At 44.0% G+C, this 70,595-nt stretch overlaps 6 protein-coding genes and 1 pseudogene across 9 annotated transcripts; all 7 read right to left on the reverse strand.

Annotated features, from left to right (window-relative positions):
* Positions 1–12,971: 12,971 nt before the first annotated feature.
* Positions 12,972–14,569, reverse strand: LOC123415195 (G-type lectin S-receptor-like serine/threonine-protein kinase SD2-5). The gene has a single exon (XM_045106711.1). The coding sequence runs from the start codon at positions 14,556–14,558 to the stop codon at positions 13,080–13,082; it is 1,479 nt and encodes a 492-aa protein (XP_044962646.1). The 5' UTR covers positions 14,559–14,569; the 3' UTR covers positions 12,972–13,079.
* A 2,360-nt stretch (positions 14,570–16,929) lies between these two features.
* On the reverse strand, positions 16,930–18,432 carry LOC123415185 (annotated as a pseudogene).
* A 2,409-nt stretch (positions 18,433–20,841) lies between these two features.
* Positions 20,842–23,538, reverse strand: LOC123415197 (G-type lectin S-receptor-like serine/threonine-protein kinase SD2-5). Its single transcript, XM_045106714.1, has 2 exons — positions 23,304–23,538; positions 20,842–22,521 (listed from the first exon to the last, which is right to left on the reverse strand). The coding sequence occupies exon 2, from the start codon at positions 22,406–22,408 to the stop codon at positions 20,993–20,995; it is 1,416 nt and encodes a 471-aa protein (XP_044962649.1). The 5' UTR covers positions 22,409–22,521; positions 23,304–23,538; the 3' UTR covers positions 20,842–20,992.
* Positions 23,539–26,395: 2,857 nt separating this feature from the next.
* On the reverse strand, positions 26,396–31,283 carry LOC123415196 (PR5-like receptor kinase). Of its 2 annotated transcripts, XM_045106713.1 has the most exons (2): positions 31,116–31,283; positions 26,396–28,388 (listed from the first exon to the last, which is right to left on the reverse strand). In XM_045106713.1, exons 1-2 carry the CDS (start codon positions 31,168–31,170, stop codon positions 26,530–26,532), a joined length of 1,914 nt encoding a protein of 637 aa, XP_044962648.1. In that variant the 5' UTR covers positions 31,171–31,283; the 3' UTR covers positions 26,396–26,529. The 2 variants fall into 2 exon arrangements, with proteins under 2 accessions (XP_044962648.1, XP_044962647.1); XM_045106712.1 differs by lacking the exon at positions 31,116–31,283 and having other exon boundaries at positions 26,396–28,494.
* A 3,874-nt stretch (positions 31,284–35,157) lies between these two features.
* On the reverse strand, positions 35,158–40,044 carry LOC123415198 (PR5-like receptor kinase). Of its 2 annotated transcripts, XM_045106717.1 has the most exons (2): positions 39,877–40,044; positions 35,158–37,150 (listed from the first exon to the last, which is right to left on the reverse strand). In XM_045106717.1, the coding sequence occupies exons 1-2, from the start codon at positions 39,929–39,931 to the stop codon at positions 35,292–35,294; spliced, it is 1,914 nt and encodes a 637-aa protein (XP_044962652.1). In that variant the 5' UTR covers positions 39,932–40,044; the 3' UTR covers positions 35,158–35,291. The 2 variants fall into 2 exon arrangements, with proteins under 2 accessions (XP_044962652.1, XP_044962651.1); XM_045106716.1 differs by lacking the exon at positions 39,877–40,044 and having other exon boundaries at positions 35,158–37,256.
* A 3,873-nt stretch (positions 40,045–43,917) lies between these two features.
* LOC123415199 (PR5-like receptor kinase) lies at positions 43,918–48,802 on the reverse strand. 2 transcript variants are annotated; one of them, XM_045106719.1, is made up of 2 exons: positions 48,635–48,802; positions 43,918–45,910 (listed from the first exon to the last, which is right to left on the reverse strand). In XM_045106719.1, exons 1-2 carry the CDS (start codon positions 48,687–48,689, stop codon positions 44,052–44,054), a joined length of 1,914 nt encoding a protein of 637 aa, XP_044962654.1. In that variant the 5' UTR covers positions 48,690–48,802; the 3' UTR covers positions 43,918–44,051. The 2 variants fall into 2 exon arrangements, with proteins under 2 accessions (XP_044962654.1, XP_044962653.1); XM_045106718.1 differs by lacking the exon at positions 48,635–48,802 and having other exon boundaries at positions 43,918–46,016.
* Positions 48,803–52,675: 3,873 nt separating this feature from the next.
* Positions 52,676–54,774, reverse strand: LOC123415200 (PR5-like receptor kinase). The gene has a single exon (XM_045106720.1). It carries the CDS (start codon positions 54,697–54,699, stop codon positions 52,810–52,812), a length of 1,890 nt encoding a protein of 629 aa, XP_044962655.1. The 5' UTR covers positions 54,700–54,774; the 3' UTR covers positions 52,676–52,809.
* Between the last annotated feature and the right edge of the window lie 15,821 nt (positions 54,775–70,595).

The raw sequence follows: 70,595 nt of genomic DNA on the forward strand, positions 1-70,595 counted from the left end.
TATATCTGCCACCTGGTGCTCATCCATAGTCACAAAACTATCATGAGGAGCACCGAAAAGCTGTTTATAATAGTTTGAGATATACAATTTTAAGTTCTCATGCCCTACAATTGTACCCTCATCCTGCTCAAGTTGTATGATCCTTTCCTTCCTATGCTTCCCATTTGCTACTAAGTGAAAAAAACTTAGTGTTATTATCCCCGAGCACGATGGCCCTAACTTTGGCTCTATCCGCCCACTTCATTTCCTCCTCTCTAAGGAGTACACGAAGTCTTTGTTCGGCCTCAAACCTCATACGTCGTTCGTACTCGTCAAGCAGAGAGGACTCAGCCTTTAGATCAAGCTCATCTATATAATTAATGAGCCTCTCCCACTCATCTTTATAAGTCCCCGAAACATTCTTAGGCCAACCACGAAGGTATTGTCTAAGATGTCTAATTTTATTTTGCCAACGTTCCACATTGGATGATCCACCCAAGTTCCTATTCCATTCCCTGGCAATCATGTCCATGAAGCCCTCCCTTAAAAACCAGCTAGACTCGAAAGAGAAACCGTCTCTATTACCCATGTGCGTAGCATCCCCGTATCCAACAGAAGGGGTGTATGATCCGATATCGCCCATTGAAGAGCACGCACGGTAACCAGAGGGAATTTTTGTTCCCAATCAATACTGGTAAGAACTCTATCCAACTTTTCAAAAGTTTGATTAGGTAAGGAATTCGCCCATGTGAAATTCCGTCCCGAGAGTTCGATCTCCCTTAGGTCAAGGCTCTCAATAATAGTATTGAACAAAAACGGCCATCTACCATCAAAATTGTCATTGTTCTTTTCGTGAGCCCATCTAATGATATTGAAATCACCCCTATCAATAGTGGCAATTTCTCATCGCAGATTCGAACTAAATCCGCCAGGAAATCAGATTTAAGTTCAGGTTGAGCAGCCCCGTAAACTGCTACAAGAGCCCACCAAAAACCATCCCTTTTGGATGAGATTCTAAATTTAACCGCAAAATCACCAAACACAACTTCCCTAACCTGAAGTGTGTCACATCTGACGCCAAGTAAGATCCCCCCGGATCTTCCTCTTGGAGGGAGACAATGCCAATCAAAATCGACCCCCGCCGATAAAGAACTTAAGAACTGAGATGTGAACTTATCTCGTCGTGTCTCCATAATGGCAATAAAGTCCAGCTGATGTTCCAACGTGGCGTCAGCAAGGAATCTGGTTTTAGCCAAGTCACGCAGACCTCTGCTATTCCAAAATATTCCTCTCATCTTTCGTCATAGAATTTCTTAGCAGTCTTAAAACGAGCACTCCTACGAACTGCAGAAACCGGATAAACTTTTCCTTTCCACGTTCGCTTCATTTTCTCCCCGAGCCTCTGGTCCGTATAACCAGGAATATGTGACTCGGTTTGACTCGCATGCTCAAAATCTAAACTAACATCGAGATAAGAACCCTCTCCCACCTTAGGCTCATCTAAGGGAAGCAGATTCTCACATAGAGAATTCAGACCCCCTAGGTCATTAATCTCAGCATCTGTCATCGGTTTAACAGCAGCCAAATTCCGAACTATATCAAGAGCCCTATCTACCTCTAAATCTAGTAGATCATTAATTGATTTCGAAACTTCATCATTTGAATTGCCGAGAGATACCCCGATAGCAGTGGCCTTATCAATAATCTCATGCGGGGAAAAATGCAGAATAGAATGCTCTAAATTAACAAACATACTTGTTGATGATTACGCTTCCCTCAATTTTGCAGCACGCATCGCACGACCCAACTGCAGGTCATCCGCGTCTGGCTGCTCCTGAATTTGCTGACTAGCCCTCCTATCCAAAGTCATAGGATCTGGAATACCACCAAACTGTATGACAACATCCTCACAGACCGAGCGCACCTCCGAGTGACCTCCCCCAGTAGCCAGCATCTCCGCCACCGGAGTCTCTGGAGGAAGAGTAGCACGCCCCTCAGCCACCGGACTCAAAGGAGGGACCACTTTGTCCCCCTGCACACTCCCAAAGCACGGCAAAAACATCTGTGTCTTAGCCTCCTCATCCCTAATCTTATTCAGATAGCAATCCAAGGAAATCGCCGGCAGTCCCTCAGCCGGCGAAGAGGGTTGCAGCGAGGCAGAAGCTTGTTGTTTCCCTGGGAAAGACAGTTTCACCTGCCTCCGAAGATCACCCTGGTCCGTCAGCAAAGCTCGAGCAACCAGCCTGGCCGGCGCCGATGCTGGTTCGAACGAACCAAAGCGCAGTTGCACCCCTGGAGCCGATGCTGCACCGTGAGGAGTCGAACCACCCTTATCCATCTTCATCTCTAAGGCAGCAGAAGCAGGAGTGACATCCGGCATTGAGGGAGGCTTCTTGTCCGCCTCCTTAGCACCCGACTCGCCATCCCTATCTGGCATGTCAACATCAGGATCCACCGCGGCATCGCCGAACAGCGTTGGACTCTCGACCTCAAGACAGAGAGTATATCTCCTACCCTCAAATATCCAGAGTACCTCATCCGAGATCAGCCCACTATCTATGACGCTAGCAAACACCCGTGCAGCTCCGTTAGCACGCGTGAACGCCATGTCAACTTTCTCGGTTTTACCTATTAGGGATCCGAAACTCCAAGCAACCAAGAAATCATTCACCGCCTTAGAAGGAGCTCCATAAAATCTAACCCAAACCTGATCAAGAGGAACCCCCTGAGGCTCATCTCCTTTCCACACATCGAACTCCAGGATACACCACGTGCTAGGCACTCTACACATGCCAAATTTGAGCAACCGTGCTAAATCATCTTTGGAAGGAAACACCACCTTGAATACATTCTCCGAAATCGCAATAGGCTCCCAACGAAAAGTTGAAGACACAAGATCTCGAAGTTGTTGCACCACCTGGTCAACCGTCATCTTCCCACTAGCAACAGTGACCTTACTAGTAAGAGCCACATCTCGCACATGAACGGTTGTAGTCAAAGCTGGAGACTCAAAAAACATTAGCTCCTCGGAACACACCCCATAGATGGCCATAACGGGCATTGGACCCGTCATTAGTGGACACGAAGAAGATCCATGTACGGGCTTGAGGCAGAACTCACAGAGAACAGCCGAGCATTCAGACACAAAATGACGTTCTCTCCATAACGATAACAAGCCATTTTTTCCTTCTTTCGCGCCCATTTAGTTGGTCTATCACCCACCTCCGGCTTGGTAGAATTGTTACCTTTGTCCACAGCAACAACATCAACCGCAATACCCTTCGACGGAGGGAGGGAGATGGTTGGCACCTCGGGCTGCACTTTCCCTAGCGCGCCAACAACCCGGTTGTCTGACTCCGGCTGCACCGGGGGACGCGGGTTCCTGCCACCCCCTCGGCCTCCCCTCTTCTGCCGGTAACCACCTCTCTTAGGACCAGTCGGCCCCGGCACAAACTTCCCGGGAGGCCCCGAGAAACCCTGATTGGCCTGCCAAGCATAGCCCCGGCCACCTCCAAATGACGATGAGCCTCGGTGATGTCCATCGCCGTAAGCATTCACCCCATCATTGCCCCAGCGCCCTCGCGGCTGCGTGCGGTTACAGTCATCCCCATCCATCGCTCTCGCCGCAACAGGAGGGACTGCCGGCTTGGCAGCAGCCTTCGCTCCCGCCGCCACAGTAGCCTAAGCAGGAGGACGGGAGCCTTGTCCGCTCGCCTTTCCCGTCCCTGGGATCAACCCCTTATTCGCCGACGCAATAGGTTGGGTCGATGAAGATCGCGGCAGGGGCACCCCTCTCACAGCGATGACTGTCGATTGGAAAGCAGGGACACGGGGCGCTCGCCGTTGTCCCAACTTTGGAAATCCAGCCCGAGCAACCCTAGGAGACGAGAATGATGCGCCCTGACCGGACTCCTCCTGGCAAAAAGGCAGCCCACCGAGAGGTCGAATCACCCCAGACTGGGCCAAATACCCAGCCTGCGTATCCTCCTTCGATGAGTCAGCCAAACCAAGCCCATCAGCCGACAAAACGGCACTCAAAAAACTTGCCCTGTGATCGCGCCTCGCCTGCGCCAACGCCGCCTTCTCTGACGCACGATGAACCGGATCCTTCGGCTTGATCTTATGCTTGTTCATAGCACCCTCGGGCCAACAACCATGTTTGAAAAAATCGGACAAAGAAATTGGAGGTCGACAAACCTTAGGTAACGGCCCAATCCATGGTTTTGGCCGAGGTGTCTCCTTCTTCTTCCTCGGCATGGAAACAACTCGCTGCAGCTTGCAGTCCAACAACACCTCCAGCGATGGTGCCGGGGTGCTCGGAGACGGTATTACCGGAGACCGCAATGCCACCGGTTCGTCGCCAAGATCGACGTCTGAATCTTCATCATGCTCAGCAAGCACCCAAAACCTTCCACCGAAACGAGAAGGACTCGAGCGATTACATACCTTATCACACGAAATCCCCAGATCGGAAGGTTCTAGAAAGAGCACTTGAAATCCGTCAATCTCAATCGAAAGCCCGATCCTAGGCACTTCATCAGCAGACAGATATCGCCCTGCCAGAATGTCGCCCTCCGCATCCCTAACGGTCGCCCAACCTGAAGCAAGGTGTAGAACAAGAGAACCATCTTGGTCATCCCTCGCGCCGTCAGATGACAACCTGAATCTAACCCCCCATCCTCGATGCCCGCGTGTAGAAAAATCACCAAAGGAATCAGATTCACAATGTTGAATCACCTGGATCTCACTGGGATCGATCTCCTCTCGAAGTGCCCCGCCGTCACGATGGGCATCATCGATCTCATCTCGGAGAGTCCCGCCGCGCGCATGGCCGTCGGTGGCCTCTGCGATCCCCTCGTCAGCCGCCTCGGTCACCGCCTGGGTAGTCGCCCCGGTAGTCGCCTGGGAAGTCGCCTCTCCCATGCGGCCCTCAATCGAACCTGTCTTCCCCCTGTTTGCTTTGCTTGCCTTTGTTACTGACCTCCTTATGGATTTTGCCTTCATATACACGTGTATACATTCATCTTTATGAACACACACAACCTATCATATAAGCACGTCTGAGAGACTGCACCTACATGCCTGCTGAGTACTTACTGGCTCGTGTACACATAATGTTGATGTTCATGACTTAATTGTGATGGAAAACAGTCCAGGCGTGACTTGAACACGAGACGGAAACAATGAGCACGAAACGGAAACTAACAGAATCAGCCCTGGCCTCATATTAGCCCTCCAACTCCGGCCGTCGCACGCAGTCCTCCAATCCCGATGGCGCTCCAAGACGACGATCTGCTCAGGGAGATCCTCCTCCGTCTCTCGCCGCTGCCGTCCTCCCTCCCGCGCGCCTCCGCAGTCTGCAAGCGGTGGCGGGGCCTCGTCGCCGACCCCGGATTCCTCTGCAGCTTCCGCGACCACCACCGGAAGGAGGGGCCGCCCCTCCTCGGCTTCTTCGTAACAGAATATCCGGAGCATTACGAGGTGGACGTGTTCCACCCCATTCTGGACCCTCCAGACAGGGTCCCTCTGAGCGTCGACGTCCGATGCCCCACCATGCTCGGGTGCCGCCACGGCCGCGTCCTCATTGTAGACGGTAAAAGCGGTGATCTCGTCGTGTGCGACCCCATCACCGGCCAGCAGCAGCGGGTCCCCATCCCGACGGAGTTGGACGCGGGCTGCTTGATGGGTACGGTGATGTGCGCTGCCGGCAACCATGCCACGTGCACGGCGCCTGTCATTCAGACCCCTTTAAGGTTGTCTTGGTGTCAGCCTACCCCGAGGAAAATTAAGATCGCATGTGTTTACTTCTCCGAGACTGGCTCATGGGGCAATCTCATCTCGATGGTCGGTCCACATCAATCATTTTGTGTCGGTTGCCCTGGGTTGCTTGTTGGCGGTACGCTTTACTGGCTGTCCGCTGAAGATACCATAATTCAGTTTGATTTGGAACAGCAGAGCCTAGCTGTGGTCACGGTGCCTCCAGGTACGGAGGAACTCAGCCATCGTCAGCTCATCCAGGGTGAGGATGGCGCGATTGGCTTTGCCGTTTTGTCTTACGCATTTCCAAATGTGGCAGAGGAACGTCAATTGTCGTGGTGTTGCCACATGGGCGCCGTGGAAGACCATACAAATGCACACCATTCTTGGCCTCCCTCCGGATCTTGAGTTACCGGGACTGAGAACTATATTGTGCTATGATGAGGACACTGATACAATTTTTCTATCTGTGGATGAGAATGTATGCACGGTTCAACTCAAGTCGATGCAATCCAAGAGACTTTATACAACCGAGTGTGCCGAAGGATTCTATCCTTTCAAGAGTTTCTATCCACCAGCACCAGGTTATTGTTCATCCTTTTTTATATCGTATATAGGAGTAATATGTTCACTAATAACTTGAACATGGTAAGCAATTCCTGGAAATAAAACTTTGTTAGTATTTGTCCCTTTGCTAGATGGAAGGACTTGTAGGGTCATCATCTAAGTCTTCTTTTGTCTTCATCAAGGATACCAAATCAAGCATTAAATTCGTAACTCACTTGGCATGTTTTGAAACCTCAAATCTAGTTATATTATTTATCCATTCTTTTGTATCGGACTCTCGGTAAATTAACTCCATAAAAACAACTTACATCGGACTCAATACTATTTGAAATATTAGTGTTTTGTCATTTTTTCATGGACCCTTCTGCAGGTGACTTGTACTTTAACACATAAATAGAATTTCTTGTCTCGGGCTTCATTTATTTAAGATGTAATACTCAAGATCACTTTATGGAAAGACTATGTGTTCTTTTTGGCATAATTTTATTAATTAAACATGACTAGGGATGAGTTTATATGAGAAAAAAAATTCTAGGCCATGTACTTTCTTCTTCTTATATCTACTAAGTCACCATTACGAAGTAGCGAACTATACTGATTGTATGAGCAGTCCTTGCATTTTACAACCTATGTGCTTCTGTAAATTGAGTTAAAAAATGAGTTAGAAAACGAGTTGTAAAACTTGTACAGAGTTGTAAAATTGAGTTATTTTGCTCGGGTTGTATTTTTCAGCTCATCTTTCTAACTGTCTCATTGCTTCCTTCTCTTATCCATTTGTCTTTTCCTTGGAACTGTTGTTAACTCTCTGACTTATGTTCTAGGTACAAGCATTACTGGTGGTGGAGCTGAATTGTTTAGATAGGACGCCTGTATTGTTTGATGTGCTGATGTTGTCGGTATGCCTCGCGGGTAAGAATATCATCTAATATACAGTTTGAGAGTTTGTACTACTTGATTCTTATTCTGTGCACTGTCAAGGATGGGCTGATGGGGCAGCTGTGGGACAACTACTTACAGGAACCTAACCCTACGTAACAATCAGCAACATCCAGATGCAGAGCTGTTGTGCACTGTGGAACTTGTAGATTCACACATTGGGTCTTCACTTAGCATAGCATGCAACGAGGCTGTTCAAACTGTAATGTCTGCTCAAAACTACAGATACAAAGTGGTTGTTCTATTATTTCACCTCAAGTATTAGTCTGAGGGAGTTAAAACTGAATCGAGACAGGAATAGTAACCGCCGCACCACTCCCACTTCGTCCTTCATCGGATTAGAATGAATTCAATAAGATCACTTGCTCAGACATGCCCATAGTTCTCCTTGGTTTAGCCGTTTCAGACATGCTTAGAGTTCTCCTTGGTTTAGCTATGTATTACTAGTCCATTTTCCTATTAGAAATATATACCTCCACCCTGACTAATTACGGTACCAAAAGGGATATTCTGTTTTTTTAGTTTCTTATTTATGTTGCGGAGATGCTCGTAATGGTAAGCTGTGCGTATGTCCATTCATAAGCATGTTTGTATGCTCATGTATTTGAGAGACTTCGGTTGTACTCTGCTAAAAAAATAGAGGTTGATATATGCTCCCTTTAGTCCTCGCAAGTTGGAACTCATACAAATGAAGGTACGCTCATTGGATCTCGATGCAAGAATGGATGTGCCATTAATGAAAAATGTTAAATGTGTGTTAAAAAATGTTCACTGTGTATTTTTTTTTAATATGCTTTCCACAAATGTTCAACATGTATTCCAGTAAAATGTTCAATGTATATCTAAAAATTGTTCAACATCTATAATTGGAAGTGTTTAATATGTATTTTTAAAAAGTTTGCATATAATTTGGAAAAAAGAAGGAAAATAAAAAAAATCTAATAGGAAAATGTTAAAAAATTATACAAAAATACACAAAAAGGGGAAAAACAAGAAATATTTGAAAACTAATTTGAACCGATCCATGAAAGATTCATAATTGCTCTCATAAACTATTACATGAGTTATATGGGCTGCTAGAGGTTAGACGATCGCTATGCAAGGGGTGCACCTATGTCTGCCGAGAGCAACTATCCGAGGAGCGCTTCTTTGGGAGCCTTCCAAGGTCACTCTCAAGCATTGCATTTGGTCCGTTCTCAGCCGCCGTCAAGTGTTGAGATCTGGTCGTTTTTTTTTATTTTTTTAATTGCCCGTGCGTTTTTGTTTATTAGATGGTTTATTTGTGAGTTGTTTTTTGACGTTTTGGTTTTCCACTAGTGTTTCTTAGCTTTTGGATGCGATTTGTTTTCAAAAAACTAATATTTGGGTGAAAAAACAAGTTTTTATCAAGAGACACGATGTTATTTCCTTGAGAGGTGCGTCCGTGTCTCTCAAAAACGAAAAAAAACATGTATTTTTCCTTACTCGAGAGCCATAGTTCTGCTTACACGAGAGCATAGATTTGCTTCCGCGAGAGGCATGACCTTGCCTCTCTCAAATAAAAAAACGTGTTTTTTCTTTCTCGAGATGCATAGTTTTTCTTCTATGAGAGGCACGGATTTGTTTCCCAAACTCTCAAAAGCAAAAAATAATATATTTTTTCTTTGCGAGAGGCAGAGTTTTGTCCATTTGTTTCGTGAAAACAAATAACTCATCAAAACCATCAACATGTGATCTAGTTTTGAAGATCTCGACATGACAAACCCAATGGTAAAACAGGTTCGAGATTTAAACACATGATTTAAGAAATAAAACCTTTGAAGATAACTGATCTACAAAAAAGGGGGGAAATTCTAGATTGACACAAATGGCACACATGAAGTGCGCAAGGTGGAAGTGACCTTTAAAAGGAGTACTTCTTAATTAGTGATTTTGTATCTAGGTTGACGTGAAATAGTTAAACGTCTTGTTTCAGGCAGCCACGTGATTGGGCTGGCCGAGCATGGACAAACATATACAACTTTTTTAACCTTTTTAACTTTATTTCATGTATTTATTTTATTTTTGTATTTTTACTATTCAGAATGTTTTTATTATAAAAAGAAATTGTGAATCGTTCACTAGAAAAATGGTAAAGTTGCATAGAAAAATGAAAATGTTAATCATGTATTTGAAAAGTACTAAATGTGTACAACAAATGTTCCGGATGTGAAAAACATATACAATGTTTATGGGAAAATAGACATAAAAAATATGTTTTACAAAACGTTAATCATGTATTTGAAAGATGTTATGCGTGAATATAAGAAATGTTGCCAATGTATATAAAAAGTATACATTGTGTACGTAAATAAATTAGTCATCAAAATGTATATGTCTTAGAAATTTGAGTGATGTATTATAAAAATGTTACATGTTTATATAAAAAATTAGTTCTTATTTGTACAAAACATTTACAATATGTATGCAATAAGTTCATATGAATTTTTTTTAAACGGTAATCATATATTTGAAAAATATTAATAGTGTGTACATAAATTTATAATGTGTTTGAAAAAAGGTAGATATCAACTAAATGTAAGACCTTAGAAATGGTAATCATATATTTGATAAATGTTAAAAATATATAATATGTATGGAAAAAATTAGAGATCAAAACATTGTAAGTCTTGAAACGTGCTAATCATATATTTGAAAATGTTAACGGTCTATACAAAAATGTATAATGTGTATGGAAAAAAAGTAGAGATGAAAACATTATATGTCTTAAAAAATGGTAATCATATAGTTGAGAAATGTTAAAAGTCTATACAGAAATTTATAATTTGTATGACAAAAGTAGAGATAAAAAAATCTTAAAAATGGTGATAATATATTTGTAAAATTCAAAGATGCAAATAAAATATTTTCATGTATACCCAAAATGATGAATGTGTATTTAAAGGGATGGCATCAAAATTAATGATTGAAAAAAATATAATCATGTGTTTGAAAAAACATTCAATGTGCAGAGGAAAAATATTTCAGATGTATGCGAAAAATGTTGCGTGTGATTGAAAAAATATTAAACATGTCTAGAAATATATTCATATTATATAGGATAATAGAAAGAAAACCAAATGAAAATAGATTAAATAGACAAAAAAGGGGGGAAACTAACACAAAAGAATAAAAAAATGAAAACTCATAAAAGAACCAAAGGAAACGATGAAAACTTAGAACAAAAGACGAAAAAACAATTAAAGACGAAAAAGAAAAAAACAAACAAAAAAGAAAAGACGAAAAAAGAAAAAAACGAACAAAAAAGAAGAAAAAACAAAGTCTTGGAAAACCAAAACAAAAGATTAAAAGAAACGAAAACCAAAAATCTGGGGAAGAGAAAAAAATAAAGTTGAAGAAACAAATAAATAACCGTAAAATAAAATGGGGATGATATCATCGGACGTTAGTTAAAAGCAGATGAAAAAACGAACATTTTTTATGGCAATTCAAGTGGTGCAAGGATGGAAATTTAGTTGACACATACATCGATTTTCTGTCAAGAAACAAACTGAAGCACGAAGTTAGCATGCTTGCCAACTAAAATTGTCATGGTCATTTCACCAAACTAAGCATCAATTTTTTTTATTTTCCATGTGTTCATACCTGACGTTCGGGCATTATTATTTTCTTCTTCTTTTGGGAGCGTTATCGGAATCCAAAAAAAAGAAACAAGAGAAAAAAACGAGGAATGAACACATATCGTAGCTTGCAGGAAATACTTTAGGCGATACTTCCTTCCATCTTGTGTTACGCGAGATATAGCTCCAAGTTCTCGCTGGGCTTTATATGACGCCTACATGGGCAGATGGTCCGTTAGTTGAGACGTTGGTGGCCCATATCGATCAGAGAGAGAAAGTCAGCAAGGCACGTTCGCCCAAGGCACTCCCCGTCGGCGGCGGCGGCAGCGGTGGCTCCCCGGTCCCAATGGCTTCCAGTTCGCCGGTGCGTTGCCTTTACTGTCGCTGCCGTCGACCTCCGCCGATCCCCCTTTTCCTATCTTGTCAAATCTCATTCCATATAGGAGTATATAGCATGGTGGTAACAGGGAGCATTACATGGTCACAGTAGCAGAGATGAGCAGCCATACACACTATTATTACCAGAATGCTAATTGAGTTGGAGATCCAGTGTCATTTCAATAAGCACGACACAACCAATTGTCGTGTAACACGATCGAGCACGACGGGAACAGATCCGTGTTAGTTAGTCCCAAATTTGTTTTGTCATTCTGTCCATTTTCTCCGCTTTGTTGGAGTCCAGGAGCATTTTGGAACATGTCGTTAATTCCATTTACAATGACTAGTAAAATACCTGCGTGATCTCAACAGACCTGCTTTACATGGAGAAACTGAACATTATAGTGAATAAATTCATTCACAAGAAGGGTGTGCAGTATTCAAATATTTTGCAGGTAAAATTAACTTCACACAAGGGGCTTCAGATTCTAGTAATTTGACAAGATACAAGCATACATGTGTTAGTTGATATGTAAACAAACCTGCGTTACATGGATAAACTAAACATTCTAGCGAATAAATTCAGTCCAGCCGTAATATATATCTAGAACGAGAAGGTTTGCAGTATTCAAATCTTTTGCAGGTAAAATTAACTTGAGGCAACGGGCTTCAGCTTGTAGTAATTTGAGAAGGTACAAGTATACAACAGACATTTGATTTGCTTTACCTAATCAAACCTTGTGTCCTGCTCTTAATCTAATTGTCTATCTTGTTAGGACTGTCTCACTTTCACCTGGGGCCTGATAGATGTGAGGCTAGGGGTGGAGCCGAAGAGGTCACATTTCCAGCAATCCCAAATTTCGCTTGGTTTGTTGCAACGAAGTTGTGATCTATATCGCTCTCTGCATCCATGGTACCTTCCAAGACCTTGACTACCTCAGACATTTTAGGCCTTCTTTTGCAATCAATCTGCAAACACCACATCGCGAGCTGCATCATCTGAATTACATCTTGCTCGTGTGCTGGCATGTCATTACCGTTCTTGTTCATGTCATCTATTCTCTTTGTTGCTAAGTATAAGTCTTTTAAAAGTTCTTACTAAAAATTGGCGGGAAATGAAGCCTGGAAAATAGCTAACATGCAATAATAAATAAATCTCATGCACATATTGGCCTAGCCAACACCAATTAGTCCTTATTGGCCTAAGCCAAGGTTGATAGGGACTTATTGGCCTAGCCAAAGCCGACAGGAGCTTATTGGCTTCGCCAAGGCCGATAAGCTCCCGGAAGCCAGGCTGACAGGCCTATCGGCCTAACCAAGGCCGATTAGGACTTATTGGTCTTGGCTAGGCCGATAGGTTCCAATCGGCCACGCCTAAGCCGAGGCCGTGTTATTTTTGAAAATTCTGAATTTTGTGCAATATTTTTCAAAAAGAATAAATAAAATGCAATATTTTAAAAAAAATTAGCCTCGAAACTGGCAGAACTTAAAAGCACTTGTGATTTTGGACTAGTCGTACTAACAAATATCTGTCAATTTCTCTACTTTGTCGGAGCCTAGGAGCATGTGGAACATCCTGTTAATTTCAATTACAATGACTAGAAAAATACCCGCATTAGTTGACCTGAAAATGGACTTGCATTATTCAGAAATTGAACATTCTAATGAGTAAATTCAGTCCAGCTGCTGTAGAACAAGAAGGTTCGCGATATTGAAATACTTTGCAGCAGGTAAATTTAACTCGAGACAAGAGGCTTCAGATTATAGTATTTTGAGAAGATACAACAGACTTACCATTTCCTTTACATAAGAATATCTCATGTCCTGCTCATAATCTAATTATCTGGTCAAGATTTTCTCATTTCACCTGGGGCCTGATACATGTGAAGCTAGAGGTGGAACTGAGGAGACCACATTTGCAGCAGCGCCGAAATTCACTTGATTTGTGGCAACAAAGTTATGATCAATGTTGCTCTCTGCATTCATGGTTCCTTCCAAGACCTTAACTACGTCGGACATTTTAGGCCTTCTTTTGCAATCAATTTGCAAACACCACATTGCGAGCTTCATCATCTCAATTACATCCTGCTTGTGTGCTAGCATGTCATTACTGTTCTTGTCAATCAAATCTACCAAGTGAGCATTCTTCACCTTTTCTTCCAACAGGGTGATAAGATGGATGCTCTCTTCTGATAGAGAAGTGTCGAGGTTCTTTCTTCCGCAGATGACTTCCATGACCACAACACCAAAGCTATAGACATCGGCCTTTTCTGTGATTTGTGATGTTAACCATTCAGGAGCTAAATATCCAGGTGTGCCTCGCATTTTGGTAACCACTTGGCTCATATCCCTGTCAATGAGCTTGCATAGTCCAAAATCAGAAAGTTTAGCATTGAAGTCATCATCTAAGAGGATGTTTTGTGGTTTGACATCCAAATGGGCAATCTTTTTCGTGCACTCCTCATGAAGATAAGCGAGACCCTTAGCTATGTTAGTGATAATCTTGCACCGTGTGCTCCATTCTAGAGGAGGTGAATCATTGTCATTTCGACAGTAGATCCATCTGTCCAACGATCCTTTTGGCATGTACTCATATACCAAGAGCCTATGCGATTTCTCTGCACAGAAACCAATCAATCTCACCAGATTAATATGATGAATGCTGCCAATTGTCTGAACCTCTGCAGAAAATTCTCTTTTGCCCTGACCAGCTCGATCCAAACGTTTTACCGCAATCCGTTGATCAGCTAGCTCTCCCTTGAAAACAGACCCAAATCCTCCTTTGCCGAGCTTGTCTTTGAATTGTTCGGTAGCTGCTTTCAGCTGCTGAAATGTGAACCTCATTGGTGTTCCTTGTAGCTCCCCAAACTCTTCCTCCTCCTCCATCTTATGTTGTAGTTGTGTTCTTCGTTTACGTATAAAGTAGGTGGCGAGGAACAAGATGGTAAGCAAAAGGAAACCAACTACAGGAGCTGAAATTGCAACAACTCTTCTTACAGAGGAGGATTCCGGTTTCGCCGATGCAGGCAGAGCACTTGGGGTCGTAGGTGTTACCTTTGGCGGGGGTGCAGGCAGAGCACTTGGGGTCGTAGGTGTTCCCTTGGCCGGGGGTGCAGGCAGGGGACTTTCAGCTGTAGGCGATATATTTTGAATGATCGGGGCACAAGCGTTAACGCGCCCCTCCGCGCCCTGACTGAGGTTCACACAAATGTCGAGCGCGTTCAAGCCCTGATCGAGCATCACGCCACCTCCAACCGGAATAGCGGCTGGCAACATGGTGGCAATGGGGAGGAGGAGGAGAGGCAGGAGGCGGAGAGCCGAAGAGGTACTCACCACTGCCATTTGTGTTATGATTTCTGATTGCACCAGCTAACTGGAACCGGTCTCACAATTGCAAACTTGTGATAGGGTTCCTGTGGCTGTGACAGACTGACAGCTAACGGAGTGGAAGAGTGGTAGGGGATAGCAGACAGGGACATGATGTGTCTGTTGAATCATTCCTACACGCTTGTTTGCTTGTTAGTCCATTTCAAATTATATGTACGTACGACTTCAAGGAAAATAAAAAGGAATTACATCTGTATATAATGTCGTTTGATGATTTTACTGGTGTTTCTCAGAGTGTGATCTTTTTTTTTGCTGCTTGTTTTGATGATTATAATGTCGTTTGATGATTTTACACTCTTTCGCATCCATTTTGAAAGAATAAAAAACGTACTTCTAGACTTCTAATATAATTATTCCATATATAACATAGTGTTACACTCGGTGTTTTTGACCAGGGTATTTTTGCCCAGATCACACATCTTTGTTCATTACCGATCTGCCGTATGCTTTGTGGCAACACTTAGATCTGGAATCTTGAGTCAGCAGCAGAGATGTAGAGTGAATATCACTATTCAAGAAGTACCTTCGGGTTCAGGGCATGCTGAAGCTCACAGCATGGTTGGCAGCTGCTTGGAAGGTATTGGTGGCCTTGTTGACTGGCCTAGCTATCATGCCATCAACCTTGGAGCCATCTCTTACTCGCCATAACTCTGCGGGTTTGCGTGCTAAAGAGGGTGGCAAAAGCTTTCTGATTTTTACGAACATTTTGAAGCGCCAAATCTGAGGCTGCTTCAGTGTTTTGGTTGCATCGTGGACTAATAAATGTATCTTGCAGATTGTATCAAACTACCGGTAGAGGAAGACCACACAATGCCGAGTACCAAAAATACTCTACAAAGGGCAAAGTCATTGACGATAATTATATTTGTCTTATGCCTTGTCGGCATAGGCGGTTTTGCCGAGTGTTTACTCAGCAAACATTTGACGTACGTGAAGAGCTACTGACAGAGATCCGAAACAATGTTAGGTGGTCGGTTTGCCGAGTGTTACACCCGACAAAACTGTTGAAAATATTTTTTCATCAAGAAGCTAAAAAGATCGGTGAAAAACCGAAATAGCAAAAACCCAAGGAAAAAATCAATCTAACGTGCGGAAAAAAATAAAAAATAAAATATGGAGGAAACACTAAGAACACGACACGTGGCAGTGCGGATGAGAACACACCAAATGACGACGCGTGGGAGTGCTTGTTGGGAGGTTTCTGAAGGAGCGTTAGTTTTTTTTTTTTTTTGAGGGGGCGAAGGAGCGTTAGCTAACTAGTTGCTCTCCCTTCTATCTTGTGTTAAGGGAGATATAGCTCTAAGCTCTTGCTGGACCATATATGACGCCTACATAAGCAGATGGGCCCGTTAGTTGAGTCGTTGGTGGCCCATATCGATCAGAGAGAGAAAGTCAGCAGGGCATGTTCGCCCCCTTCCTCCGTCGTCCCACCGCACTCCTCGTCAGCAGCGGCGGCGGCGATTGGACCAGCTCCCCGGTACCATTGGCTTCCAGTTCGCCGGTGTGTTGCCTTCAATGTCGCTGCCGTCGACCTCTGCCGATCCCTCCGGGAAAGGTGAACATCACCCTTTTCCTATCTTGTCAAATCTCATTCCATATATATAGCATGGTGGTAACAGGGAGCGTTACGTGGTCACAGTAGCAGAGATGAGCAGCCAGGTATCCATGATGATGCCATACACACTATTATTACCAGAATACTAATTGAGTTGGAGATCCAGTGTCATTTCAATAAGTACGGCAGAACCTATTGTCGTGTAACACGAGCACAACGGGAACTGATCCGTGTTAGTTAGTCCCAATTTTTTTTTCATTCTGTCCATTTTCTCCGATTTGTTGGAGTCTAGGAGCATTTTCGAACATGCCGTTAATTCCAATTACAATGACTGGTAAAATACCTGTGTGATCTCAACAGACCTGCTTTACATGGAGAAACTGAACATTATAGTGAATAAATTCATTCTACCCTCTGTATATACAGCAAGAAGGTGTGCAATATTCAAATATTGTGCCTGTAAAATTAACTTCACACAAGGGGCTTGAGATTCTAGTAATTTGACAATATACAAGCATGCACGTGTTAGTTGATCTGAAAACAAACCTGCATTACATGGAGAAACTGAACATTCGAGCCGTAATATCTAGAACGGGAAGGTTTGCCGTATTCAAATCTTTTGCAGGTAAAATTAACCTGAGGCAACGGGCTTCAGCTTGCAGTAATTTGAAAATATACAAGTATACAACAGATAGTTGATTTGCTTTACCTAATCAAACCTTCTGTGCTGCTCTTAATCTAATTGCCTATCTTGTCAGGATTGTCTCAGTATCACCTGGGCCCTGATAGATCTGAGGCTAGATGTGGAGTCCAAGAGGTCACATTTCGAGCAATCCCAAAATACGCTTGGTTTGTTGCAACAAAGTTGTGATCTATATCGCTCTCTGCATCCATGGTACCTTCCAAGATCTTGACTACCTCAGACATTTTAGGCCTTTTTTTGCAATCAATCTGCAAACACCACATCGCGAGCTGCATCATCTGAATTACATCTTGCTCGTGTGCTGGCATGTCATTACCGTTCTTGTCAATCAAATCTACCAAGTGACCGTTCTTTACCTTTTCTTCCAATAGGGTAATAAGATGGATGCTCTCTTCAGACCGTGAAGAGTCGAGATTCTTTCTTCCACTCACGATTTCCATGACCACCACGCCAAAGCTATAGACATCGGCCTTCTCCGTGATTTTTTATGTCAACCATTCAGGAGCTAAATATCCAGGTGTGCCTCTCATTCTGGTAACCACTTGGCTTATATCCCTATCAATGAGCTTACACAAACCAAAATCAGACAGTTTAGCATTGAACTCCTCATCTATGAGGATATTTTGTGGTTTGACATCCAAATGAGCAATCCTCTTCATGCAGTCCTCATGAAGATAAGCGAGACCCTTAGCTATGTTAGTGATAATCTTGCATCGTACCTTCCATTCTAACGGAGTAGCAATGTTGTCATCTCGACAATAGATCCACTTGTCCAAGGATCCTTTGGACATATACTCATAAACCAAGAGCCTGTGGGATTTCTCTGCACAGAAACCAAACAGCCTCACCAGATTGATATGATGAATACTGCCAATTGTCTGAACCTCTGCCAAGAATTCTCTCTTTCCTTGACCAGCTCGATCCAAACGTTTTACTGCAATCATTTCCTCACCTAGCAGTCCCCTGAAAACAGACCCAAATCCTCCTTCACCGAGCTTGTCTTTGAATTGCTCGGTTGCCAATTCTAATTGTTGATACGTGAACCTCATTGGTGTTCCTTGTAGCTTTCCAAACTCTGCCTCCTCTTCCTCCATCTCATGGTGTCGCCGTCTCCTTCTTCGATGTACAAGGAAAAGGATGAATGCGGCTACTAAAATGAAGCTGACTAAAGATCCTGCAAGTGCAATCCGAGCAACCGAGCCTAATTTTCTGGGTGAAGTTGTTAGATTTTCAGGAGGACTTCGAGGTTTTGATGACAGCGGAGGTGGTGAAGTCGTTAGATTGATCGTAGGGCAGAAGTTGATCTGGTAGTTGGTTCCCCTTGGACACCTGAATGTGTTTGTTACTGTGACAAAATCACTTGTGTCGATGATTGCCTCCGGGCATAATCGAACAAAGAACAATGAGTATTCGCCGCGTTCACACGCAAATTGGGATGCCACTGGACATGTGTTTTTGCAGCCTCCTGGCACCCTGAGCTCGCTCGGACACTGTGATGTGATGTCGGCCATGCAGCGTGCCCCCCTGCACCTTCCTTCTTCCCCCTCGACCCGCACTGGCAGGAACTCCATGGGTACGTTGAAGCTGTTTTCGAGGGAGATGTAGAAAAAACTTGTGTGGTCCACCCCGTCGAGCACGAACCCTGCGAGCGTGAAGGGTTGCTTACCAGGGCCCTTGCAGGCAAGCACGCCATCGCAGTCGCCTGTCTGGCACGGCCCCTTGCCATTGTTGTCAAATGAGCAGCCTGTGCGCGCCCACACACGTCCTCATTTGGTGTTATTGGGCACGTCGAAGGTCCATGTCTTCCCTGGGTCCAGCCGCACGCCACCACCCACCGGCGTGGCGGCCGGCCAAACGGTGTAGGAGCACCTGTTGGTGATGGTCAGTGTGGTCTGGATGGTAGCGGCTGGCAGGAGGAGCAGGATACCGAGGAGGATGGGAGACGAGTGGTGGAGAATTAGAGGGAAGGTAGCCGTAGCAGCCATTTGTGCTGTGCGCTTTGCTCGCTTTGCTAGCTGAAGCCGAACTGAATAATTTTTCTTTCCTCTAAGAGTGTGTGTGATGGGAATTGTCTCCGATGAAATGATGAACCAAGAGGAACAGATATCTCCTGCATCAATGTCTAGTTCTCTAAACACCTGTTAATTTGCGTGCTGGAAACATTCAATGGTCAACTGCCGTCCTCCACTACTAGTTAAGCTGGCCGGCCATACAACTTAACCTGTTGTTTAATATAGCTTTCGTTTGTTAACTCCAGATTTGTTGTATCTTGCATTCTTCAGTTGAGATGGCTGGTGGCAACTCAGCTGTATGGTACTAAGAGCAACTCTAGCAGATCCCGCATCCCGTCCCGACCCGACCCAAAAAATAACCGCCAAAATGCGGGTCGGGGCGGAAAAACCTGTCCGCCACTCCGCCATGGACGAGCGAGTCCTCCTCGGCGACGAGGATCCGGCGTTGCTGCCGACGGTGCTCTTGATGGTCCTGGTCTGATATCAGACGAGGTAGAGGGGCGAGGTCATGCGCCTGCTCGCGCGTCTAGACATCCTGAAAGTTCATCTGTGCACGAGGCCTTCCTAGTCGCCACGCCGCCGCGTTGTACGCGCGGGCGGCCTCGTGCGCGGTTTCGAAGGTGCCAAGGCCGAGGCGGACGTCGCCGGACCTAATCTCGACGTAGTAGACGCCGGAGCGGCGCTTGCAAACGCCGCGGTAGCCCGAGGATCCACGGCGGCGCGGCGGCATGGTGGCAGAGGGAGCGGCGGCGAGGGAGCGGCAGAGGGCACGTGGCTATGGGCAGCCGCGTGGCGAGCGTTGCATTTTATAGGCGCGCTGAAAGCGGTGCGCCAAATCTAGCGCGCGGCCGCCCGCTTTCTCGCCCGCGCGCGCAATAATTTAAGGCGCGCTAGTTTCCCGCGTCCGCTAGAGTGCGCGATTTCGTCCCCCGCGCGTTAAAAGTGCAATTACCGCGCGCGTTTTTTTGTGCCACTGTTGGAGATGCTCTAATGATAGGTTCTCCCAGTCGTGGTTTCTATCTCAATGCTTTATAAAGTAAAAAATACTATCGATGAATGTAGCTGTTAGGGCATCTACAGCCGGACCGAGCAAATTCGACCCCTCAAATGTCTGCGGACGTGTCCGAACATGTCCGAACTTTTTCCGCTATAACTAGGTGGAAAAGGAAAGAGAGAAAGAATAAAAAAGATTTGTCCAATATGCTATCAGCGTGCTATAGCGTGCTATTAGCAAGACATTGTACACTGATCAATTTAACGAGACAATTCACTATATGCTATAGCGTGCTATTAGCAGCGTTATAAGACGCTATTTTTTCAGTGGGCCTTATACATGTCAGGCCAGAGGTGGAACGGAGGAGATCCCCTGGAGATCGACGAACAACTTAGCGAGGGAATTCAGCTAATCCACTGCACCGTGGAATCAAAAGAGTGGTATGCAGCAATTTCCGACTAGTTCTATTAATATTCAAATTCTTGTGAAATTGATGTCATATAGCCTGGTAAATAGGGGACATTCTCATGGTCGTAGTAGCTGAGATCAACGAGCAGCAAAGTGATACCATGTTTGACTTTCATATACAAACTTGAGACACGCCAAACAATTCAAATTTGAGACACTTCACTAGTATCCAAATTCTAACCGATCCGAAAACCAAATGCCTTATACTATACACATTACTATGCACATCACAACCTATTATGAAATGGAACACACACTGGAAACTGGGAGAACTTAAAAGCACTTGTGATTTTGGACTAGTCGTACTAAGAAATATCATTCATTCTGTCAATTTCTCTACTTTGCTCGAGCCTAGGAGCATGTGGAACATACTGTTAGTTTCAACTACAATGACTAGAAAAATACGCGCATTAGTTGATCTGAAAACAGACTTGCATTACATGCACAAATTGAACATTCTAATGAATAAATTCAGTACAACTGCTGTAGAACAAGAAGGTTTGCGTTATTGAAATACTTTGCAGCTAAATTTAACTTGAGACAAGGGGCTTCAGATTATAGTATTTTGAGAAGCTACAACAGACTTACCATTTCCTTTACATAAGAATATCTCATGTCCTGCTCATAATCTATTTATATGGTCATGATTTTCTCATTTCACCTGGGGCCTGATACATGTGAAGCTAGAGGTGGAACTGATGAGACCACATTTGCAGCACCGCCGAAATTCACTTGATTTGTGGCAACAAAGTTATGATCAATGTTGCTCTCTGCATTCATGGTACCTTCCAAGACCTTAACTACGTCGGACATTTTAGGCCTTCTTTTGCAATCAATTTGCAAACACCACATTGCGAGCTTCATCATCTCAATTACATCCTGCTTGTGTGCTAGCATGTCATTACTGTTCTTGTCAATCAAATCTACCAAGTGAGCATTCTTCACCTTTTCTTCCAACAGGGTGATAAGATGGATGCTCTCTTCTGATAGAGAAGTGTCGAGGTTCTTTCTTCCGCAGATGACTTCCATGACCACAACACCAAAGCTATAGACATCGGCCTTTTCTGTGATTTGTGATGTTAACCATTCAGGAGCTAAATATCCAGGTGTGCCTCGCATTTTGGTAACCACTTGGCTCATATCCCTGTCAATGAGCTTGCATAGTCCAAAATCAGAAAGTTTAGCATTGAAGTCATCATCTAAGAGGATGTTTTGTGGTTTGACATCCAAATGGGCAATCTTTTTCGTGCACTCCTCATGAAGATAAGCGAGACCCTTAGCTATGTTAGTGATAATCTTGCATCGTGTGCTCCATTCTAGAGGAGGTGAATCATTGTCATTTCGACAGTAGATCCATCTGTCCAACGATCCTTTGGGCATGTACTCATAAACCAAGAGCCTGTGGGATTTCTCTGCACAGAAACCAATCAATCTCACCAGATTAATATGATGAATGCTGCCAATTGTCTGAACCTCTGCAGAAAATTCTCTTTTGCCCTGACCAGCTCGGTCCAAACGTTTTACCGCAATCCTTTGATCAGCTAGCTCTCCCTTGAAAACAGACCCGAACCCTCCTTCGCCGAGCTTGTCTTTGAATTGTTCGGTAGCTGATTTCAGCTGCTGAAATGTGTACCTCATTGGTGTTCCTTTTAGATTCCTAAACTCTTCCTCCTCCTCGATCAGATGTTGTTGTTGTGTTCTTCGCTTACGTATAAAGTAGGTGATGAGGAACAAGATGGTAAGCAAAATGAAGCCACCTACAGGAGCTAAAATTGCAACATCTCTTCTTACAGTGAAGGGTTTCTCTTTCATGCTTGTTGTCCCAATAGGTGCTGGCAGAGTACTTGGGGTCATAGGTGTTACCGTGGCCGGGGATGCAGGTGGATCACTTGGGGCCGTAGGTGTTACCTTGGCCGGGGGTGCGGGCATGGGTCTTTTAGCTGTAGGCGATCTGCTTGCATTCGTATCAATGATAATGCCCACGGATGTACTGTTCGCGATGGTGGCAACGGGGAGGAGGAGGAGGAGGAGAGGCAGGAGGTGGAGAGCCGAAGTGGCACTCACCACTGCCATTTGTTCCTTTGTGATATGATTTCTGATTGCACTCGTTAACTTGAAGCAGAGTCTCAATTGCAAACTGGAGATAGGGCTCCTGTGGCTATGACAGTAGACTGACAGCTAACAGCCTGGAAGAATGATAGGGATTATATCTATATGTTTTCAGGAAATAAAAAAGAAGAGTTACATCCAGATAATGCGTTGTTTCATGATTTTGACTCTAAGAGCTATGCAAACACGACAGTTAATGCGATCAGATCTTGCATAGGTGTTATCATATAAAAGCATTCTTCTTGGTAAAATATCATCCGGGGAGAGTTGAATTTTTTTTTCCTTGTGTTTCTCAGAGCCTGTGATTTTTTTGTTGCTACTTGTTAATTATTTTTGGAAAAGGTTTGCTACTTGTTAATGTATCTCAACTCTTTAGTTACAGAATGAGGCAACTCTTCTGCTTCCATTTAGTAAAGAAAAGTAAACATACTTATAGACTTCTAATATAATTATATCATACTCCCTCCGTCCCAAAATAAGTGTCTCAACTTTATACTAGCTCTATTAAGCTTAAGACACTTATTTTGGGACGGAGGGAGTATAAAATAGTGGTATACTGGTTTTTGTTTTCCCAAGTTGCACATCTTTGTCAGCAGTGATGTTGAGTGAAGATCAGTTTGCAAGAAGTACCTTTGGTTTGGGGCATGCTAAAGCTGATAGAGGTTGGTATTTTTCAAATCAATTTCTTGGGTAAGGCCTACATAATTTGCAATTGGTATTTCTCATATCAATTTCGCCAACTTTTTCATGAACTTTAGATTTGAATTATATTTATGAAGTGCTTAGGAACGCATTTAATGGCTTAAATATATCAAACGGACCTTAAAAGATGCAGAGCACTTGGTGTCGTAGGTGTTACCTTAGCCGGGGGTGCAGGCAAGGGACTTTCAGCTGTAGGCGATACTGTTTGATTGATCGTGGCACAAAGAGAAGGTGGGCACCTTCTCCCCTGACTGAGATTTATATACACGGTGGGCACCTTCTCGCCCTGATCGAGCTTCGTACGCGATCTCTAACCGGAGTTGCGGCTGGCCACACGGTGGCAACGGGGAGGAGAAGGTGAGGCAGGAGGGAGCCGAAGGGGTACTCACCACTGCCATCTGTGTGTTATGATTTATGTGCACCCGTTAGCTTTAACCAGTCTCTCAATTGCAAACTTGTGATAGGTGTCATGTGGCTGTGACAGACTGACATCTAGAGTGGAGGAGTGGTAGGGAATAGCAGACAGGGACATGATCTGTCCGTTGAATCGTTCAAGGGTCAGCATAAAACAACCTAACATTCTTGCAGACTGTTTGCTTCTTAGTCGGTTAGTCCCTCTCGTATTATATATGTACGTCTTCAAGAATAAAAACAGGAATTACATCTGTAAAATTATTTTGGCTGTAAGAAATCGGCAAACATGGCAGAAAAATGCGACCAGATCTTGCATAGGTGTTACCATATAAAACATGGTTTTTGGCAAAATATCATCCTGGGAGAGTATGCATTTTTTCAAGAAATGATAGCAACACAATGATTCATCTCAAAAATTATGCATGCTGATTTGGATGAAACGGTCAAACTTACATGTGTCATGGATAGTCCTATTGAATTGTCAAGTATGGAATTGCAGGAGTATTCCTTGTGTTTCTCTGATCCTGTTCACTTCCGTTCAGCAACAGTTTATGTGTGACCCATCATGTATATACCAAAACTGAATACTGTTAGGGAAAGGTCTATATTACCCTTTATACTATTTGTGAGGGGGGTGTATCGAAGCGGGACTATGTGTTTTTTTCTGCTTGTTAATTTATCTCAACTCGTTAGTTAGGGAATGAAGCAACTTTTCTGCGTCCATTTCGAAAAGGAAAACAAAACTATTTCTAGACTTCTAGTATAAGTATACCATACAACATAGTGGTAGACTGGGTTTTTTTGCCCAGATTGCACATCTTTGTTCATTACCGATCTGCCATATGCTTTGTCAGCAGTGATGTAAAATGAAGATCACTTTGCAAGAAGTACCCTACGACTGGGGGCATGCATGTTGGCTGACAGCGGCTGGAGGCCTTGTTGACTGGCCTAGCTATCATATGCCATCAAGCATATGGAGCCACTTCTCACTCCTTGATTGCGTCCAGACGAGGGTGGCACTACCACTATCCTCGCTAGCTGCTGCTGTTTATAGAATGGAAATCATTCTCGATCACAAGATCACGCTGGGAGGAAGCTGCGCGGCACCTGATCGAGGCCTTGAAGCTGGGAGGAAGCTCTAGCCTCGTTATCTCTGTTCCCTGGTCGGCATGGACAGTGTATGTACTCCACACACACCTCTGATTCATTCATTTTCTCTCTAGTACTTCTGGAGAACAACGACTTGACCTCGTGCAGTCATGCATATTAATCCATAGCAGTGAAAAAAATAACGTGCCATAGCGTTGCTAATAGTAAGCTATAGTATTTTGAGAAATGACTCGTTAAGAAAAATCTATGTACAACGTCTTCCTAATAGCATATATTTAAGGTGCCGTTATTTTGACATAGCACTTTATTTTTTCATTGATTCAATACCTAGAGTTGAGCTGCCTAAGTAAACCCCACTATTGTCATGGAAGACCGCAGCCATCCAAGGTCTGATGCCTGCATCGACATGAATCCCTGCGCTATTCAACCACGCTATTCAACCACGCTTCCCTGCGCTTCCTGTCCGCGACATTTGGTGGGCTTGGCTGGGTACTGGACTATTGGGCCGTCCTCATCCCCCGACTCCAAGACTAGCGGCGGTACCCTCATCCGCGGCGCGCCGCTGTTGCCGGCGCCGGCGAACTGGACCGTGCCTCACGCGCCGCCGCCACTGCTCGCCACGAATCCTCCATCCCCAGCACCACATCTTTCCGCCGCATCCCATCTGCAGACGCGCCGCTCCTAATCGCCCGACTCCGGAGACGGACCCGTCGCCGCCGTCTTCTTCGGTCTGGTACTCACCCAATGCTAGTCGATAGAGGTAACCCCCGCGTCAACTGATCATTCGTGCAACAGGTTCATGGGGGGCAGCTCATATCATATATCAGATCTTCCATTCCATAGGAACGACGACCAACTACACAAGTATGGCATCTGAAGGACAAGGATAAGTCATTACGAGCTGCAGTGGCGTCTTGTACACATTATTGGTTGCTCTGATGTAATGTCATCACATTATACTGGTCGATGGTTACAACTTACTATACAACACAAACGCTAATTGAATAGAAAATCAAATGTGATACTCCCTCTGTACCACGATACTTGTTGTTGTGGAGAACTGAACAAACAAATATTTAGGAACACAGGGAGTAGTATATAGTTGTACATTCCCTAACTTTGGTGCATCGGCTGGCCCAGAATTGGAACAAATGGCTTCAGAGGCATAGTTTCCCTTTTAGCTCCAGTTCTAGTTCCAGCAAAAGCATTTCATAGCTTTGAAAATCTGAATCGTAGTTTATTGTCCAAAGTTCCAAGAAAATGGTTTAGCTGCAGCCAGTGCAGTGATGCTTAATTTCATCCCCTGCACATTGCTTTGCCAGCCCAAAACCTTAAATATTCTGATGGAGGTTATCGCAAAATCCTCTAAATTTCAAGTGGAACTAAAAAGGTGCCCATCAAACTAAGTTATCTGGAGTGGTGCAGGGAGAGCAGATTCCCAATGTAATTTGCCATTTAGCAGTTCTTCTAATTCGAAAGATTTAAGCCATCCTTGAAATCTTTTTCATTGAGGAAACCGTGACATCTTCTTATGCTTACAAACTTTAAGTACATCACCTAACTTCGTAAAAAAAAAATAGCAGTGCAAATTTTGTAGAACTTAAAACCACTTCAATTCTGCGCATTTATCTGCTTTCTTCAGTAACATTTTTGGACATGCTATTAATTTCAAGTTTCTAAAGTAACCCGAAACAGAGGTAACTGGACAAAGAAATTACAACGGAATTAGTTAAAGCTGAGCGGCTTCAGGTTGTAGTAATCTGACAAAAAATACAACATATCATGGCTTTTGATTTACATAAGAAAATCTCCTGTCCTGCCCATTATCTAATTGCCTATCTTTCCAGAATTGCCTCATTTCAGTTGGGCCCCGATACATGTGAAGATAGAGGTGGAACTGAGGAGATCACATTCCTAGCAACAACAAAGTTATGATCAATATTGTTGTCTGCACTCATGGCACCTTCCAAGACCTTGACCACCTCAGACATTTTAGGCCTTCTTTGGCAATCAATCTGCAAACACCACATCGCGAGCTTCATCATCTGAATTGCATCCTGCTTATGTGCTTGCATGTCGTTGCTGTTCCTGTCAATCAAATCTACCAAGTGGTCGTTTTTAACCTTTTCCTCCAATAGGGTAATAAGATGGATGCTCTCTTCTGACCGGGAAGTGTCGAGGTTCTTTCTTCCGCTGATGACTTCCATGACCACAACACCAAAGCTGTAGACGTCAGCCTTTTCTGTGATTTGCGATGTTAACCATTCAGGAGCTAAATATCCAGGTGTGCCTCTCATTCTAGTAACCACCTGGCTCATATCCCTATCAATGAGCTTGCATAGTCCAAAATCAGAAAGTTTAGCATTGAATTCATCATCTAAGAGGATGTTTTGTGGTTTGACATCCAAATGAGCAATCCGTTTTGTGCACTCCTCGTGAAGATAAGAGAGACCCTTAGCTATGTGAGTGATAATTTTGCACCGGATGCTCCAATCCAAAGGAGGAGCATCGTTGTCATGTCGACAATAGATCCATCTATCCAAGGATCCTTTGTGCATATACTCATACACCAGGAGCCTATAGGATTTCTCTGCACAGAAACCAATCAAACTCACCAGATTAATATGATGAATCCTGCCAATTGTCTGAACCTCTGCAGAAAATTCTCTTTTGCCCTGACCAGCTCGATCCAAACGTTTTACTGCAATCATTTCATCCCCAAATTTTCCCTTGAAAACAGACCCAAATCCTCCTTCCCCTAGCTTGTCTGCAAATTGCTCGGTTGCTGCTTTTAGCTGTTGATATGTGAACCTGATTGGTGTTCCTTGTAGCTCCCCAAACTCTTCCTCCTCCTCCATCTCATGTTGTCTATGTGTTCTCCGCTTACATATAAAGTAGGCGAGGAGGAAGACGACGGTAAGCAAAATGAAGCTGCCTACAGGAGCTAGAATTGTCACAACTCTTGTTACAGTGGAGGATTTTGGTTTCATGCTTGTTGGCCCAATAGGCGCAGGCAGAGCCACGGGACTTTCAGCTGGAGGCGACATTGCTTGATTCATCAGGGGACAAAAGACGACCTGGTAGTTGGTGCCCGTCGGGCAACTGAAAGTGCTGCTGGGATCATCCTTGGGGTAGCTGTAGGCATCTGGGCACATCTTCTTAAAGAAGACCGAGTAGTTGGTGGTGCTGCAATTGTGTGCCGCGCTCCCGGTACAGCAGTATTTGTCCTGCTTCAACACCCTGCATGCACTGTTACAACCCCCCGGAGCCTTCAGCTCTGTTGGGCACTGCGATGTGATGTTGGCTGGACAGCGCGGCCCCTTGACGCACCCTGCCCTTCCTTGAACCTGAACCGGCACCGGCAGGAAGTCCATGGGCACGTTGAAGCCGTCCATGAAGGAGATGTCGAAGGAATCCACGGCGTTGAGGCCGCCAAACGCGAACTCACCGAGCGTGCTGGGCGGCCGGCCATAGGCTGTGCAGGCGAGCAAGCCGCCGCAGTCACCAGTTTGGCACGACGACACGTTACCTTCGCCATGGAACGTGCAGCCCGTCCGTGCCCAGACGCGGCCGGATGTGTTGCCGGCGGGGACGTCCAGCACCCATGCCTCCCCTGGATCGAGCTGCCGGCCACCTCCCGGCACGACGGCCGGCCACACGGTGTAGGAGCATTGGTTGGTGATTCCTAGTGTGGCGGCCTCGCCCGTGATAACGAGGACGAAGAGGAAGAGAGCGGAAGCGGCGCCCATCAATGCCTGGAAGAGGAAGAGGAAGAGAACTGGAGAATCAGAGACGGTCTAGGTTGCAAACTTGCAATAGGGCTCATGATCTATAGTGTGACAGCTAACGGAGTGGAAGAGTGGGGATAACAGAGACACCGTTGAATTATTCCGTTCCACGGTCAGCATACAACAGCTAGCCTCTTCAACATGCTGCACAGTGACAACCGTTTGGTAGGACCAGACTTTTGCAGGACTTGTTAGTCCCTTCCGAATCCAAATTGTAAAAAGGATTACATACATTTGTACAGTGCGTCCGTGTAATGATTATAAAAAGAATACATCTGTATAATGTGTTGTTTGGTGATTTTGTCGGTAAGAAATGTACATCCGAGGAAATCTTACATTAGTAAAACGCTCTGTTCGGTAAATGTCGTCCTCAGAGATTGCATATCAACTTCTTTTTTTATGTTGGAGACTTGCCAGATTGCTCATCTTTGCTCATTCCTGATCTGCTTTATGTTTTGCTGTGGCATTCTGATGTGGAATATATATGGAGGCAGCAGATCAAGGAAGAAGCACTTTTTTTTTTTTGAACGGGCAAGGAAGAAGCACTTTGGTGGTGGAGACAAGCTGAAGTTGACACCAGTCGGCAGCTCCCTGGAAGCAGTCCAAGCAGCCGGAGGCCTCCTTGACTGACAGACATGCCCCGTCAAGCGTATGCATCCATGTCTAACTCACCACAACTACTTAATTGCGAGCACATTTTTTGCAAGTGTGGGAATTTCTCAAGTAAATCCATGATTATTTTTTTGAACGTATGAATTTATTTATCCAATAAAATTCAGAAGTCGGTTTTTCTACTGAACGAATGAATGTTTGGCTTTTTCTTTGAACCAGTCGGATCGACGGAGGTGGTTGGCGGTTTGGCGAGGCAAGTTTTTTTTTTTTTTAGGCAAGTGAGGTGGTCCCGACAGCCAGAGTGAATTGCTTTATGGGCCACAGCCCATGAGAACTTTCACGCGAGTGCCAGCATTTTCGAGGGACTCCATAAGCACTACTGTGGAGCTCGCAAATATTTTGTGTGTGTGTGAATGTGGAGCTCCCAAATATGTGTTCATACAAACTGGTTACTTCAGTTTTTTCACGCTCAATCTAGAAAACCTTTCTTCTTCCCACAATCCAATCCAGAAAACGCTATGTGATGCATTTGCGGAAGCTTCTAGAAGATTTCGACTAGTTTTCGGTTCATATATTTTTGTTTGTTCTTCCGGTTTTTTGTTCGAATTTTATTTTTCCATTCTGATTTTCCTTTTATTTTTTAAAAAAATTATGAATTGTATTCAAATGCATGAACTTTTTTCAAACATAGCCAGTTTTCTATGCTATTAGTCAAATCTGAAAAAAAATTAAGAACTTTTCTGAAATTCATTAATGTTTTCTCAAATCCCTGAACCTTCTTACAATTCATGTTTTTTTTCAAAATCATGAACGATTCTGATATTTGTGACAAAAATTCAATTTCGTGTACATCTTTTCAAATTCGCAATTTTTTTTAAGAAAATTGTGAACTTTGTTTAAATCCGTGAAAAAAATGAATTTACGATTTTTTAATGTACAAAAACCAAAGGCTATGTTTTTCCTGAAAACAAACAACACTTATTTTAGTACAGTAATCCAGGCGAGCGAGCGAAGCAGTCTAGCGGAGCAAGGTACCAAGTTGGGCTGCAGCCTGGAATGCTCGTGCGAGCGCTGTTGAAGAGCCTCGCTTGTCAATATATTGGTCGCCTGGAGAGCAACTAATTGGCTAGCATAAGCGTTTTAACGATCATTCCTACGTGTTGTGTTCTTAGTCATCGTCACGTGCCATTCTCTGAGTGTTCCCTTTGATTTTTTATTTTTTATTTTATCGCACACGTTTTTTGACTTTTTAGGTGGATTTCTTTTTGTGTTTTGTTTTTTGCCCTTTTTTTAGCTTTTGCACAAAATAAAACGTGTCCAAAAGCACGGTTTTTTTTTTGGCATGAGAGGACCCTCCCAAAAATAAAATAAAAACATGTTTTTTGTTTTTTTCCTTTTTCCGCGAAAGTTATAGTTTAGTTTCGCGATAGGCATGGATTTGCTTTCGCAAGAGGCACGACCATGCCTCGGAAACGAAAAAAAAAACATGTTTTCTGTTTTCTTTCTCTTTCGTGATTCGAACGGTTTTGCTTCTGCTAGAGGTACGGATTAACTTTTGCGAATGGCACGGTCATGCCTCTCGAAAATAAAAAGGTGATTTTATTTTTGTTTTTTCTTTCGTAAAAGGCATGATTTTGTTTCCGCGAGAGGCACAGGTTTGCTTCGCGGTCGTGCCTTTCAGAAACGAAAAACCCGTTTTTATTTTCTTTCAAGAGAGGCACAGTTTTTTTGTCTGTTGTTTTGTGAAAAAATATGTTTGTAAAAACCTAGCAACATGAAGCCACCTACAGGAGCTAAAATTGCAACATCTCTTCTTACAGTGAAGGGTTTCTCTTTCATGCTTGTTGTCCCAATAGGTGCTGGCAGAGTACTTGGGGTCATAGGTGTTACCGTGGCCGGGGATGCAGGTGGATCACTTGGGGCCGTAGGTGTTACCTTGGCCGGGGGTGCGGGCATGGGTCTTTTAGCTGTAGGCGATCTGCTTGCATTCGTATCAATGATAATGCCCACGGATGTACTGTTCGCGATGGTGGCAACGGGGAGGAGGAGGAGGAGGAGAGGCAGGAGGTGGAGAGCCGAAGTGGCACTCACCACTGCCATTTGTTCCTTTGTGATATGATTTCTGATTGCACTCGTTAACTTGAAGCAGAGTCTCAATTGCAAACTGGAGATAGGGCTCCTGTGGCTATGACAGTAGACTGACAGCTAACAGCCTGGAAGAATGATAGGGATTATATCTATATGTTTTCAGGAAATAAAAAAGAAGAGTTACATCCAGATAATGCGTTGTTTCATGATTTTGACTCTAAGAGCTATGCAAACACGACAGTTAATGCGATCAGATCTTGCATAGGTGTTATCATATAAAAGCATTCTTCTTGGTAAAATATCATCCGGGGAGAGTTGAATTTTTTTTTCCTTGTGTTTCTCAGAGCCTGTGATTTTTTTGTTGCTACTTGTTAATTATTTTTGGAAAAGGTTTGCTACTTGTTAATGTATCTCAACTCTTTAGTTACAGAATGAGGCAACTCTTCTGCTTCCATTTAGTAAAGAAAAGTAAACATACTTATAGACTTCTAATATAATTATATCATACTCCCTCCGTCCCAAAATAAGTGTCTCAACTTTATACTAGCTCTATTAAGCTTAAGACACTTATTTTGGGACGGAGGGAGTATAAAATAGTGGTATACTGGTTTTTGTTTTCCCAAGTTGCACATCTTTGTCAGCAGTGATGTTGAGTGAAGATCAGTTTGCAAGAAGTACCTTTGGTTTGGGGCATGCTAAAGCTGATAGAGGTTGGTATTTTTCAAATCAATTTCTTGGGTAAGGCCTACATAATTTGCAATTGGTATTTCTCATATCAATTTCGCCAACTTTTTCATGAACTTTAGATTTGAATTATATTTATGAAGTGCTTAGGAACGCATTTAATGGCTTAAATATATCAAACGGACCTTAAAAGATGCAGAGCACTTGGTGTCGTAGGTGTTACCTTAGCCGGGGGTGCAGGCAAGGGACTTTCAGCTGTAGGCGATACTGTTTGATTGATCGTGGCACAAAGAGAAGGTGGGCACCTTCTCCCCTGACTGAGATTTATATACACGGTGGGCACCTTCTCGCCCTGATCGAGCTTCGTACGCGATCTCTAACCGGAGTTGCGGCTGGCCACACGGTGGCAACGGGGAGGAGAAGGTGAGGCAGGAGGGAGCCGAAGGGGTACTCACCACTGCCATCTGTGTGTTATGATTTATGTGCACCCGTTAGCTTTAACCAGTCTCTCAATTGCAAACTTGTGATAGGTGTCATGTGGCTGTGACAGACTGACATCTAGAGTGGAGGAGTGGTAGGGAATAGCAGACAGGGACATGATCTGTCCGTTGAATCGTTCAAGGGTCAGCATAAAACAACCTAACATTCTTGCAGACTGTTTGCTTCTTAGTCGGTTAGTCCCTCTCGTATTATATATGTACGTCTTCAAGAATAAAAACAGGAATTACATCTGTAAAATTATTTTGGCTGTAAGAAATCGGCAAACATGGCAGAAAAATGCGACCAGATCTTGCATAGGTGTTACCATATAAAACATGGTTTTTGGCAAAATATCATCCTGGGAGAGTATGCATTTTTTCAAGAAATGATAGCAACACAATGATTCATCTCAAAAATTATGCATGCTGATTTGGATGAAACGGTCAAACTTACATGTGTCATGGATAGTCCTATTGAATTGTCAAGTATGGAATTGCAGGAGTATTCCTTGTGTTTCTCTGATCCTGTTCACTTCCGTTCAGCAACAGTTTATGTGTGACCCATCATGTATATACCAAAACTGAATACTGTTAGGGAAAGGTCTATATTACCCTTTATACTATTTGTGAGGGGGGTGTATCGAAGCGGGACTATGTGTTTTTTTCTGCTTGTTAATTTATCTCAACTCGTTAGTTAGGGAATGAAGCAACTTTTCTGCGTCCATTTCGAAAAGGAAAACAAAACTATTTCTAGACTTCTAGTATAAGTATACCATACAACATAGTGGTAGACTGGGTTTTTTTGCCCAGATTGCACATCTTTGTTCATTACCGATCTGCCATATGCTTTGTCAGCAGTGATGTAAAATGAAGATCACTTTGCAAGAAGTACCCTACGACTGGGGGCATGCATGTTGGCTGACAGCGGCTGGAGGCCTTGTTGACTGGCCTAGCTATCATATGCCATCAAGCATATGGAGCCACTTCTCACTCCTTGATTGCGTCCAGACGAGGGTGGCACTACCACTATCCTCGCTAGCTGCTGCTGTTTATAGAATGGAAATCATTCTCGATCACAAGATCACGCTGGGAGGAAGCTGCGCGGCACCTGATCGAGGCCTTGAAGCTGGGAGGAAGCTCTAGCCTCGTTATCTCTGTTCCCTGGTCGGCATGGACAGTGTATGTACTCCACACACACCTCTGATTCATTCATTTTCTCTCTAGTACTTCTGGAGAACAACGACTTGACCTCGTGCAGTCATGCATATTAATCCATAGCAGTGAAAAAAATAACGTGCCATAGCGTTGCTAATAGTAAGCTATAGTATTTTGAGAAATGACTCGTTAAGAAAAATCTATGTACAACGTCTTCCTAATAGCATATATTTAAGGTGCCGTTATTTTGACATAGCACTTTATTTTTTCATTGATTCAATACCTAGAGTTGAGCTGCCTAAGTAAACCCCACTATTGTCATGGAAGACCGCAGCCATCCAAGGTCTGATGCCTGCATCGACATGAATCCCTGCGCTATTCAACCACGCTATTCAACCACGCTTCCCTGCGCTTCCTGTCCGCGACATTTGGTGGGCTTGGCTGGGTACTGGACTATTGGGCCGTCCTCATCCCCCGACTCCAAGACTAGCGGCGGTACCCTCATCCGCGGCGCGCCGCTGTTGCCGGCGCCGGCGAACTGGACCGTGCCTCACGCGCCGCCGCCACTGCTCGCCACGAATCCTCCATCCCCAGCACCACATCTTTCCGCCGCATCCCATCTGCAGACGCGCCGCTCCTAATCGCCCGACTCCGGAGACGGACCCGTCGCCGCCGTCTTCTTCGGTCTGGTACTCACCCAATGCTAGTCGATAGAGGTAACCCCCGCGTCAACTGATCATTCGTGCAACAGGTTCATGGGGGGCAGCTCATATCATATATCAGATCTTCCATTCCATAGGAACGACGACCAACTACACAAGTATGGCATCTGAAGGACAAGGATAAGTCATTACGAGCTGCAGTGGCGTCTTGTACACATTATTGGTTGCTCTGATGTAATGTCATCACATTATACTGGTCGATGGTTACAACTTACTATACAACACAAACGCTAATTGAATAGAAAATCAAATGTGATACTCCCTCTGTACCACGATACTTGTTGTTGTGGAGAACTGAACAAACAAATATTTAGGAACACAGGGAGTAGTATATAGTTGTACATTCCCTAACTTTGGTGCATCGGCTGGCCCAGAATTGGAACAAATGGCTTCAGAGGCATAGTTTCCCTTTTAGCTCCAGTTCTAGTTCCAGCAAAAGCATTTCATAGCTTTGAACATCTGAATCGTAGTTTATTGTCCAAAGTTCCAAGAAAATGGTTTAGCTGCAGCCAGTGCAGTGATGCTTAATTTCATCCCCTGCACATTGCTTTGCCAGCCCAAAACCTTAAATATTCTGATGGAGGTTATCGCAAAATCCTCTAAATTTCAAGTGGAACTAAAAAGGTGCCCATCAAACTAAGTTATCTGGAGTGGTGCAGGGAGAGCAGATTCCCAATGTAATTTGCCATTTAGCAGTTCTTCTAATTCGAAAGATTTAAGCCATCCTTGAAATCTTTTTCATTGAGGAAACCGTGACATCTTCTTATGCTTACAAACTTTAAGTACATCACCTAACTTCGTAAAAAAAAAATAGCAGTGCAAATTTTGTAGAACTTAAAACCACTTCAATTCTGCGCATTTATCTGCTTTCTTCAGTAACATTTTTGGACATGCTATTAATTTCAAGTTTCTAAAGTAACCCGAAACAGAGGTAACTGGACAAAGAAATTACAACGGAATTAGTTAAAGCTGAGCGGCTTCAGGTTGTAGTAATCTGACAAAAAATACAACATATCATGGCTTTTGATTTACATAAGAAAATCTCCTGTCCTGCCCATTATCTAATTGCCTATCTTTCCAGAATTGCCTCATTTCAGTTGGGCCCCGATACATGTGAAGATAGAGGTGGAACTGAGGAGATCACATTCCTAGCAACAACAAAGTTATGATCAATATTGTTGTCTGCACTCATGGCACCTTCCAAGACCTTGACCACCTCAGACATTTTAGGCCTTCTTTGGCAATCAATCTGCAAACACCACATCGCGAGCTTCATCATCTGAATTGCATCCTGCTTATGTGCTTGCATGTCGTTGCTGTTCCTGTCAATCAAATCTACCAAGTGGTCGTTTTTAACCTTTTCCTCCAATAGGGTAATAAGATGGATGCTCTCTTCTGACCGGGAAGTGTCGAGGTTCTTTCTTCCGCTGATGACTTCCATGACCACAACACCAAAGCTGTAGACGTCAGCCTTTTCTGTGATTTGCGATGTTAACCATTCAGGAGCTAAATATCCAGGTGTGCCTCTCATTCTAGTAACCACCTGGCTCATATCCCTATCAATGAGCTTGCATAGTCCAAAATCAGAAAGTTTAGCATTGAATTCATCATCTAAGAGGATGTTTTGTGGTTTGACATCCAAATGAGCAATCCGTTTTGTGCACTCCTCGTGAAGATAAGAGAGACCCTTAGCTATGTGAGTGATAATTTTGCACCGGATGCTCCAATCCAAAGGAGGAGCATCGTTGTCATGTCGACAATAGATCCATCTATCCAAGGATCCTTTGTGCATATACTCATACACCAGGAGCCTATAGGATTTCTCTGCACAGAAACCAATCAAACTCACCAGATTAATATGATGAATCCTGCCAATTGTCTGAACCTCTGCAGAAAATTCTCTTTTGCCCTGACCAGCTCGATCCAAACGTTTTACTGCAATCATTTCATCCCCAAATTTTCCCTTGAAAACAGACCCAAATCCTCCTTCCCCTAGCTTGTCTGCAAATTGCTCGGTTGCTGCTTTTAGCTGTTGATATGTGAACCTGATTGGTGTTCCTTGTAGCTCCCCAAACTCTTCCTCCTCCTCCATCTCATGTTGTCTATGTGTTCTCCGCTTACATATAAAGTAGGCGAGGAGGAAGACGACGGTAAGCAAAATGAAGCTGCCTACAGGAGCTAGAATTGTCACAACTCTTGTTACAGTGGAGGATTTTGGTTTCATGCTTGTTGGCCCAATAGGCGCAGGCAGAGCCACGGGACTTTCAGCTGGAGGCGACATTGCTTGATTCATCAGGGGACAAAAGACGACCTGGTAGTTGGTGCCCGTCGGGCAACTGAAAGTGCTGCTGGGATCATCCTTGGGGTAGCTGTAGGCATCTGGGCACATCTTCTTAAAGAAGACCGAGTAGTTGGTGGTGCTGCAATTGTGTGCCGCGCTCCCGGTACAGCAGTATTTGTCCTGCTTCAACACCCTGCATGCACTGTTACAACCCCCCGGAGCCTTCAGCTCTGTTGGGCACTGCGATGTGATGTTGGCTGGACAGCGCGGCCCCTTGACGCACCCTGCCCTTCCTTGAACCTGAACCGGCACCGGCAGGAAGTCCATGGGCACGTTGAAGCCGTCCATGAAGGAGATGTCGAAGGAATCCACGGCGTTGAGGCCGCCAAACGCGAACTCACCGAGCGTGCTGGGCGGCCGGCCATAGGCTGTGCAGGCGAGCAAGCCGCCGCAGTCACCAGTTTGGCACGACGACACGTTACCTTCGCCATGGAACGTGCAGCCCGTCCGTGCCCAGACGCGGCCGGATGTGTTGCCGGCGGGGACGTCCAGCACCCATGCCTCCCCTGGATCGAGCTGCCGGCCACCTCCCGGCACGACGGCCGGCCACACGGTGTAGGAGCATTGGTTGGTGATTCCTAGTGTGGCGGCCTCGCCCGTGATAACGAGGATGAAGAGGAAGAGAGCGGAAGCGGCGCCCATCAATGCCTGGAAGAGGAAGAGGAAGAGAACTGGAGAATCAGAGACGGTCTAGGTTGCAAACTTGCAATAGGGCTCATGATCTATAGTGTGACAGCTAACGGAGTGGAAGAGTGGGGATAACAGAGACACCGTTGAATTATTCCGTTCCACGGTCAGCATACAACAGCTAGCCTCTTCAACATGCTGCACAGTGACAACCGTTTGGTAGGACCAGACTTTTGCAGGACTTGTTAGTCCCTTCCGAATCCAAATTGTAAAAAGGATTACATACATTTGTACAGTGCGTCCGTGTAATGATTATAAAAAGAATACATCTGTATAATGTGTTGTTTGGTGATTTTGTCGGTAAGAAATGTACATCCGAGGAAATCTTACATTAGTAAAACGCTCTGTTCGGTAAATGTCGTCCTCAGAGATTGCATATCAACTTCTTTTTTTATGTTGGAGACTTGCCAGATTGCTCATCTTTGCTCATTCCTGATCTGCTTTATGTTTTGCTGTGGCATTCTGATGTGGAATATATATGGAGGCAGCAGATCAAGGAAGAAGCACTTTTTTTTTTTTGAACGGGCAAGGAAGAAGCACTTTGGTGGTGGAGACAAGCTGAAGTTGACACCAGTCGGCAGCTCCCTGGAAGCAGTCCAAGCAGCCGGAGGCCTCCTTGACTGACAGACATGCCCCGTCAAGCGTATGCATCCATGTCTAACTCACCACAACTACTTAATTGCGAGCACATTTTTTGCAAGTGTGGGAATTTCTCAAGTAAATCCATGATTATTTTTTTGAACGTATGAATTTATTTATCCAATAAAATTCAGAAGTCGGTTTTTCTACTGAACGAATGAATGTTTGGCTTTTTCTTTGAACCAGTCGGATCGACGGAGGTGGTTGGCGGTTTGGCGAGGCAAGTTTTTTTTTTTTTTAGGCAAGTGAGGTGGTCCCGACAGCCAGAGTGAATTGCTTTATGGGCCACAGCCCATGAGAACTTTCACGCGAGTGCCAGCATTTTCGAGGGACTCCATAAGCACTACTGTGGAGCTCGCAAATATTTTGTGTGTGTGTGAATGTGGAGCTCCCAAATATGTGTTCATACAAACTGGTTACTTCAGTTTTTTCACGCTCAATCTAGAAAACCTTTCTTCTTCCCACAATCCAATCCAGAAAACGCTATGTGATGCATTTGCGGAAGCTTCTAGAAGATTTCGACTAGTTTTCGGTTCATATATTTTTGTTTGTTCTTCCGGTTTTTTGTTCGAATTTTATTTTTCCATTCTGATTTTCCTTTTATTTTTTAAAAAAATTATGAATTGTATTCAAATGCATGAACTTTTTTCAAACATAGCCAGTTTTCTATGCTATTAGTCAAATCTGAAAAAAAATTAAGAACTTTTCTGAAATTCATTAATGTTTTCTCAAATCCCTGAACCTTCTTACAATTCATGTTTTTTTTCAAAATCATGAACGATTCTGATATTTGTGACAAAAATTCAATTTCGTGTACATCTTTTCAAATTCGCAATTTTTTTTAAGAAAATTGTGAACTTTGTTTAAATCCGTGAAAAAAATGAATTTACGATTTTTTAATGTACAAAAACCAAAGGCTATGTTTTTCCTGAAAACAAACAACACTTATTTTAGTACAGTAATCCAGGCGAGCGAGCGAAGCAGTCTAGCGGAGCAAGGTACCAAGTTGGGCTGCAGCCTGGAATGCTCGTGCGAGCGCTGTTGAAGAGCCTCGCTTGTCAATATATTGGTCGCCTGGAGAGCAACTAATTGGCTAGCATAAGCGTTTTAACGATCATTCCTACGTGTTGTGTTCTTAGTCATCGTCACGTGCCATTCTCTGAGTGTTCCCTTTGATTTTTTATTTTTTATTTTATCGCACACGTTTTTTGACTTTTTAGGTGGATTTCTTTTTGTGTTTTGTTTTTTGCCCTTTTTTTAGCTTTTGCACAAAATAAAACGTGTCCAAAAGCACGGTTTTTTTTTGGCATGAGAGGACCCTCCCAAAAATAAAATAAAAACATGTTTTTTGTTTTTTTCCTTTTTCCGCGAAAGTTATAGTTTAGTTTCGCGATAGGCATGGATTTGCTTTCGCAAGAGGCACGACCATGCCTCGGAAACGAAAAAAAAAACATGTTTTCTGTTTTCTTTCTCTTTCGTGATTCGAACGGTTTTGCTTCTGCTAGAGGTACGGATTAACTTTTGCGAATGGCACGGTCATGCCTCTCGAAAATAAAAAGGTGATTTTATTTTTGTTTTTTCTTTCGTAAAAGGCATGATTTTGTTTCCGCGAGAGGCACAGGTTTGCTTCGCGGTCGTGCCTTTCAGAAACGAAAAACCCGTTTTTATTTTCTTTCAAGAGAGGCACAGTTTTTTTGTCTGTTGTTTTGTGAAAAAATATGTTTGTAAAAACCTAGCAACATGAAGCCACCTACAGGAGCTAAAATTGCAACATCTCTTCTTACAGTGAAGGGTTTCTCTTTCATGCTTGTTGTCCCAATAGGTGCTGGCAGAGTACTTGGGGTCATAGGTGTTACCGTGGCCGGGGATGCAGGTGGATCACTTGGGGCCGTAGGTGTTACCTTGGCCGGGGGTGCGGGCATGGGTCTTTTAGCTGTAGGCGATCTGCTTGCATTCGTATCAATGATAATGCCCACGGATGTACTGTTCGCGATGGTGGCAACGGGGAGGAGGAGGAGGAGGAGAGGCAGGAGGTGGAGAGCCGAAGTGGCACTCACCACTGCCATTTGTTCCTTTGTGATATGATTTCTGATTGCACTCGTTAACTTGAAGCAGAGTCTCAATTGCAAACTGGAGATAGGGCTCCTGTGGCTATGACAGTAGACTGACAGCTAACAGCCTGGAAGAATGATAGGGATTATATCTATATGTTTTCAGGAAATAAAAAAGAAGAGTTACATCCAGATAATGCGTTGTTTCATGATTTTGACTCTAAGAGCTATGCAAACACGACAGTTAATGCGATCAGATCTTGCATAGGTGTTATCATATAAAAGCATTCTTCTTGGTAAAATATCATCCGGGGAGAGTTGAATTTTTTTTTCCTTGTGTTTCTCAGAGCCTGTGATTTTTTTGTTGCTACTTGTTAATTATTTTTGGAAAAGGTTTGCTACTTGTTAATGTATCTCAACTCTTTAGTTACAGAATGAGGCAACTCTTCTGCTTCCATTTAGTAAAGAAAAGTAAACATACTTATAGACTTCTAATATAATTATATCATACTCCCTCCGTCCCAAAATAAGTGTCTCAACTTTATACTAGCTCTATTAAGCTTAAGACACTTATTTTGGGACGGAGGGAGTATAAAATAGTGGTATACTGGTTTTTGTTTTCCCAAGTTGCACATCTTTGTCAGCAGTGATGTTGAGTGAAGATCAGTTTGCAAGAAGTACCTTTGGTTTGGGGCATGCTAAAGCTGATAGAGGTTGGTATTTTTCAAATCAATTTCTTGGGTAAGGCCTACATAATTTGCAATTGGTATTTCTCATATCAATTTCGCCAACTTTTTCATGAACTTTAGATTTGAATTATATTTATGAAGTGCTTAGAAACGCATTTAATGGCTTAAATATATCAAACGGACCTTAAAAGATGCAGAGCACTTGGTGTCGTAGGTGTTACCTTAGCCGGGGGTGCAGGCAAGGGACTTTCAGCTGTAGGCGATACTGTTTGATTGATCGTGGCACAAAGAGAAGGTGGGCACCTTCTCCCCTGACTGAGATTTATATACACGGTGGGCACCTTCTCGCCCTGATCGAGCTTCGTACGCGATCTCTAACCGGAGTTGCGGCTGGCCACACGGTGGCAACGGGGAGGAGAAGGTGAGGCAGGAGGGAGCCGAAGGGGTACTCACCACTGCCATCTGTGTGTTATGATTTATGTGCACCCGTTAGCTTTAACCAGTCTCTCAATTGCAAACTTGTGATAGGTGTCATGTGGCTGTGACAGACTGACATCTAGAGTGGAGGAGTGGTAGGGAATAGCAGACAGGGACATGATCTGTCCGTTGAATCGTTCAAGGGTCAGCATAAAACAACCTAACATTCTTGCAGACTGTTTGCTTCTTAGTCGGTTAGTCCCTCTCGTATTATATATGTACGTCTTCAAGAATAAAAACAGGAATTACATCTGTAAAATTATTTTGGCTGTAAGAAATCGGCAAACATGGCAGAAAAATGCGACCAGATCTTGCATAGGTGTTACCATATAAAACATGGTTTTTGGCAAAATATCATCCTGGGAGAGTATGCATTTTTTCAAGAAATGATAGCAACACAATGATTCATCTCAAAAATTATGCATGCTGATTTGGATGAAACGGTCAAACTTACATGTGTCATGGATAGTCCTATTGAATTGTCAAGTATGGAATTGCAGGAGTATTCCTTGTGTTTCTCTGATCCTGTTCACTTCCGTTCAGCAACAGTTTATGTGTGACCCATCATGTATATACCAAAACTGAATACTGTTAGGGAAAGGTCTATATTACCCTTTATACTATTTGTGAGGGGGGTGTATCGAAGCGGGACTATGTGTTTTTTTCTGCTTGTTAATTTATCTCAACTCGTTAGTTAGGGAATGAAGCAACTTTTCTGCGTCCATTTCGAAAAGGAAAACAAAACTATTTCTAGACTTCTAGTATAAGTATACCATACAACATAGTGGTAGACTGGGTTTTTTTGCCCAGATTGCACATCTTTGTTCATTACCGATCTGCCATATGCTTTGTCAGCAGTGATGTAAAATGAAGATCACTTTGCAAGAAGTACCCTACGACTGGGGGCATGCATGTTGGCTGACAGCGGCTGGAGGCCTTGTTGACTGGCCTAGCTATCATATGCCATCAAGCATATGGAGCCACTTCTCACTCCTTGATTGCGTCCAGACGAGGGTGGCACTACCACTATCCTCGCTAGCTGCTGCTGTTTATAGAATGGAAATCATTCTCGATCACAAGATCACGCTGGGAGGAAGCTGCGCGGCACCTGATCGAGGCCTTGAAGCTGGGAGGAAGCTCTAGCCTCGTTATCTCTGTTCCCTGGTCGGCATGGACAGTGTATGTACTCCACACACACCTCTGATTCATTCATTTTCTCTCTAGTACTTCTGGAGAACAACGACTTGACCTCGTGCAGTCATGCATATTAATCCATAGCAGTGAAAAAAATAACGTGCCATAGCGTTGCTAATAGTAAGCTATAGTATTTTGAGAAATGACTCGTTAAGAAAAATCTATGTACAACGTCTTCCTAATAGCATATATTTAAGGTGCCGTTATTTTGACATAGCACTTTATTTTTTCATTGATTCAATACCTAGAGTTGAGCTGCCTAAGTAAACCCCACTATTGTCATGGAAGACCGCAGCCATCCAAGGTCTGATGCCTGCATCGACATGAATCCCTGCGCTATTCAACCACGCTATTCAACCACGCTTCCCTGCGCTTCCTGTCCGCGACATTTGGTGGGCTTGGCTGGGTACTGGACTATTGGGCCGTCCTCATCCCCCGACTCCAAGACTAGCGGCGGTACCCTCATCCGCGGCGCGCCGCTGTTGCCGGCGCCGGCGAACTGGACCGTGCCTCACGCGCCGCCGCCACTGCTCGCCACGAATCCTCCATCCCCAGCACCACATCTTTCCGCCGCATCCCATCTGCAGACGCGCCGCTCCTAATCGCCCGACTCCGGAGACGGACCCGTCGCCGCCGTCTTCTTCGGTCTGGTACTCACCCAATGCTAGTCGATAGAGGTAACCCCCGCGTCAACTGATCATTCGTGCAACAGGTTCATGGGGGGCAGCTCATATCATATATCAGATCTTCCATTCCATAGGAACGACGACCAACTACACAAGTATGGCATCTGAAGGACAAGGATAAGTCATTACGAGCTGCAGTGGCGTCTTGTACACATTATTGGTTGCTCTGATGTAATGTCATCACATTATACTGGTCGATGGTTACAACTTACTATACAACACAAACGCTAATTGAATAGAAAATCAAATGTGATACTCCCTCTGTACCACGATACTTGTTGTTGTGGAGAACTGAACAAACAAATATTTAGGAACACAGGGAGTAGTATATAGTTGTACATTCCCTAACTTTGGTGCATCGGCTGGCCCAGAATTGGAACAAATGGCTTCAGAGGCATAGTTTCCCTTTTAGCTCCAGTTCTAGTTCCAGCAAAAGCATTTCATAGCTTTGAACATCTGAATCGTAGTTTATTGTCCAAAGTTCCAAGAAAATGGTTTAGCTGCAGCCAGTGCAGTGATGCTTAATTTCATCCCCTGCACATTGCTTTGCCAGCCCAAAACCTTAAATATTCTGATGGAGGTTATCGCAAAATCCTCTAAATTTCAAGTGGAACTAAAAAGGTGCCCATCAAACTAAGTTATCTGGAGTGGTGCAGGGAGAGCAGATTCCCAATGTAATTTGCCATTTAGCAGTTCTTCTAATTCGAAAGATTTAAGCCATCCTTGAAATCTTTTTCATTGAGGAAACCGTGACATCTTCTTATGCTTACAAACTTTAAGTACATCACCTAACTTCGTAAAAAAAAATAGCAGTGCAAATTTTGTAGAACTTAAAACCACTTCAATTCTGCGCATTTATCTGCTTTCTTCAGTAACATTTTTGGACATGCTATTAATTTCAAGTTTCTAAAGTAACCCGAAACAGAGGTAACTGGACAAAGAAATTACAACGGAATTAGTTAAAGCTGAGCGGCTTCAGGTTGTAGTAATCTGACAAAAAATACAACATATCATGGCTTTTGATTTACATAAGAAAATCTCCTGTCCTGCCCATTATCTAATTGCCTATCTTTCCAGAATTGCCTCATTTCAGTTGGGCCCCGATACATGTGAAGATAGAGGTGGAACTGAGGAGATCACATTCCTAGCAACAACAAAGTTATGATCAATATTGTTGTCTGCACTCATGGCACCTTCCAAGACCTTGACCACCTCAGACATTTTAGGCCTTCTTTGGCAATCAATCTGCAAACACCACATCGCGAGCTTCATCATCTGAATTGCATCCTGCTTATGTGCTTGCATGTCGTTGCTGTTCCTGTCAATCAAATCTACCAAGTGGTCGTTTTTAACCTTTTCCTCCAATAGGGTAATAAGATGGATGCTCTCTTCTGACCGGGAAGTGTCGAGGTTCTTTCTTCCGCTGATGACTTCCATGACCACAACACCAAAGCTGTAGACGTCAGCCTTTTCTGTGATTTGCGATGTTAACCATTCAGGAGCTAAATATCCAGGTGTGCCTCTCATTCTAGTAACCACCTGGCTCATATCCCTATCAATGAGCTTGCATAGTCCAAAATCAGAAAGTTTAGCATTGAATTCATCATCTAAGAGGATGTTTTGTGGTTTGACATCCAAATGAGCAATCCGTTTTGTGCACTCCTCGTGAAGATAAGAGAGACCCTTAGCTATGTGAGTGATAATTTTGCACCGGATGCTCCAATCCAAAGGAGGAGCATCGTTGTCATGTCGACAATAGATCCATCTATCCAAGGATCCTTTGTGCATATACTCATACACCAGGAGCCTATAGGATTTCTCTGCACAGAAACCAATCAAACTCACCAGATTAATATGATGAATCCTGCCAATTGTCTGAACCTCTGCAGAAAATTCTCTTTTGCCCTGACCAGCTCGATCCAAACGTTTTACTGCAATCATTTCATCCCCAAATTTTCCCTTGAAAACAGACCCAAATCCTCCTTCCCCTAGCTTGTCTGCAAATTGCTCGGTTGCTGCTTTTAGCTGTTGATATGTGAACCTGATTGGTGTTCCTTGTAGCTCCCCAAACTCTTCCTCCTCCTCCATCTCATGTTGTCTATGTGTTCTCCGCTTACATATAAAGTAGGCGAGGAGGAAGACGACGGTAAGCAAAATGAAGCTGCCTACAGGAGCTAGAATTGTCACAACTCTTGTTACAGTGGAGGATTTTGGTTTCATGCTTGTTGGCCCAATAGGCGCAGGCAGAGCCACGGGACTTTCAGCTGGAGGCGACATTGCTTGATTCATCAGGGGACAAAAGACGACCTGGTAGTTGGTGCCCGTCGGGCAACTGAAAGTGCTGCTGGGATCATCCTTGGGGTAGCTGTAGGCATCTGGGCACATCTTCTTAAAGAAGACCGAGTAGTTGGTGGTGCTGCAATTGTGTGCCGCGCTCCCGGTACAGCAGTATTTGTCCTGCTTCAACACCCTGCATGCACTGTTACAACCCCCCGGAGCCTTCAGCTCTGTTGGGCACTGCGATGTGATGTTGGCTGGACAGCGCGGCCCCTTGACGCACCCTGCCCTTCCTTGAACCTGAACCGGCACCGGCAGGAAGTCCATGGGCACGTTGAAGCCGTCCATGAAGGAGATGTCGAAGGAATCCACGGCGTTGAGGCCGCCAAACGCGAACTCACCGAGCGTGCTGGGCGGCCGGCCATAGGCTGTGCAGGCGAGCAAGCCGCCGCAGTCACCAGTTTGGCACGACGACACGTTACCTTCGCCATGGAACGTGCAGCCCGTCCGTGCCCAGACGCGGCCGGATGTGTTGCCGGCGGGGACGTCCAGCACCCATGCCTCCCCTGGATCGAGCTGCCGGCCACCTCCCGGCACGACGGCCGGCCACACGGTGTAGGAGCATTGGTTGGTGATTCCTAGTGTGGCGGCCTCGCCCGTGATAACGAGGACGAAGAGGAAGAGAGCGGAAGCGGCGCCCATCAATGCCTGGAAGAGGAAGAGGAAGAGAACTGGAGAATCAGAGACGGTCTAGGTTGCAAACTTGCAATAGGGCTCATGATCTATAGTGTGACAGCTAACGGAGTGGAAGAGTGGGGATAACAGAGACACCGTTGAATTATTCCGTTCCACGGTCAGCATACAACAGCTAGCCTCTTCAACATGCTGCACAGTGACAACCGTTTGGTAGGACCAGACTTTTGCAGGACTTGTTAGTCCCTTCCGAATCCAAATTGTAAAAAGGATTACATACATTTGTACAGTGCGTCCGTGTAATGATTATAAAAAGAATACATCTGTATAATGTGTTGTTTGGTGATTTTGTCGGTAAGAAATGTACATCCGAGGAAATCTTACATTAGTAAAACGCTCTGTTCGGTAAATGTCGTCCTCAGAGATTGCATATCAACTTCTTTTTTTATGTTGGAGACTTGCCAGATTGCTCATCTTTGCTCATTCCTGATCTGCTTTATGTTTTGCTGTGGCATTCTGATGTGGAATATATATGGAGGCAGCAGATCAAGGAAGAAGCACTTTTTTTTTTTGAACGGGCAAGGAAGAAGCACTTTGGTGGTGGAGACAAGCTGAAGTTGACACCAGTCGGCAGCTCCCTGGAAGCAGTCCAAGCAGCCGGAGGCCTCCTTGACTGACAGACATGCCCCGTCAAGCGTATGCATCCATGTCTAACTCACCACAACTACTTAATTGCGAGCACATTTTTTGCAAGTGTGGGAATTTCTCAAGTAAATCCATGATTATTTTTTTGAACGTATGAATTTATTTATCCAATAAAATTCAGAAGTCGGTTTTTCTACTGAACGAATGAATGTTTGGCTTTTTCTTTGAACCAGTCGGATCGACGGAGGTGGTTGGCGGTTTGGCGAGGCAAGTTTTTTTTTTTTTAGGCAAGTGAGGTGGTCCCGACAGCCAGAGTGAATTGCTTTATGGGCCACAGCCCATGAGAACTTTCACGCGAGTGCCAGCATTTTCGAGGGACTCCATAAGCACTACTGTGGAGCTCGCAAATATTTTGTGTGTGTGTGAATGTGGAGCTCCCAAATATGTGTTCATACAAACTGGTTACTTCAGTTTTTTCACGCTCAATCTAGAAAACCTTTCTTCTTCCCACAATCCAATCCAGAAAACGCTATGTGATGCATTTGCGGAAGCTTCTAGAAGATTTCGACTAGTTTTCGGTTCATATATTTTTGTTTGTTCTTCCGGTTTTTTGTTCGAATTTTATTTTTCCATTCTGATTTTCCTTTTATTTTTTAAAAAAATTATGAATTGTATTCAAATGCATGAACTTTTTTCAAACATAGCCAGTTTTCTATGCTATTAGTCAAATCTGAAAAAAAATTAAGAACTTTTCTGAAATTCATTAATGTTTTCTCAAATCCCTGAACCTTCTTACAATTCATGTTTTTTTTCAAAATCATGAACGATTCTGATATTTGTGACAAAAATTCAATTTCGTGTACATCTTTTCAAATTCGCAATTTTTTTTAAGAAAATTGTGAACTTTGTTTAAATCCGTGAAAAAAATGAATTTACGATTTTTTAATGTACAAAAACCAAAGGCTATGTTTTTCCTGAAAACAAACAACACTTATTTTAGTACAGTAATCCAGGCGAGCGAGCGAAGCAGTCTAGCGGAGCAAGGTACCAAGTTGGGCTGCAGCCTGGAATGCTCGTGCGAGCGCTGTTGAAGAGCCTCGCTTGTCAATATATTGGTCGCCTGGAGAGCAACTAATTGGCTAGCATAAGCGTTTTAACGATCATTCCTACGTGTTGTGTTCTTAGTCATCGTCACGTGCCATTCTCTGAGTGTTCCCTTTGATTTTTTATTTTTTATTTTATCGCACACGTTTTTTGACTTTTTAGGTGGATTTCTTTTTGTGTTTTGTTTTTTGCCCTTTTTTTAGCTTTTGCACAAAATAAAACGTGTCCAAAAGCACGGTTTTTTTTTGGCATGAGAGGACCCTCCCAAAAATAAAATAAAAACATGTTTTTTGTTTTTTTCCTTTTTCCGCGAAAGTTATAGTTTAGTTTCGCGATAGGCATGGATTTGCTTTCGCAAGAGGCACGACCATGCCTCGGAAACGAAAAAAAAAACATGTTTTCTGTTTTCTTTCTCTTTCGTGATTCGAACGGTTTTGCTTCTGCTAGAGGTACGGATTAACTTTTGCGAATGGCACGGTCATGCCTCTCGAAAATAAAAAGGTGATTTTATTTTTGTTTTTTCTTTCGTAAAAGGCATGATTTTGTTTCCGCGAGAGGCACAGGTTTGCTTCGCGGTCGTGCCTTTCAGAAACGAAAAACCCGTTTTTATTTTCTTTCAAGAGAGGCACAGTTTTTTTGTCTGTTGTTTTGTGAAAAAATATGTTTGTAAAAACCTAGCAACATGAAGCCACCTACAGGAGCTAAAATTGCAACATCTCTTCTTACAGTGAAGGGTTTCTCTTTCATGCTTGTTGTCCCAATAGGTGCTGGCAGAGTACTTGGGGTCATAGGTGTTACCGTGGCCGGGGATGCAGGTGGATCACTTGGGGCCGTAGGTGTTACCTTGGCCGGGGGTGCGGGCATGGGTCTTTTAGCTGTAGGCGATCTGCTTGCATTCGTATCAATGATAATGCCCACGGATGTACTGTTCGCGATGGTGGCAACGGGGAGGAGGAGGAGGAGGAGAGGCAGGAGGTGGAGAGCCGAAGTGGCACTCACCACTGCCATTTGTTCCTTTGTGATATGATTTCTGATTGCACTCGTTAACTTGAAGCAGAGTCTCAATTGCAAACTGGAGATAGGGCTCCTGTGGCTATGACAGTAGACTGACAGCTAACAGCCTGGAAGAATGATAGGGATTATATCTATATGTTTTCAGGAAATAAAAAAGAAGAGTTACATCCAGATAATGCGTTGTTTCATGATTTTGACTCTAAGAGCTATGCAAACACGACAGTTAATGCGATCAGATCTTGCATAGGTGTTATCATATAAAAGCATTCTTCTTGGTAAAATATCATCCGGGGAGAGTTGAATTTTTTTTTCCTTGTGTTTCTCAGAGCCTGTGATTTTTTTGTTGCTACTTGTTAATTATTTTTGGAAAAGGTTTGCTACTTGTTAATGTATCTCAACTCTTTAGTTACAGAATGAGGCAACTCTTCTGCTTCCATTTAGTAAAGAAAAGTAAACATACTTATAGACTTCTAATATAATTATATCATACTCCCTCCGTCCCAAAATAAGTGTCTCAACTTTATACTAGCTCTATTAAGCTTAAGACACTTATTTTGGGACGGAGGGAGTATAAAATAGTGGTATACTGGTTTTTGTTTTCCCAAGTTGCACATCTTTGTCAGCAGTGATGTTGAGTGAAGATCAGTTTGCAAGAAGTACCTTTGGTTTGGGGCATGCTAAAGCTGATAGAGGTTGGTATTTTTCAAATCAATTTCTTGGGTAAGGCCTACATAATTTGCAATTGGTATTTCTCATATCAATTTCGCCAACTTTTTCATGAACTTTAGATTTGAATTATATTTATGAAGTGCTTAGAAACGCATTTAATGGCTTAAATATATCAAACGGACCTTAAAAGATGCAGAGCACTTGGTGTCGTAGGTGTTACCTTAGCCGGGGGTGCAGGCAAGGGACTTTCAGCTGTAGGCGATACTGTTTGATTGATCGTGGCACAAAGAGAAGGTGGGCACCTTCTCCCCTGACTGAGATTTATATACACGGTGGGCACCTTCTCGCCCTGATCGAGCTTCGTACGCGATCTCTAACCGGAGTTGCGGCTGGCCACACGGTGGCAACGGGGAGGAGAAGGTGAGGCAGGAGGGAGCCGAAGGGGTACTCACCACTGCCATCTGTGTGTTATGATTTATGTGCACCCGTTAGCTTTAACCAGTCTCTCAATTGCAAACTTGTGATAGGTGTCATGTGGCTGTGACAGACTGACATCTAGAGTGGAGGAGTGGTAGGGAATAGCAGACAGGGACATGATCTGTCCGTTGAATCGTTCAAGGGTCAGCATAAAACAACCTAACATTCTTGCAGACTGTTTGCTTCTTAGTCGGTTAGTCCCTCTCGTATTATATATGTACGTCTTCAAGAATAAAAACAGGAATTACATCTGTAAAATTATTTTGGCTGTAAGAAATCGGCAAACATGGCAGAAAAATGCGACCAGATCTTGCATAGGTGTTACCATATAAAACATGGTTTTTGGCAAAATATCATCCTGGGAGAGTATGCATTTTTTCAAGAAATGATAGCAACACAATGATTCATCTCAAAAATTATGCATGCTGATTTGGATGAAACGGTCAAACTTACATGTGTCATGGATAGTCCTATTGAATTGTCAAGTATGGAATTGCAGGAGTATTCCTTGTGTTTCTCTGATCCTGTTCACTTCCGTTCAGCAACAGTTTATGTGTGACCCATCATGTATATACCAAAACTGAATACTGTTAGGGAAAGGTCTATATTACCCTTTATACTATTTGTGAGGGGGGTGTATCGAAGCGGGACTATGTGTTTTTTTCTGCTTGTTAATTTATCTCAACTCGTTAGTTAGGGAATGAAGCAACTTTTCTGCGTCCATTTCGAAAAGGAAAACAAAACTATTTCTAGACTTCTAGTATAAGTATACCATACAACATAGTGGTAGACTGGGTTTTTTTGCCCAGATTGCACATCTTTGTTCATTACCGATCTGCCATATGCTTTGTCAGCAGTGATGTAAAATGAAGATCACTTTGCAAGAAGTACCCTACGACTGGGGGCATGCATGTTGGCTGACAGCGGCTGGAGGCCTTGTTGACTGGCCTAGCTATCATATGCCATCAAGCATATGGAGCCACTTCTCACTCCTTGATTGCGTCCAGACGAGGGTGGCACTACCACTATCCTCGCTAGCTGCTGCTGTTTATAGAATGGAAATCATTCTCGATCACAAGATCACGCTGGGAGGAAGCTGCGCGGCACCTGATCGAGGCCTTGAAGCTGGGAGGAAGCTCTAGCCTCGTTATCTCTGTTCCCTGGTCGGCATGGACAGTGTATGTACTCCACACACACCTCTGATTCATTCATTTTCTCTCTAGTACTTCTGGAGAACAACGACTTGACCTCGTGCAGTCATGCATATTAATCCATAGCAGTGAAAAAAATAACGTGCCATAGCGTTGCTAATAGTAAGCTATAGTATTTTGAGAAATGACTCGTTAAGAAAAATCTATGTACAACGTCTTCCTAATAGCATATATTTAAGGTGCCGTTATTTTGACATAGCACTTTATTTTTTCATTGATTCAATACCTAGAGTTGAGCTGCCTAAGTAAACCCCACTATTGTCATGGAAGACCGCAGCCATCCAAGGTCTGATGCCTGCATCGACATGAATCCCTGCGCTATTCAACCACGCTATTCAACCACGCTTCCCTGCGCTTCCTGTCCGCGACATTTGGTGGGCTTGGCTGGGTACTGGACTATTGGGCCGTCCTCATCCCCCGACTCCAAGACTAGCGGCGGTACCCTCATCCGCGGCGCGCCGCTGTTGCCGGCGCCGGCGAACTGGACCGTGCCTCACGCGCCGCCGCCACTGCTCGCCACGAATCCTCCATCCCCAGCACCACATCTTTCCGCCGCATCCCATCTGCAGACGCGCCGCTCCTAATCGCCCGACTCCGGAGACGGACCCGTCGCCGCCGTCTTCTTCGGTCTGGTACTCACCCAATGCTAGTCGATAGAGGTAACCCCCGCGTCAACTGATCATTCGTGCAACAGGTTCATGGGGGGCAGCTCATATCATATATCAGATCTTCCATTCCATAGGAACGACGACCAACTACACAAGTATGGCATCTGAAGGACAAGGATAAGTCATTACGAGCTGCAGTGGCGTCTTGTACACATTATTGGTTGCTCTGATGTAATGTCATCACATTATACTGGTCGATGGTTACAACTTACTATACAACACAAACGCTAATTGAATAGAAAATCAAATGTGATACTCCCTCTGTACCACGATACTTGTTGTTGTGGAGAACTGAACAAACAAATATTTAGGAACACAGGGAGTAGTATATAGTTGTACATTCCCTAACTTTGGTGCATCGGCTGGCCCAGAATTGGAACAAATGGCTTCAGAGGCATAGTTTCCCTTTTAGCTCCAGTTCTAGTTCCAGCAAAAGCATTTCATAGCTTTGAACATCTGAATCGTAGTTTATTGTCCAAAGTTCCAAGAAAATGGTTTAGCTGCAGCCAGTGCAGTGATGCTTAATTTCATCCCCTGCACATTGCTTTGCCAGCCCAAAACCTTAAATATTCTGATGGAGGTTATCGCAAAATCCTCTAAATTTCAAGTGGAACTAAAAAGGTGCCCATCAAACTAAGTTATCTGGAGTGGTGCAGGGAGAGCAGATTCCCAATGTAATTTGCCATTTAGCAGTTCTTCTAATTCGAAAGATTTAAGCCATCCTTGAAATCTTTTTCATTGAGGAAACCGTGACATCTTCTTATGCTTACAAACTTTAAGTACATCACCTAACTTCGTAAAAAAAAATAGCAGTGCAAATTTTGTAGAACTTAAAACCACTTCAATTCTGCGCATTTATCTGCTTTCTTCAGTAACATTTTTGGACATGCTATTAATTTCAAGTTTCTAAAGTAACCCGAAACAGAGGTAACTGGACAAAGAAATTACAACGGAATTAGTTAAAGCTGAGCGGCTTCAGGTTGTAGTAATCTGACAAAAAATACAACATATCATGGCTTTTGATTTACATAAGAAAATCTCCTGTCCTGCCCATTATCTAATTGCCTATCTTTCCAGAATTGCCTCATTTCAGTTGGGCCCCGATACATGTGAAGATAGAGGTGGAACTGAGGAGATCACATTCCTAGCAACAACAAAGTTATGATCAATATTGTTGTCTGCACTCATGGCACCTTCCAAGACCTTGACCACCTCAGACATTTTAGGCCTTCTTTGGCAATCAATCTGCAAACACCACATCGCGAGCTTCATCATCTGAATTGCATCCTGCTTATGTGCTTGCATGTCGTTGCTGTTCCTGTCAATCAAATCTACCAAGTGGTCGTTTTTAACCTTTTCCTCCAATAGGGTAATAAGATGGATGCTCTCTTCTGACCGGGAAGTGTCGAGGTTCTTTCTTCCGCTGATGACTTCCATGACCACAACACCAAAGCTGTAGACGTCAGCCTTTTCTGTGATTTGCGATGTTAACCATTCAGGAGCTAAATATCCAGGTGTGCCTCTCATTCTAGTAACCACCTGGCTCATATCCCTATCAATGAGCTTGCATAGTCCAAAATCAGAAAGTTTAGCATTGAATTCATCATCTAAGAGGATGTTTTGTGGTTTGACATCCAAATGAGCAATCCGTTTTGTGCACTCCTCGTGAAGATAAGAGAGACCCTTAGCTATGTGAGTGATAATTTTGCACCGGATGCTCCAATCCAAAGGAGGAGCATCGTTGTCATGTCGACAATAGATCCATCTATCCAAGGATCCTTTGTGCATATACTCATACACCAGGAGCCTATAGGATTTCTCTGCACAGAAACCAATCAAACTCACCAGATTAATATGATGAATCCTGCCAATTGTCTGAACCTCTGCAGAAAATTCTCTTTTGCCCTGACCAGCTCGATCCAAACGTTTTACTGCAATCATTTCATCCCCAAATTTTCCCTTGAAAACAGACCCAAATCCTCCTTCCCCTAGCTTGTCTGCAAATTGCTCGGTTGCTGCTTTTAGCTGTTGATATGTGAACCTGATTGGTGTTCCTTGTAGCTCCCCAAACTCTTCCTCCTCCTCCATCTCATGTTGTCTATGTGTTCTCCGCTTACATATAAAGTAGGCGAGGAGGAAGACGACGGTAAGCAAAATGAAGCTGCCTACAGGAGCTAGAATTGTCACAACTCTTGTTACAGTGGAGGATTTTGGTTTCATGCTTGTTGGCCCAATAGGCGCAGGCAGAGCCACGGGACTTTCAGCTGGAGGCGACATTGCTTGATTCATCAGGGGACAAAAGACGACCTGGTAGTTGGTGCCCGTCGGGCAACTGAAAGTGCTGCTGGGATCATCCTTGGGGTAGCTGTAGGCATCTGGGCACATCTTCTTAAAGAAGACCGAGTAGTTGGTGGTGCTGCAATTGTGTGCCGCGCTCCCGGTACAGCAGTATTTGTCCTGCTTCAACACCCTGCATGCACTGTTACAACCCCCCGGAGCCTTCAGCTCTGTTGGGCACTGCGATGTGATGTTGGCTGGACAGCGCGGCCCCTTGACGCACCCTGCCCTTCCTTGAACCTGAACCGGCACCGGCAGGAAGTCCATGGGCACGTTGAAGCCGTCCATGAAGGAGATGTCGAAGGAATCCACGGCGTTGAGGCCGCCAAACGCGAACTCACCGAGCGTGCTGGGCGGCCGGCCATAGGCTGTGCAGGCGAGCAAGCCGCCGCAGTCACCAGTTTGGCACGACGACACGTTACCTTCGCCATGGAACGTGCAGCCCGTCCGTGCCCAGACGCGGCCGGATGTGTTGCCGGCGGGGACGTCCAGCACCCATGCCTCCCCTGGATCGAGCTGCCGGCCACCTCCCGGCACGACGGCCGGCCACACGGTGTAGGAGCATTGGTTGGTGATTCCTAGTGTGGCGGCCTCGCCCGTGATAACGAGGACGAAGAGGAAGAGAGCGGAAGCGGCGCCCATCAATGCCTGGAAGAGGAAGAGGAAGAGAACTGGAGAATCAGAGACGGTCTAGGTTGCAAACTTGCAATAGGGCTCATGATCTATAGTGTGACAGCTAACGGAGTGGAAGAGTGGGGATAACAGAGACACCGTTGAATTATTCCGTTCCACGGTCAGCATACAACAGCTAGCCTCTTCAACATGCTGCACAGTGACAACCGTTTGGTAGGACCAGACTTTTGCAGGACTTGTTAGTCCCTTCCGAATCCAAATTGTAAAAAGGATTACATACATTTGTACAGTGCGTCCGTGTAATGATTATAAAAAGAATACATCTGTATAATGTGTTGTTTGGTGATTTTGTCGGTAAGAAATGTACATCCGAGGAAATCTTACATTAGTAAAACGCTCTGTTCGGTAAATGTCGTCCTCAGAGATTGCATATCAACTTCTTTTTTTATGTTGGAGACTTGCCAGATTGCTCATCTTTGCTCATTCCTGATCTGCTTTATGTTTTGCTGTGGCATTCTGATGTGGAATATATATGGAGGCAGCAGATCAAGGAAGAAGCACTTTTTTTTTTTGAACGGGCAAGGAAGAAGCACTTTGGTGGTGGAGACAAGCTGAAGTTGACACCAGTCGGCAGCTCCCTGGAAGCAGTCCAAGCAGCCGGAGGCCTCCTTGACTGACAGACATGCCCCGTCAAGCGTATGCATCCATGTCTAACTCACCACAACTACTTAATTGCGAGCACATTTTTTGCAAGTGTGGGAATTTCTCAAGTAAATCCATGATTATTTTTTTGAACGTATGAATTTATTTATCCAATAAAATTCAGAAGTCGGTTTTTCTACTGAACGAATGAATGTTTGGCTTTTTCTTTGAACCAGTCGGATCGACGGAGGTGGTTGGCGGTTTGGCGAGGCAAGTTTTTTTTTTTTTTAGGCAAGTGAGGTGGTCCCGACAGCCAGAGTGAATTGCTTTATGGGCCACAGCCCATGAGAACTTTCACGCGAGTGCCAGCATTTTCGAGTGCCAGTAGTTCCCCGGGACCAAGAATTAGTGAGTAATAGCAAAGAATACTGGTCAGAATGTATCAAATCTGCGAGTTTTGACGAGGTCGTTGTAATCGGTCCCCGAAGTTCCCCGAACGTTTGTAGTGCCACGTGACCCAGAATTAGTGAGTAATAGCATAGAAAACTGGTCAGAATGGACCAAATCAGCGAGTTTTGATGAGGTCCGAGTAACCGATCTCCGGAGTTCGTGGAACGTTTCTAGTGCCCTGGGATGCAAAATCAGTGAGTCATAGCATAGAAAACTGGCCAGAATAGACCAAAACTGCGAGTTTTGATGATGTCCGAATAACCTGTCCCCGAAGTTCTCTCAACATTCGTATCACCACAGGACCCAGAATCAATGAGTAATAGCATAGAAAACTGGCTAGAATGGACAAAATCTGCGAGTTTCAATGAGGGTGTTTGTGCGTCGAAAAATCACCAAGTTCGTCTTCCACCTCTTCTTCCTTGTCTCCGGCGATCGTCGGCCGGGGGCGGATCCATTTTCCTGCTTACAGACAACCCCTTTTCGGCACATTGTCCCCGGTATATGTTGGCTTGGCCTTCTACTTCCCTTTTACTTATGTTACTGCCTAGACATATTTGCACTAGTTTCAAGATTTAAAATCTCATTTTTATTAGCTTGCTGTGTATGTAAACTACTTCCATATTTTAGAAATATATATAGTTGGTTTGCTTGTAAAACAAGCTTATGGAGAGATCTAATGTTTTGAAACATTAACCTACTACAATTACGACAGTTTGCTTTGTTCTTCAATACCATTGTCTAATGAGATGAAGACATAAGTGTTACTACCGGATGTAGGGTGAGGCTCGTCGTGGTCATTGCCATCGTTATCGTGTGTCACCCTGGGCGTTTGGGTACCCTAACGCGCTACCTGAACCCTAACCGAACCGAATTACCTGAATTGTCGGGTAATACGTGTATCGGGTTACGGTTCGGTTCTCAATTTGTCACTATTCGGTTTTTGGGTTAGGGTCTGGGTTTTAGTCTGGAAAACCCAAAATACCCATACTATCTGAATTATTCATAATATCCAAATTATTCACGCTATTATTACACTTACATGTTACCCATACTAACTAAAATATTCATACTATCCAAAATAACCACATATCGCTATTATTCATACCAAAAGTTGATGTGTGCTTCGAATATTTTGGGTTTTTTGGATACCCGAATTACCTGGACCGAAATTTTGGGTAATTTGGGTTCAGTTATTTTTTGACAAAAGAAAATTTGGTTCCCATTTTTGAATACCCGAATTACCCATAAACCAAACTATCTGAACCAGAATAACCAAAATACCCGAATGCCCAGGCTTAATCGTGTGTTGTCTCAATCTCATTTTGGACAACACTAGAAACATGACAACACTGTAGCACCTACTATAACTATTCTTGTTCTTAGATTAGTCGGATCCCAATGTAATTATTTGGGGTTTCAGCGGCTTCTTTATTAGAGTAATAGTCACTTGAGATGTCTGGCTGTTGCGCTTCTGCCCTGAGGTCGGTTATTTTCAGTACTTCTCCAATTGCTTAACTTGACATTCAAGTTAGTGATCCCCAATTCTAATACTTGAATTTCCATTGTGTCTTCAATAAATCTTCAACACTAAATCCATTAACTCCATTTAAGATATTTGGAAATGTTTTAAATTGATGTGAAACGTCTTTTACTTCACTGCCAGCTAGCACGTATTTCATTTCGCGAAAATAAGAAACAATCATCTGTGTTAGCTTGAGAATCATGTTTGGATGGATAACGCCCCCTGATGAGGTCATTCTTCTACTTGTAAACGATGCTACAATATTTTTGAATGGATAAAGGAGGAGAAGTTTATATATATAAAAGAACACCAACAACCTTTTGTGGTGATCCTCCTCATTACTCCTGGCACCACCAACATCAACAATGACGACCAGCTCATGAGACGGCTACTAGAGCACCGGAGCCTTTTTGAGAATGCAACACACTCGAGATCAAGAGAGTGAGGGAGAGAGATGGAGAGATCGAGGGACTGGAGGAAGGGGAGATAGATCTTGCAGGTACACATTGTTCTAAAATATAAATAGAATTTGGTGGGAAGTCAAGCTTTTTTTTGTTCCAATCTATCAAATACCATAAATTTTATGTCGAATGTGTTGTAGAAATTTTGTTCAATAAATATGTTTTTGGATCTTGATAGGTCTATATGGTTGTAAATTTATCCATTCACATATCATTCCGGGAAACAGTTTCAGTTTATTTTTGACAAGACGGGAAACAATTTTAGTTGGGAGAGGAAAGAATGGAAGAAAAATAAAACACTTTAACAATAAAAAAAGTCATCAATGCAGCCCGTAGCAAGTAGCAACGCACGGGAATTCTACTAGCTAGTATGTTTAATACGCGAGTCACAATGAAAGAGCATCATGGAAATCAGAAATTAATTATTGCGGGAATGAGTGGCTCCGAGCGTGCATTAGACTACTTTGTTTATTAGCTCTATACTGAAGAGCAACATATATATGGTGTCATGCAACATTTCAGTTTTTACTCCAGTTTGTAAAATTATTTTGTATTGATACGTGAGATGTTAGTTATAATGTAAGGGATTTTTTCAATATTGTTTTGCAAGAAAAAAAGTCTATTCTTTTGCAATAAAAAATTTTCACGTTGAAATGAAGGGAAACGAAACGACTTGAAAGGAGAGAAAAAGAAACTAGGCGGGCGTGCACGGGACCCGTCACTCATATGACACTATTTTTCTTACATAGTAGACGAAAACGTTCATATACACGTGTTTTTTTTAGAAAAGGAGGCCTAGCCCCGGCCTCTGCATCAAGCGATGCATGCAGCCATATATTAAAGTAAATCAAATCTCCACAAAGTACAAATATGTCGAAAGCAACAAAGTGCTAAAATAAGAGATACATGGCGAACAGCGCGCCCAAGCCGGAGGAGACTAAAAGATCTAGATGCCTAAGCACCTATCCTATTAATATGACGCCATCCAAGCCGGTTGAAGATACCCTGTGCTACCATCTCCCAACGGACACACCCAGTAACCATAGGCTCCCTGGCTACCACAGGAGTTAGTAACGACCATGTGCGGATCAGTGCGGTAGTTCTGAAGATAACCTGCAGAAAATGAATATCACGTAGTCTGTTAAAAACCAAATCATTTATGTTGTTCCATAAAGCCCATAAAAGAGCACATGCTCCGACACGAATAGATTTGGCCAATTGAACATCAACTCCCTGTAACCACGTTCCAAATAATGAGTTCAAATTAACAGGAGGAGGGATGTTAAAAGTAATGTGAATTGAGCGCCAAACAAGTTTAACCATAGGACAATCGAGAAAGAGGTGCTGAATACTCTCTACCCTTGAACAAAAGCTGCATCTGGGGCTACCCTTTCAATTCCGCTTGGCCAGATTATCCTTTGTTAAAATAACTCCCTTGTGTACAAACCACAAGAAAACTTTAATTCTAAGAGGCACTCTGACCTTCCAAATATGTTGGGTTTTTGGAATAGGTACCGAATCAATGAGATCAAAATACATGGATTTAACCGTAAACATCCCATTCGATGTTAAACTCCAAGAAACTCGATCAATCCTGTCAGAAAGATTAACCTCCATTAACCTTCTAACCAGATGCAACCAGGAGACCCATCTATCACCAATTAAAGATCTACGGAATTGAATATTAAGGGGTATCTCACGAAATACTGCAGCAATTGACACTTGTCGGCGTTGGGCAATATGGTACAACCGCGGGTATTGAAGAGCTAAAGGTGAATCTCCTAGCCAAGAATCTTCCCAGAATCTAATCAATTCAGCATTACCAATGATAAACCTCGTTCTGTTGAAGAAAGAGTTTTTCACCCGCATCAGACCCTTCCAAAACGACGAGTCTAGTGGTCTAGCCGTAACCTGAGATAAAGATTTGGAGTGAAGGTACTTGTTCGTCAGAATTTGTACCCACATCCCTTCGGATTCCATAGATAATCGAAACAGCCACTTGCTGAGAAGACATCTATTTTTGGTCTCCAAATTTTTGATTCCTAAACCTCTTTGTTCTTTAGGTCGACAGATAATATCCAACTTAGCCAGCCTATACTTAGTTGTAACCTCATCACTTTGCCAGAAAAAACGGGACCGGTAGAAATCCAATCTTTTTCGCACCCCCACAGGTACCTCAAAAAAAGATAGGAGAAACATAGGCATGCTTGTTAATACTGAATTGACAAGCACTAACCTACCTCCGTAAGAAAGGAGCTTACCTTCCCAACTACCAAGTTTCTTTTCAAACCATTCCTCAATGCATTTACACTCAACATTGGAAAGTTTACGGTGATGGATGGGAATTCCTAAGTACGTAAAAGGTAAATCCCGAGCTACACACCCAAACTCACTTTTATTGAAATTTATCTTCAGCCCAGATAGCTTCTCGAAAAGGCAAAGGATGAGCTTAAGATTTCTAGCTTTCACTAGATCATGCTCCATAAAGAGAATCGTATCATCGGCATATTGTAAGATAGAAACACCCCCATCTACCAGATGCGGGACTAGTCCACCTACAAGATCCTTTTCATTTGCTCTCTTAATCATAAGAGCCAACATATCCGCAACAATATTGAAAAGAATAGGGGACATCGGATCCCCTTGTCTGAGCCCCTTAAGTGTCTAGAAAAAGTGACCAATGTCATCATTAACCTTAATCCCGACACTCCCTCTTCTAATAAAGGAGTCTGCATGCTTTCTCCAAAGCTCATCGAACCCCTTCATTCGCAAAGTTTGTTGTAAAAAGGACCATTTCACTTTATCATAAGCCTTTTCGAAATCCACTTTGAAGATCACCCCATTAAGTTTCTTCGAGTGAATTTCATGCAAAGTCTCATGAAGAACCACTACCCCTTCAAGAATATTACGCCCGGGCATGAATGCTGTTTGTGAAGATTGCACTACTGAATGTGCCATCTTAGTTAGTCTATCCGTTCCCACCTTTGTGAAAATTTTGAAACTAACATTAAGCAAACAGATAGGGCGAAATTGCTCAATGCGGGTCACCCCTTCCTTCTTTGGTATCAACGTTATGGTACCGAAATTCAGATGGAAGAGATGTAGGTTACCGGCAAACAGATCATCAAACATTGCCATAAGATCCACTTTGATGATATGCCAACATTGTTTTGTAAAACTCCACCGGAAACCCATCAGGACCAGAGGCTTTGCCACTCTTCATTCCTCCAATCGCGTCTAGCACCTCTTTCTCCATAAAAGGAGCAGATAAAGACTCATTATCGGCCTCTCCGACTTGAGGTATATCTGCCACCTGGTGCTCATCCATAGTCACAAAACTATCATGAGGAGCACCGAAAAGCTGTTTATAATAGTTTGAGATATACAATTTTAAGTTCTCATGCCCTACAATTGTACCCTCATCCTGCTCAAGTTGTATGATCCTTTCCTTCCTATGCTTCCCATTTGCTACTAAGTGAAAAAAACTTAGTGTTATTATCCCCGAGCACGATGGCCCTAACTTTGGCTCTATCCGCCCACTTCATTTCCTCCTCTCTAAGGAGTACACGAAGTCTTTGTTCGGCCTCAAACCTCATACGTCGTTCGTACTCGTCAAGCAGAGAGGACTCAGCCTTTAGATCAAGCTCATCTATATAATTAATGAGCCTCTCCCACTCATCTTTATAAGTCCCCGAAACATTCTTAGGCCAACCACGAAGGTATTGTCTAAGATGTCTAATTTTATTTTGCCAACGTTCCACATTGGATGATCCACCCAAGTTCCTATTCCATTCCCTGGCAATCATGTCCATGAAGCCCTCCCTTAAAAACCAGCTAGACTCGAAAGAGAAACCGTCTCTATTACCCATGTGCGTAGCATCCCCGTATCCAACAGAAGGGGTGTATGATCCGATATCGCCCATTGAAGAGCACGCACGGTAACCAGAGGGAATTTTTGTTCCCAATCAATACTGGTAAGAACTCTATCCAACTTTTCAAAAGTTTGATTAGGTAAGGAATTCGCCCATGTGAAATTCCGTCCCGAGAGTTCGATCTCCCTTAGGTCAAGGCTCTCAATAATAGTATTGAACAAAAACGGCCATCTACCATCAAAATTGTCATTGTTCTTTTCGTGAGCCCATCTAATGATATTGAAATCACCCCTATCAATAGTGGCAATTTCTCATCGCAGATTCGAACTAAATCCGCCAGGAAATCAGATTTAAGTTCAGGTTGAGCAGCCCCGTAAACTGCTACAAGAGCCCACCAAAAACCATCCCTTTTGGATGAGATTCTAAATTTAACCGCAAAATCACCAAACACAACTTCCCTAACCTGAAGTGTGTCACATCTGACGCCAAGTAAGATCCCCCCGGATCTTCCTCTTGGAGGGAGACAATGCCAATCAAAATCGACCCCCGCCGATAAAGAACTTAAGAACTGAGATGTGAACTTATCTCGTCGTGTCTCCATAATGGCAATAAAGTCCAGCTGATGTTCCAACGTGGCGTCAGCAAGGAATCTGGTTTTAGCCAAGTCACGCAGACCTCTGCTATTCCAAAATATTCCTCTCATCTTTCGTCATAGAATTTCTTAGCAGTCTTAAAACGAGCACTCCTACGAACTGCAGAAACCGGATAAACTTTTCCTTTCCACGTTCGCTTCATTTTCTCCCCGAGCCTCTGGTCCGTATAACCAGGAATATGTGACTCGGTTTGACTCGCATGCTCAAAATCTAAACTAACATCGAGATAAGAACCCTCTCCCACCTTAGGCTCATCTAAGGGAAGCAGATTCTCACATAGAGAATTCAGACCCCCTAGGTCATTAATCTCAGCATCTGTCATCGGTTTAACAGCAGCCAAATTCCGAACTATATCAAGAGCCCTATCTACCTCTAAATCTAGTAGATCATTAATTGATTTCGAAACTTCATCATTTGAATTGCCGAGAGATACCCCGATAGCAGTGGCCTTATCAATAATCTCATGCGGGGAAAAATGCAGAATAGAATGCTCTAAATTAACAAACATACTTGTTGATGATTACGCTTCCCTCAATTTTGCAGCACGCATCGCACGACCCAACTGCAGGTCATCCGCGTCTGGCTGCTCCTGAATTTGCTGACTAGCCCTCCTATCCAAAGTCATAGGATCTGGAATACCACCAAACTGTATGACAACATCCTCACAGACCGAGCGCACCTCCGAGTGACCTCCCCCAGTAGCCAGCATCTCCGCCACCGGAGTCTCTGGAGGAAGAGTAGCACGCCCCTCAGCCACCGGACTCAAAGGAGGGACCACTTTGTCCCCCTGCACACTCCCAAAGCACGGCAAAAACATCTGTGTCTTAGCCTCCTCATCCCTAATCTTATTCAGATAGCAATCCAAGGAAATCGCCGGCAGTCCCTCAGCCGGCGAAGAGGGTTGCAGCGAGGCAGAAGCTTGTTGTTTCCCTGGGAAAGACAGTTTCACCTGCCTCCGAAGATCACCCTGGTCCGTCAGCAAAGCTCGAGCAACCAGCCTGGCCGGCGCCGATGCTGGTTCGAACGAACCAAAGCGCAGTTGCACCCCTGGAGCCGATGCTGCACCGTGAGGAGTCGAACCACCCTTATCCATCTTCATCTCTAAGGCAGCAGAAGCAGGAGTGACATCCGGCATTGAGGGAGGCTTCTTGTCCGCCTCCTTAGCACCCGACTCGCCATCCCTATCTGGCATGTCAACATCAGGATCCACCGCGGCATCGCCGAACAGCGTTGGACTCTCGACCTCAAGACAGAGAGTATATCTCCTACCCTCAAATATCCAGAGTACCTCATCCGAGATCAGCCCACTATCTATGACGCTAGCAAACACCCGTGCAGCTCCGTTAGCACGCGTGAACGCCATGTCAACTTTCTCGGTTTTACCTATTAGGGATCCGAAACTCCAAGCAACCAAGAAATCATTCACCGCCTTAGAAGGAGCTCCATAAAATCTAACCCAAACCTGATCAAGAGGAACCCCCTGAGGCTCATCTCCTTTCCACACATCGAACTCCAGGATACACCACGTGCTAGGCACTCTACACATGCCAAATTTGAGCAACCGTGCTAAATCATCTTTGGAAGGAAACACCACCTTGAATACATTCTCCGAAATCGCAATAGGCTCCCAACGAAAAGTTGAAGACACAAGATCTCGAAGTTGTTGCACCACCTGGTCAACCGTCATCTTCCCACTAGCAACAGTGACCTTACTAGTAAGAGCCACATCTCGCACATGAACGGTTGTAGTCAAAGCTGGAGACTCAAAAAACATTAGCTCCTCGGAACACACCCCATAGATGGCCATAACGGGCATTGGACCCGTCATTAGTGGACACGAAGAAGATCCATGTACGGGCTTGAGGCAGAACTCACAGAGAACAGCCGAGCATTCAGACACAAAATGACGTTCTCTCCATAACGATAACAAGCCATTTTTTCCTTCTTTCGCGCCCATTTAGTTGGTCTATCACCCACCTCCGGCTTGGTAGAATTGTTACCTTTGTCCACAGCAACAACATCAACCGCAATACCCTTCGACGGAGGGAGGGAGATGGTTGGCACCTCGGGCTGCACTTTCCCTAGCGCGCCAACAACCCGGTTGTCTGACTCCGGCTGCACCGGGGGACGCGGGTTCCTGCCACCCCCTCGGCCTCCCCTCTTCTGCCGGTAACCACCTCTCTTAGGACCAGTCGGCCCCGGCACAAACTTCCCGGGAGGCCCCGAGAAACCCTGATTGGCCTGCCAAGCATAGCCCCGGCCACCTCCAAATGACGATGAGCCTCGGTGATGTCCATCGCCGTAAGCATTCACCCCATCATTGCCCCAGCGCCCTCGCGGCTGCGTGCGGTTACAGTCATCCCCATCCATCGCTCTCGCCGCAACAGGAGGGACTGCCGGCTTGGCAGCAGCCTTCGCTCCCGCCGCCACAGTAGCCTAAGCAGGAGGACGGGAGCCTTGTCCGCTCGCCTTTCCCGTCCCTGGGATCAACCCCTTATTCGCCGACGCAATAGGTTGGGTCGATGAAGATCGCGGCAGGGGCACCCCTCTCACAGCGATGACTGTCGATTGGAAAGCAGGGACACGGGGCGCTCGCCGTTGTCCCAACTTTGGAAATCCAGCCCGAGCAACCCTAGGAGACGAGAATGATGCGCCCTGACCGGACTCCTCCTGGCAAAAAGGCAGCCCACCGAGAGGTCGAATCACCCCAGACTGGGCCAAATACCCAGCCTGCGTATCCTCCTTCGATGAGTCAGCCAAACCAAGCCCATCAGCCGACAAAACGGCACTCAAAAAACTTGCCCTGTGATCGCGCCTCGCCTGCGCCAACGCCGCCTTCTCTGACGCACGATGAACCGGATCCTTCGGCTTGATCTTATGCTTGTTCATAGCACCCTCGGGCCAACAACCATGTTTGAAAAAATCGGACAAAGAAATTGGAGGTCGACAAACCTTAGGTAACGGCCCAATCCATGGTTTTGGCCGAGGTGTCTCCTTCTTCTTCCTCGGCATGGAAACAACTCGCTGCAGCTTGCAGTCCAACAACACCTCCAGCGATGGTGCCGGGGTGCTCGGAGACGGTATTACCGGAGACCGCAATGCCACCGGTTCGTCGCCAAGATCGACGTCTGAATCTTCATCATGCTCAGCAAGCACCCAAAACCTTCCACCGAAACGAGAAGGACTCGAGCGATTACATACCTTATCACACGAAATCCCCAGATCGGAAGGTTCTAGAAAGAGCACTTGAAATCCGTCAATCTCAATCGAAAGCCCGATCCTAGGCACTTCATCAGCAGACAGATATCGCCCTGCCAGAATGTCGCCCTCCGCATCCCTAACGGTCGCCCAACCTGAAGCAAGGTGTAGAACAAGAGAACCATCTTGGTCATCCCTCGCGCCGTCAGATGACAACCTGAATCTAACCCCCCATCCTCGATGCCCGCGTGTAGAAAAATCACCAAAGGAATCAGATTCACAATGTTGAATCACCTGGATCTCACTGGGATCGATCTCCTCTCGAAGTGCCCCGCCGTCACGATGGGCATCATCGATCTCATCTCGGAGAGTCCCGCCGCGCGCATGGCCGTCGGTGGCCTCTGCGATCCCCTCGTCAGCCGCCTCGGTCACCGCCTGGGTAGTCGCCCCGGTAGTCGCCTGGGAAGTCGCCTCTCCCATGCGGCCCTCAATCGAACCTGTCTTCCCCCTGTTTGCTTTGCTTGCCTTTGTTACTGACCTCCTTATGGATTTTGCCTTCATATACACGTGTATACATTCATCTTTATGAACACACACAACCTATCATATAAGCACGTCTGAGAGACTGCACCTACATGCCTGCTGAGTACTTACTGGCTCGTGTACACATAATGTTGATGTTCATGACTTAATTGTGATGGAAAACAGTCCAGGCGTGACTTGAACACGAGACGGAAACAATGAGCACGAAACGGAAACTAACAGAATCAGCCCTGGCCTCATATTAGCCCTCCAACTCCGGCCGTCGCACGCAGTCCTCCAATCCCGATGGCGCTCCAAGACGACGATCTGCTCAGGGAGATCCTCCTCCGTCTCTCGCCGCTGCCGTCCTCCCTCCCGCGCGCCTCCGCAGTCTGCAAGCGGTGGCGGGGCCTCGTCGCCGACCCCGGATTCCTCTGCAGCTTCCGCGACCACCACCGGAAGGAGGGGCCGCCCCTCCTCGGCTTCTTCGTAACAGAATATCCGGAGCATTACGAGGTGGACGTGTTCCACCCCATTCTGGACCCTCCAGACAGGGTCCCTCTGAGCGTCGACGTCCGATGCCCCACCATGCTCGGGTGCCGCCACGGCCGCGTCCTCATTGTAGACGGTAAAAGCGGTGATCTCGTCGTGTGCGACCCCATCACCGGCCAGCAGCAGCGGGTCCCCATCCCGACGGAGTTGGACGCGGGCTGCTTGATGGGTACGGTGATGTGCGCTGCCGGCAACCATGCCACGTGCACGGCGCCTGTCATTCAGACCCCTTTAAGGTTGTCTTGGTGTCAGCCTACCCCGAGGAAAATTAAGATCGCATGTGTTTACTTCTCCGAGACTGGCTCATGGGGCAATCTCATCTCGATGGTCGGTCCACATCAATCATTTTGTGTCGGTTGCCCTGGGTTGCTTGTTGGCGGTACGCTTTACTGGCTGTCCGCTGAAGATACCATAATTCAGTTTGATTTGGAACAGCAGAGCCTAGCTGTGGTCACGGTGCCTCCAGGTACGGAGGAACTCAGCCATCGTCAGCTCATCCAGGGTGAGGATGGCGCGATTGGCTTTGCCGTTTTGTCTTACGCATTTCCAAATGTGGCAGAGGAACGTCAATTGTCGTGGTGTTGCCACATGGGCGCCGTGGAAGACCATACAAATGCACACCATTCTTGGCCTCCCTCCGGATCTTGAGTTACCGGGACTGAGAACTATATTGTGCTATGATGAGGACACTGATACAATTTTTCTATCTGTGGATGAGAATGTATGCACGGTTCAACTCAAGTCGATGCAATCCAAGAGACTTTATACAACCGAGTGTGCCGAAGGATTCTATCCTTTCAAGAGTTTCTATCCACCAGCACCAGGTTATTGTTCATCCTTTTTTATATCGTATATAGGAGTAATATGTTCACTAATAACTTGAACATGGTAAGCAATTCCTGGAAATAAAACTTTGTTAGTATTTGTCCCTTTGCTAGATGGAAGGACTTGTAGGGTCATCATCTAAGTCTTCTTTTGTCTTCATCAAGGATACCAAATCAAGCATTAAATTCGTAACTCACTTGGCATGTTTTGAAACCTCAAATCTAGTTATATTATTTATCCATTCTTTTGTATCGGACTCTCGGTAAATTAACTCCATAAAAACAACTTACATCGGACTCAATACTATTTGAAATATTAGTGTTTTGTCATTTTTTCATGGACCCTTCTGCAGGTGACTTGTACTTTAACACATAAATAGAATTTCTTGTCTCGGGCTTCATTTATTTAAGATGTAATACTCAAGATCACTTTATGGAAAGACTATGTGTTCTTTTTGGCATAATTTTATTAATTAAACATGACTAGGGATGAGTTTATATGAGAAAAAAAATTCTAGGCCATGTACTTTCTTCTTCTTATATCTACTAAGTCACCATTACGAAGTAGCGAACTATACTGATTGTATGAGCAGTCCTTGCATTTTACAACCTATGTGCTTCTGTAAATTGAGTTAAAAAATGAGTTAGAAAACGAGTTGTAAAACTTGTACAGAGTTGTAAAATTGAGTTATTTTGCTCGGGTTGTATTTTTCAGCTCATCTTTCTAACTGTCTCATTGCTTCCTTCTCTTATCCATTTGTCTTTTCCTTGGAACTGTTGTTAACTCTCTGACTTATGTTCTAGGTACAAGCATTACTGGTGGTGGAGCTGAATTGTTTAGATAGGACGCCTGTATTGTTTGATGTGCTGATGTTGTCGGTATGCCTCGCGGGTAAGAATATCATCTAATATACAGTTTGAGAGTTTGTACTACTTGATTCTTATTCTGTGCACTGTCAAGGATGGGCTGATGGGGCAGCTGTGGGACAACTACTTACAGGAACCTAACCCTACGTAACAATCAGCAACATCCAGATGCAGAGCTGTTGTGCACTGTGGAACTTGTAGATTCACACATTGGGTCTTCACTTAGCATAGCATGCAACGAGGCTGTTCAAACTGTAATGTCTGCTCAAAACTACAGATACAAAGTGGTTGTTCTATTATTTCACCTCAAGTATTAGTCTGAGGGAGTTAAAACTGAATCGAGACAGGAATAGTAACCGCCGCACCACTCCCACTTCGTCCTTCATCGGATTAGAATGAATTCAATAAGATCACTTGCTCAGACATGCCCATAGTTCTCCTTGGTTTAGCCGTTTCAGACATGCTTAGAGTTCTCCTTGGTTTAGCTATGTATTACTAGTCCATTTTCCTATTAGAAATATATACCTCCACCCTGACTAATTACGGTACCAAAAGGGATATTCTGTTTTTTTAGTTTCTTATTTATGTTGCGGAGATGCTCGTAATGGTAAGCTGTGCGTATGTCCATTCATAAGCATGTTTGTATGCTCATGTATTTGAGAGACTTCGGTTGTACTCTGCTAAAAAAATAGAGGTTGATATATGCTCCCTTTAGTCCTCGCAAGTTGGAACTCATACAAATGAAGGTACGCTCATTGGATCTCGATGCAAGAATGGATGTGCCATTAATGAAAAATGTTAAATGTGTGTTAAAAAATGTTCACTGTGTATTTTTTTTTAATATGCTTTCCACAAATGTTCAACATGTATTCCAGTAAAATGTTCAATGTATATCTAAAAATTGTTCAACATCTATAATTGGAAGTGTTTAATATGTATTTTTAAAAAGTTTGCATATAATTTGGAAAAAAGAAGGAAAATAAAAAAAATCTAATAGGAAAATGTTAAAAAATTATACAAAAATACACAAAAAGGGGAAAAACAAGAAATATTTGAAAACTAATTTGAACCGATCCATGAAAGATTCATAATTGCTCTCATAAACTATTACATGAGTTATATGGGCTGCTAGAGGTTAGACGATCGCTATGCAAGGGGTGCACCTATGTCTGCCGAGAGCAACTATCCGAGGAGCGCTTCTTTGGGAGCCTTCCAAGGTCACTCTCAAGCATTGCATTTGGTCCGTTCTCAGCCGCCGTCAAGTGTTGAGATCTGGTCGTTTTTTTTTATTTTTTTAATTGCCCGTGCGTTTTTGTTTATTAGATGGTTTATTTGTGAGTTGTTTTTTGACGTTTTGGTTTTCCACTAGTGTTTCTTAGCTTTTGGATGCGATTTGTTTTCAAAAAACTAATATTTGGGTGAAAAAACAAGTTTTTATCAAGAGACACGATGTTATTTCCTTGAGAGGTGCGTCCGTGTCTCTCAAAAACGAAAAAAAACATGTATTTTTCCTTACTCGAGAGCCATAGTTCTGCTTACACGAGAGCATAGATTTGCTTCCGCGAGAGGCATGACCTTGCCTCTCTCAAATAAAAAAACGTGTTTTTTCTTTCTCGAGATGCATAGTTTTTCTTCTATGAGAGGCACGGATTTGTTTCCCAAACTCTCAAAAGCAAAAAATAATATATTTTTTCTTTGCGAGAGGCAGAGTTTTGTCCATTTGTTTCGTGAAAACAAATAACTCATCAAAACCATCAACATGTGATCTAGTTTTGAAGATCTCGACATGACAAACCCAATGGTAAAACAGGTTCGAGATTTAAACACATGATTTAAGAAATAAAACCTTTGAAGATAACTGATCTACAAAAAAGGGGGGAAATTCTAGATTGACACAAATGGCACACATGAAGTGCGCAAGGTGGAAGTGACCTTTAAAAGGAGTACTTCTTAATTAGTGATTTTGTATCTAGGTTGACGTGAAATAGTTAAACGTCTTGTTTCAGGCAGCCACGTGATTGGGCTGGCCGAGCATGGACAAACATATACAACTTTTTTAACCTTTTTAACTTTATTTCATGTATTTATTTTATTTTTGTATTTTTACTATTCAGAATGTTTTTATTATAAAAAGAAATTGTGAATCGTTCACTAGAAAAATGGTAAAGTTGCATAGAAAAATGAAAATGTTAATCATGTATTTGAAAAGTACTAAATGTGTACAACAAATGTTCCGGATGTGAAAAACATATACAATGTTTATGGGAAAATAGACATAAAAAATATGTTTTACAAAACGTTAATCATGTATTTGAAAGATGTTATGCGTGAATATAAGAAAT

The sequence above is a fragment of the Hordeum vulgare genome, unplaced genomic scaffold (assembly GCF_904849725.1).
Source record: "Hordeum vulgare subsp. vulgare unplaced genomic scaffold, MorexV3_pseudomolecules_assembly, whole genome shotgun sequence".
In the NCBI taxonomy this organism is placed as follows: Eukaryota; Viridiplantae; Streptophyta; class Magnoliopsida; order Poales; family Poaceae; genus Hordeum; species Hordeum vulgare.

Bases quoted from the DNA above. Each gene is read 5' to 3' on its own strand.
- LOC123415200 (XM_045106720.1), bottom strand. From the start codon at position 54,699: ATGGGCGCCGCTTCCGCTCTCTTCCTCTTCGTCCTCGTTATCACGGGC.
- LOC123415198 (XM_045106717.1), bottom strand. From the start codon at position 39,931: ATGGCAGTGGTGAGTGCCACTTCGGCTCTCCACCTCCTGCCTCTCCTC. The intron at 37,151-39,876 runs TCCTCCCCGTTG...TCTTCCTCTTCA, and splicing joins CCTGCCTCTCCTCCTCCTCC to TCCTCGTTATCACGGGCGAG.
- LOC123415197 (XM_045106714.1), bottom strand. From the start codon at position 22,408: ATGGCAGTGGTGAGTGCCACTTCGGCTCTCCACCTCCTGCCTCTCCTC.
- LOC123415199 (XM_045106719.1), bottom strand. From the start codon at position 48,689: ATGGCAGTGGTGAGTGCCACTTCGGCTCTCCACCTCCTGCCTCTCCTC. The intron at 45,911-48,634 runs TCCTCCCCGTTG...TCTTCCTCTTCG, and splicing joins CCTGCCTCTCCTCCTCCTCC to TCCTCGTTATCACGGGCGAG.
- LOC123415195 (XM_045106711.1), bottom strand. From the start codon at position 14,558: ATGGCAGTGGTGAGTACCTCTTCGGCTCTCCGCCTCCTGCCTCTCCTC.
- LOC123415196 (XM_045106713.1), bottom strand. From the start codon at position 31,170: ATGGCAGTGGTGAGTGCCACTTCGGCTCTCCACCTCCTGCCTCTCCTC. The intron at 28,389-31,115 runs TCCTCCCCGTTG...TCTTCCTCTTCG, and splicing joins CCTGCCTCTCCTCCTCCTCC to TCCTCGTTATCACGGGCGAG.